This window comes from Pristiophorus japonicus, chromosome 18 (genome assembly GCF_044704955.1).
Source record: "Pristiophorus japonicus isolate sPriJap1 chromosome 18, sPriJap1.hap1, whole genome shotgun sequence".
NCBI lineage: Eukaryota > Metazoa > Chordata > Chondrichthyes > Pristiophoridae > Pristiophorus > Pristiophorus japonicus.
In genome coordinates, this window is record NC_091994.1 from 92288031 (window position 1) to 92360119 (window position 72089).

A 72089-nucleotide genomic window follows, 5' to 3' on the forward strand; every position below is an offset into this window, starting at 1 on the left:
TAACCTACAGGGCTACAGACCTAGTACTGGAAGGTGGGATTAGGCTGGGTTGCTCCTTTTCGACCGACAGGGACACGGACATGATGGGCCGAATGGCCTCCTTCTGTGTTGTAATTTTCTATAATTTTAGGTGTGGTATCAGGAAAAACTGTGGGAAATATACAATAGATCCATCAGCATCTGAAGAGAAAAGTCTTCAGAACCTTTTGGGCAGAGACTCTTCAACACAACGTGTATTTCCGCCATTCTCTGTTTTTATTACGGATTCTGGAGAGTATTTGGTGCCCATGAAACCACACCCCAGGAAAAGTAAATACCTTCAGGAGAGATGGGGAGAAAAATAGCAGAGAAAAGAAAGTTGCTGTTCCAAAGAAATGCAGAAAGAACTGTCCCACTCCCCAATCCATCAGATTGTACCCGGTCTCTTTCACAGTCAGTTTCGCTCCATCCCCTGTATGCCCAGGCTGAAGTTAGCAAAATTCCTAGTTTGCTACGACCGTGCTTGCAACAAACACACGCCTAAGCACAGATTTACCTGGAGGGTTGCTGTCAAGAATCGCATCACAGACACTGATCTTCAGGATCGATGCTCGAAGGAGCTGCTCAACACGGGAAAGCAGCGAGTCAGAGCTGCAAAACAGCCAGCCAGAAGATTAATAGATGTCACAGGAAAATTCAACCAATAAAAAAGTTTTGGCTGCACAAGTGCCCCTCAAACACAGTGTCCTTAATTACTCTTTCCTCCCTTTTCTCCTAAAGGCACGGACTCTTTCTGGGCATTGCTCAACTGGCATTAGTTACTCCCTGGTGACCATTCTTCAAGTGTGGACCTTTGGCAGTGCAGGCTCGAGGGGCCATATGGCCTACTCCTGCTCCTAATTCTTATTTTCTTCTGTTGAGTGTTTGTAGGCTATTTGACCATGGGAGTAACACAGCCATATCTGATCCTGACCTCACCTGTATGATTCTCTGAACCAGAGAAAAAGTGGCTCCACCCACTCCCAGGCCTCTCTGCTCCCATGCAGCTGGCTTTGCTTTTCTTGGCTCCCTGCCATTTCTTGCTCACTCAAAGTACCCTAAGCCGCTCCAACATCAGCTCCTATTTTCTCCCAGCCTCAACAATAGACCGGCCTGTCTTCCAAAACTAAGAATCTGTGCTATAATGCCCAGGGCCCCCTTCTGCCCTGTACTCCTGGGCTGCGCCAAGCTGTCACCATAGACTGTTACTTTATAGAAAAGTTCCTTCTAACATACTGCAGTAAACATCTATTAATCCTTTAGCCTGCTTAATAAACTGCCAGGGTGATGGGAGGGAAATATACAGGAATGAGATCAGGTTAAGTAACATTGTGGATATTGTGTATAATTGTGGGAAAGTCCTCACAGCAAGTTGCCATAACGACTGACAGGATTACAGCAAGGTCACACAGATTGATTTAAAAGAGAATGTCAGTCTATTTTCTTACAGAAAGAGGGAGATGGGAACAATGAGAGAGAGTCAGAGACAAAGACAGTTCCAAGAAAAGAAGAGGACAATTTGAAAATTGTCCTTGATTAATGCCTAGAGAGATCAATTAGTTCTTTAAGTTTGGCAAGCTCCTCAATGAATCGGAGGGGGTCTGTCGATGTCTGGCGGGGAGTAGGGAAAACGGGCTGGCATTTGGGGAGGTGGGGATCATTCGTCACAACGCAGTGCTGTGCCCTCCCTGTTGACCTGTTCTTTCTACTTTCAGAGCTGCTGGGCCTGCTGTACTTTGCCAGAATCTTCTGTTTAAATTTCAAACCTGATCCCTACATCTGTGTTTTCCATCACTCCCATTTTCTTTAGGCCTCCCACTGCCTCAGCTCGTCACATGTCTTATTTCTTTAATGCTACTATAACTTAAGGGAAATGATTGAACAATCGTTCCACTGATGCTTCCTTGCTGTGTCCGCTCGCTCTCTGCCCCTTTTTCTAGTTTCTATTAATGTTAGTTCATCTCTTATTTGAGTTCTGAAGAAGGGTACAAGCTGAGAACGTTGACTCTGTTTTCTCCCCAGATGCTGACTGACCGGCTGTATGGTTCCAGCGTTTTCTGATTTTCCCTCAGTGAATCAGATCCTTTTTATTCAATTATTGTTTAAAATAAAAAATAAAGAAAGCCAGGCAGTGAGCCTTGGTTAAATTGATGGTATGGTGCCACAGCTCACTAATCTACTTTTTTCCCTGTGCCACAGCTCACTGGTGTAGTTTTGGTTTCCTTACCTAAGGAAGGATATACTTGCCTCAGAGGGGGTGCACCAAAGGTTCACTATATTGATTCCTGGGATGAGAGGGTTGTCCGAAGAAGAGAGATCAAGTAGAATGGGCCTATATTCTCTGGAGTTTAGAAGAATGAGAGGTGATCTCATTGAAGCAGACAAGATTCTGAGGGGACTGAACACAGTAGATGTTAGGAGGATGTTTCCCCTGGCAGGGGAGTCTAGAACTCAGGGTCATTCTCTCAAGATAAGGGGTCGACTATTCAGAACTGAGATGAAGAGAAATTTCTTCACTCAGAGGGTTGTGAATCTTTAGAATTCTCTACCCCAGAGGGCTGTGGCAGCTCAGTCATTGAGTATATTCAAGACAGAGATCGACAGATTTTTGGATATTAAGTGAATCAAGAGATATGAGGATAGTGCAGCCAAATGGAGTTGAGAGGTAGATCATCAGCCATGATCTCACTGAATGGCGGAGCAGGCTCGAGGGGCCAAATGGTCTACTTCTGCTCCTAATTCTTATGTTCTTCTAAGTAGGAAGAAACTATTTGCTTGGTCAAGTGGGTCGGTAACCAGAAGTCATAGATTTAAAATATCTGGCAAAAGAACTAGAGGGGAAATGTGGAGAAATTTCTTCTCACAGGGTTGTTGAGATCTGGAATGCACTACCTGAAAGGGTGGTGGAATCAGAATCCATAGTAACTTTCAATTGGACATGTACTTGAAGCTGACTAATTTGCAGGGTTATTGAGGAAAATAGGAGAGTGGGGCTAATTGGACAGCTCTTTCAAAGAGCCGGCACAGGCACAACAGGCCAAATGGCTTCCTTCTGTGCAATAGGATTCCACGATTTTAGCCCCAATTGGCACAGCCCACTGGTGTACTAGCCCCTGATATCCCAGCTCACTGATGTACTAGCCCCTGATGTCACAGCTCACCAGTGTACTAGCCCCCGGTGTCACAGTTCATCATCATCATAGGCAGTCCCTCGAAATCAAGGAAGACTTGCTTCCACTATAAAAGTGAGTTCTCAGGTGACTACAGTCCAATATGGAAATTACAGTCTCTGTAACAGGCAAGGCAGACGGTGGTTGAAGGAAGCGGTGGGTGGAGAGTCTGGTTTGCCGCACGCTCCTTCCGCTGCCTGCGCTTGTTTTCTGCATGCTCTCGGTGACGAGACTCAAGGTGTTCAACGCCCTCCCTGATGCTCTTCCTCCACTTAGGGCGGTCTTGGACCAGGGATTCCCAGGTGCCGGCGGGGATGCTGCACTTTATCAAGGAGGCTCTGAGGGTGTCCTTGAAGCGTTTCCTTTGCCCACCTGGGGCTCGCTTGCCATGTAGGAGTTCCGAGTAGAGCGCTTGCTTTGGGAGTCTCGTGTCGAGCATGCGGACAATGTGGTCCGGTCCATGGAACTGGTCGAGTGTGGTCAGTGCTTCGATACTGGGGATGTTGGCCTGAGCGAGAACACTGACGTTGGTGTGTCTATCTTCCCAATGGATTTGCAGGATCTTGCCGAAGCAGCGTTGGTGGTACTTCTCCAGCACTTTGAGGTGTGTACTGTATATAGTCCACATCTCTGAGCCAAACAGGAGGGCGGGTACCACTACTGCCCTGTAGACGATAAGCTTGGTGCCAGATTTGAGGTCCTGGTCTTCAAACACTCCCTTCCTCAGGCAACCGAAGGCTGCGCTGGCACACTGGAGGCGGGGTTGGACCTCATCATCGATGTCTGCCCTTGCTGATAGTAGGCTCCCGAGGTATGGAAAATAGTCCACGTTGTCCAAGGCCACGCCGTGGATTTTGTCACAGCTCACTGGTGTACTAGCCCTCGGTGTCACAGCTCACTGGTGTACTAGCCCTCGGCGTCACAGCTCGCTGGTGTACTATCCCTCGGCGTCACAGCTCGCTGGTGTACTAGCCCTCGGCGTCACAGCTCGCTGGTGTACTATCCCTCGGCGTCACAGCTCGCTGGTGTACTATCCCTCGGCGTCACAGCTCGCTGGTGTACTATCCCTCGGCGTCACAGCTCACTGGTGTACTAGCCCTCGGCGTCACAGCTCGCTGGTGTACTATCCCTCGGCGTCACAGCTCGCTGGTGTACTATCCCTCGGCGTCACAGCTCGCTGGTGTACTATCCCTCGGCGTCACAGCTCGCTGGTGTACTATCCCTCGGCGTCACAGCTCGCTGGTGTACTATCCCTCGGCGTCACAGCTCGCTGGTGTACTAGCCCTCGGCGTCACAGCTCGCTGGTATACTAGCCTCTGGCGTCACAGCTCACTGGTGTACTAGCCTCTGGCGTCACAGCTCACTGGTGTACTAGCCTCTGGCGTCACAGCTCACTGGTGTACTAGCCTCTGGCGTCACAACTCACTGGTGTACTAGCCTCTGGCGTCACAGCTCACTGGTGTACTAGCCCCTGGCGCCATCAACAAGCAACACACGTGTTCATATCCACCCTTTCCACACAATGCAGCTCTGACCCAGCCAAGCCATTATAGACAGGTACCGAGGGGCCATGCAGATCCTCCAGAAGGAGAGCATTCTTTATTTTAAGTTGGAGTGCAAGTCTTCCCAGGTCTCGTATTTCTCCAAGTAACTGGATCTAGAACAGGACTGATGCAGGAATGGGAACAAGTCACCAACTCATCAGTCGTACCCCATTCTCCATCCGAGAAATAACACACCTTATGAGACAAGGTGCTGTGGGATACATTCATTGTTCCAAATCTCCTGTCAAGATAGTTTCTGGCAGTGTCGGAGATCAGGCTCTGCTTCGATTCATTATGTCTACTGATCTAATAGTTCTGTCTCACTGGATTTCCTACTTAGGTAACAGAGTGGAGAAAGCATGAAAAGGATTACAATATTTAGAAACATGACAAAAAAAAGATCTAACTGAACAGTTTTAAAGATTGTTCAATTCAAAATATAAATAGAATCTGCCCTGCTTGTGTACTGGATCGAAGTTTAATTGCAACAATCTTCAGAGACCTGGATCAATAGTTTGGTGATAGTACAAGAAAACAGAAAACCCACTGAAAATATCTCACCTGACAGACAGCAGAGGAGGCTGGGATATCTCAAAGACAAAGCGCTCCACAGGATGGTGCTCTTTATCCAGGATCACCACCACCACCCGATCCACTTCATTCTAAACGGGAGCAAAGATTGCAGGTTACAATCCACATGTGGCTCATTCCAAGCAGGTGATCATCCACTTATTAACAAAGAGACATCAACAAACGTTGGAGGGGACCTGTAACACCCCTTCAAACAACAGTTTTTGCTGGTACACAGAGGCACCCCAACAGAACTAATGTTTCTCTGGGTTTCAGTGACTTCTTTTTAAGTTGTTCCCGGGAGGTGGGTGACACTGGCAAGGCCACATTTATTGCCCATCCCGAAATGCAGAGGTTGTGGTGGTGAGCCTCCTTCTTGATCTCTTGCACTCTTCCTGCTGAAGTTGCTCCCACAATGACATTAGGTAGGGAATTCCAGGATTTTGATTCAGCAACAATAAAGGGACAATCGATGTTCAAATCTGGATGGTGTAGACTTGGAGGTGATGGCATTCCCACAACATTACTGTTTTTTGTCCTCTTTTGTGGTACAGGTTGCGAGAGGGTGGAGGGGAGGTTATGTGCTATCAAGGTAAACCTTGGTGAGTTGCCAAAGTACATCCTGTGCAGTCACAGTGCACTGGAGATGAAAGGGGGGAGTATGAAAGCCAGTGACAGGGTCACTCATTAAGTGGGCTACTGTGTCCTAGATAGGGTCAAACTTCAAGTGTTGCTGCGACTGTACCCCTCCAAGTGACTCGTGAGTGTTCCATCACACTCCCGACTTGTGCCTTGTAGATAATGAAGAGGCTATGAGGGGTCAGGAAGTGAGCCATTCAGCAGAGTACCCAGCCTCTACTTTTATCATGTTTTCCTTTCCTGAAGAATCTTAAAATATGCATCGATAAATGGACAAAAACAGAGATAAAAAGCTGCTCTCTGCCACACAAATGTTTGGGGGAGGATATGAAAAGTGAATGATATAGACAGGCACTAATTTGCAACCCAAAGAGCTGCTGTGCAGATCCTGGTAGTCTCTTTACACTAGTAGAGACCCAACCCTGGAGGGGGAATGAAACCTGGTGAGGGCGAGGGGAAATAATGTGGAGTAGAAATTAACTCAATAAAGTGTAAATTCATATAAACAGTTGTACACATCGACAGAAACAGCCAATTAAAGCCTTCCTCACCTTCTCAATCAGAGGCTTGATGCAGTGTAGTGTGTCCTGGATGTACTGGTTCAGCTCCGGGTGACACGACATCTACATAAACACAGCATTCAAAGGATAAACAAAGCATCATTCAGCAAAGAGAGAGATACTTAATATTTTATGAAGCATGAAATGCCTAATGGCAGCTCACGTTAACCAGACTTAAACAATGCTGTAACCAAGTGGTGTAGAAGAATGAGCTATCCTGCACTGTAGATCACTGCTTCAGACTATCAATAAGCTGGAAGCTCATCAGTTTTCTCACCTGGACAGGTACATTGTACTTTTTCCTCTTCTGAAAGATTCCGATTGGATAAACCTCCCTGACGTACAGGATCATATGAATGGCCACTTCTAGAAATTCACACAGTACATCTGCGACCACTGGAGAGAAGCAGAGAGATGAGATGAGTTGGGGTGCAAGGGCACATGGGCACAGCCTGTCGTTTATGGCTGGAGGAGGCGGGTGAATATAGGGAAGGGAAACAGGGCTGTGCGAAATTTGGAATGCTGTCTATTGGGCCTACTTAGCACAAAGCATTGTAACAAAGGCAGCAGTTAGAGAACTCATCTTTTTTTCCCAAAAATATACTTTATTCATATAACATTTTCACAATACATTGGAAAATAGTTCAGTACCTTGCGGTCAGCAATTCCATACAATTCGTTTAGATGCTGACAGCAGTCCCATACAATGCACTAGTGTGCATTTCATTTCAAGGTACAGTTTAGTACAATCCGTAAATCACGTTACATGTAGTACTGTGCAAATAAGGGTATTACATGGAGCAGATAAGAACAGGTTTACATTACATTCCAGGATACATTTCAATACCGATCACAAATCATGTTACATGTAGCACTATGCAGATGAAAGCAGTACACAGAACGGATGAGAACACATTTACATCTCCAAGATGGGGTTTGGGAAGGGTATCCGCAATTGGATCCAACTGCTCTACACAGACATCAGCAACACAGTTCTAATCAACAGGTGGGAAACTGAAAGCTTTCCGATCAGGTCTGGAGTCAGGCAAAGCTGTCCTCTCTCCTCTGTCTTGTTTGTGTGCTGTATCGAGCCCTTTGCCGAGTCCATCAGAAAGGATGAGGGCATTAGGGGGGTGACAATCCCAGGCAGCGGAGGCGCTCAGATCAAGACCTCCCGGTACATGGACATCGCCGTCTTTTGTTCGGATCCGCAGTCGGTCTGCGGATTGCTCACAATCTGCGACCAGTTTGAACTAGCCTCAGGGGCGCAGATTAATCGCAGCAAAAGCGAAGCCATGTTCTTTGGAAGCTGGGCCGACCGATCTTTTATTCCCTTCACCGTTAAGTCAGATTACCTGAAGGTGTTGGGAATATGGTTCGGAGCAAGCAGGGCGTGCGCCAAAAACTGAAAGGAGCGTATCGCTAAAGCCAAACATAAACTGGGATGGTGGAAGCTACGCTCCCTCTCCATTGCAGGAAAGAACCTGGTCATCAGGAGTAAGGTGCTCTTGGTGTTGTTGTACGTGGCGCAGGTCTGGTCCATACCCCACTCCTGTGCCGTGCAAGTCACCCGAACCATCTTCCATTTCATCTGCAGATCGAAAATGGACCGTGTCCGCAGAGACACGATGTACAAATCTCTGGACAAGGGAGGAAAGGACGTTTTGAACATGGCCCTCATCCTGATGGCCACTTTTCTGTGCGGCTGCATCAAGCTGTGCACAGACCCTTCGTACGCAAACACCAAGTGTCATTACATGCTGAGATTCTATCTGTCCCCGGTATTGCAAAGGATGGGTCTGGCCAGGCTGCCGCGGAACACTCCAACCAGTTGGACCATGCCTCACCACCTGTCCTTCATGAAAGAGTTTTTCAAGAAAAACACCTTTGACCACAAGGCCATAAAGCAGTGGTCGGCATGCAAGGTCCTGGATGCCCTACGGAAGAAGGAGACGATGGATCCTGTCGGGCGTTTCCCCGAGCAGACTGTCAAACTCATTTGGCAGAATGTCTCATCGCCAGAGCTTTCACACAAGCACCAAGATGTAGCTTGGTTGGCGGTGAGTAGAGCCCTACCCGTCAGATCCTTCATACATAGCCGGGGTTTCAGAGACACGGCACTCTGCCCCAGAGTTGACTGTGATGGTCATCCATCTCCTTCGGGATTGCCCCTTTGCAAGGCAGGTCTGGAAGGAGATGCAGTGGTTGCTGTCGAGGTTCATCTCAAGCAGCTCCGTAACACAGGACTCTGTGCTCTGCAGACTGTTCCCAGGGACGCACACCGAGACAGACATCATCTGCTGTTGGAGAGCCATCAACTTAGTGAAAGACGCACTTTGGTCTTCCCGAAACTTGCTGGTGTTCCAGAGCAAGGAGACGTCCATGGCTGAGTGTTGCAGACTGGCGCAATCCAAGGTCCAGGAGTACGTGCTGAGGGACGCACTAAGGTTGGTGCAGACGCCGCAAAGGCACAATGGAAAAGAGCCACAGTCTAAGGCCCTTCCACCACGGTAAACCCAGGGGATGGAATCAGACCCTTCCTCGGGCTGTATCTTTTAATCTGCTTGTATACATAGAGCACCATGTACTGACAAACACCTGTGTTGTGCCATGTATAATGAAAGTTAGAGGCCTCATCACCCCTGGGCTGGGAAGAGGAGGTGGAAAACAAACAAAGACTCAGTAGTCCCGCTCCTTAATCACCGTCAGTAACTCCGCCTGAAAGTGCACGTGGTCAACATAGGATCAGGCTCAATTATGACACCCCCAATACTCAAGTTTGCCCAACGGCCACTTGGGAAAACTACAGCAGGCAACCAATACCCGTGGAACGGTGCCCCAGCCTGAGTCAGCACCATTGTCAGGAGGGGAAGGCAGATCATTGACAAGAAAACAAAGTAGCTGGATTTGTTACACAGTTTCATACAGAATATCACTGACTGACAATGTGAGAATATCAAAGACTGCACCTTGTCCAAAATTGAGATCCTGTCGTGTGAGGGTGGCCATGTTCACAAACACCTGTTGGAGAAACAAAATCAAAGACCATTGGTCAGGAATGCGGGCTTTAAGAAAACTGTTGCTATTTATTTCTTGTCCCACTTGCAGAAGAACAACTTGCATTTATATAGCAGCTTAAACAAAGTAAAACATCCCATGGTGCTTCACAGATAAAATTTAACACCGAGCCATACAAGGAAATAGTCAGGCAAATGACTAAAAGCTTGGTCAAAAAATAGGTTTTAAGGAGCGTCTTAAAAGGAGAGAGAGAACTGATTCCAGATCTCAATACATTCCCCTTTAGAATATTGGTAATGATTTTCACTGAGCATTCATCAGCTCGAGCACTTTGAATTCCATTATTTCAATGTTGAACCAATGATGTGTGTTAACACATAGTACATTCTCAGGCCAGGGTCCAAGCCTGTGAACAGGGCCAGTATTGATTTGTGGTCTGAGTAACACAGATGAGCTGGTATTCAATGGGAAAGTCAATGGACGTTTGAGCAGCATTTCACTGTCGGTGAAGCGCTTAGAGATATCTGTGAAACAGTCGCTGAAGCGGGGAGATATCACAGCCAAGGCCCGACACGCGGGCTTTCCAGCCGAGATAAGGAGCGGGATCCTTGGCTCCTTTCCCCCTCCCTAATCCGGCGTACACATCTCCGGCCGCTGATTGCGCTCCGGGATTCACTCCAGGAGCAGCCTCATTGCTCCTTGGTGCCCCCGGCCTAAGCCGCGACCCGGGCCTGACCTACCTTGCCCTGGCGCCGCTTCTCAGCAACACAATGCGTCCTGACGTCATCGCCCTGCGTGCGTGGAACGCGCCGCAGCGCGAGCTTCAGTTTAAACCCAACGGCTTTGTGTCAAACACCGCGCGAGCAGCCCCACATACCCGCCTCACACCGACCCACCCCAGTCACCATCACCCCAGCCCACACACACACAACCACCCCAGTCACCATCACCCCAGCCCACACCACTCACCCTCACCTCCCACACACCCACCTCACCCCCACCCCACACACCCACCCCAGTCACCATCACCCCAGTCACACCCACCTCACCCCAGCCCTCCCCCACCCCACACACACTCCACCCCAGTCACCATCACCCCAGCCCACACACACACAACCACCCCAGTCACCATCACCTCACCCCCACCCCACCCCACACACCCACCCCAGTCACCATCACCCCAGCCCACACCACTCACCCTCCTCACTCCAGCCCTCCCCCACCCCACACACCCACCCCAGTCACCATCACTCACCCTCACCTCCCACACACCCACCTCACCCCCACCCCACACACCCACCCCAGTCACCATCACCCCAGTCACCCACCTCACCCCAGCCCTCCCCCACCCCACACACACTCCACCCCAGTCACCATCACCCCAGTCACCATCACTCACCCTCACCTCCCACACATCCACCTCACCCCAGCCCTCCCCCACCCCACACACCCATAACCCCACCCCATTCACCATCACCCCAGCCCACACACACAACCACCCCAGTCACCATCACTCACCCTCACCACACACACACACACCACCCGACACACCCACCCCAGTCACCATCACCCTAGTCACCATCACTCACCCTCACCTCCCACACACCCACCTCACCCCCACTCCACACACCCACCCCAGTCACCATCACCCCCAGCCCACACACGATCACCACAACCCCTCACATCAGCCCCACCCCAGTCACCATCATTCCCATCTCACCCACTCAGCTCCACACACCTCACCTGACCTCCAGCCCACACACCATCATCCTCACACCCACCTTACACACCCTCACCTCTCACTCTCATCCTGCCCAGCTCTCACCCCACACACAATATCCACCCCTCCCACCCGCTCCGCGCTTCACAACCACCCTCCACACCTCATCCCGGTCTCACCCACCCACACACCATCACCACATCCCCTCACACCCACCCCCCTCACCTCACATCTCCTCACCCCACACTCCCCCATCCCCTCATTTCACACCCACCCCACATACCCTCACACCTCACCCTCACCCCCACACCTCACCCCCACACACCCAACGCCCGGCCCCTTACCTCGCCCCCACACACCCTACTCCTGGCCCTTTACCTCTTCCCCACACACCCACTCCAATCCCTCACCTGCTCCTCGAGCCCGAACCCTATGCGAACTGCAGAAAGTAATCCGAAGGAAAGAAGCCGAGAGACAAAACTGATGTCTTTTGGTGAGATTTATTTGTCACTGGTACAGACTTTAAGATAAGTGTCACACCTTCAGAAGCTCCCCGCAGCAACTTTACCGTGTATGGGCAGCACACAGTATCAGCGCTACGCAACCAGCATGGAACCATAGAAGGCCATATGGGCCATCGTATCTGTCAGTTGGTTGCTTGCAAAATGTAAAGGGCTACTAATATCCTGTCTCTCCTCTGGCCCCATCTCTCCCCTTCAACCAATAGGTCTCTATCTTCCTGTAATTCAGAGTTACCCAACTTTTCTTTAAAATAATCCACCCCTTGTAGTAAAGCAGTTCATCTTTGTGTTAAAAATATTCAGCTAACCGCTCTCGTCATTCTCAGTGGCAATTATAGGCAGTCCCTCGAAGCGAGGATGACTTGCTTCCATGCCAAAAAGGGATGCGTTCACAGGTGTTTCAATGAAGGACCGAATATTCCAGATCCCGAACTACATTGTGAAAGGTGGAAGATGCCTGTGCTTGGATTTTTTTTTAACGCGTGGTGGCCGTTGCACACCAGCTACCACAAGGGCTTGACAGAGCGAGGTCTTGGTCCAGTGGCAAGGATTACCCAAGACCAACTGGAGACCAGCTCTGCTGCACAAATCGAGCGCGCACACATATCGCAGTGCCCTTTCCTGCTTTCTCTCCATACCCCTTTGTGATATATTCACAGAGCACAGCACACACAGCTTTTAACATGGCAGGCAGCTCTCTCGGAAGCCTCCAGAAATCTGCCTCGTTCTGTTTATTATTAACCCTGCACTTCCAGTACACAATATGTCCACATCCACAGTGTGGAGCTACAAACATTACAAGCTGACAGACATTACACCCTTGATCCCCTTCGCTGTAAGGGCCATATCTAACTCCCTCTTGAATATATCCAATGAACTGGCATCAACAACTCTCTGCAGCAGGGAATTCCACAGATTAACAACTCTCTGAGTGAAGAAGTTTCTCCTCATCTCAGTCCTAAATGGCCTACCCCTTATCCTAAGACTGTGTCCCCTGCTTCTGGACTTCCCCAACATTGGGAACATTCTACCCGCATCTAACCTGTCCCGTCCCGTCAGAATCTTATATGTTTCTATGAGATCCCCTCTCACCCTTCTAAACTCCAATGTATAAAGGCCCAGTTGATCCAGTCTCTCCTCATATGTCAGTCCAGCCATCCTGGGAACCAGTCCAGTGAACCTTCGCTGCACTCCCTCAATAGCAAGAACGTCCTTCCTCAAATTAGGAGACCAAAACTGAACACAATATTCCAGGTGAGGCCTTACCAAGGCCCTGTACAACTGTAGTAAGACCTCCTTGCTCCTATACTCAAATCCCCTAGCTATGAAGGCCAACATACCATTTGCCTTTTTCACCACCTACTGTACCTGTATGCCAACTTTCAATGACTGATGAACCATGACACCCAGGTCTCGTTGCACCTCCCCTTTTCCTAATCTGCCGCCATTCAGATAATCTGCCTTCACGTTTTTGCCCCCAAAGTGGATAACCTCACATTTATCCACATTATACTGCATCTGCCATGCATTTGCCCACTCACCTAACCTGTCCAAGTCACCCTGCAGCCTCTTAGCGTCCCCTTCACAGCTCACACCGCCACCCAGTTTAGTGTCATCTGCAACCTTGGAGATATTACATTCAATTCCTTCATCCAAATCATTGATGTATATTGTAAAGAGCTGGGGTCCCAGCATTGAGCCCTGCAGCACTCCACTAGTCACTGCCTGCCATTCTGAAAAGGACCCATTTTTCCTGACTCTCTGCTTCCTGTCTGCCAACCAGTTCTCTATCCACGTCAGTATATTATCCCCAATACCATGTGCTTTGATTTTGCACACCAAGCTCTTGTGTGGGACCTTGTCAAAAGCCTTTTGAAATTCCAAATACACCACATCCACTGGTTCTCCCTTGTCCAGTCTACTAGTTATATCCTCAAAACACTCCAGAAGATTTGTCAAGCATGATTTCCATTTCATAAATCCATGCTGACTTGGACCGATCCTGTCACTGCTTTCCAAATGCGCTGCTATTTCATCCTTAATAATTGATTACAATATTTTCCCCACTACTGATGTCAGGCTAACCGGTCTATAATTACCCGCTTTCTCTCTCCCTCCCTTTTTAAAAAGTGGTGTTACATTAGCTACCCTCCAGTCCATAGGAACTGACCCAGAGTTGATAGACTGTTGGAAAATTATCACCAATGCATCCACTATTTGTACGGCCACTTCCTTAAGTACTCTGGGATGCATACCGTGCCGATTTCCCTCAATATAAAAATGATGAATCCCTGGACATTGACTCCCCAACCAGAAGAAATAGTTTTCTCCCAATTAACTATCAAAACCCTTCATATCCCAATACTTCACAGAAAGTTCAGTTTCAATTCATTGCAGTGCAAACTGGCCTTTACTGTGAGCTTTGAGTGTTGGATGGAACATTGTACACCAATAGCAGTATGTGGTACCTCAGTCCATAATAGCCCCAATCCCGACACCTGTCGGCACAAATAAGCTCCACCATTCAGGAATGTCCAAGATTCCGTCCTTAGGTGGTGCTGAGTCAGTGGGGTTCAACTATTCAGTTGAATTAGAATTATCTCTTGTTCTTCCCTCCTTATGTTCAAAGTGTACAGAAATTAGAAATTGTTGCTTACCAGTTTTTACAGCTAGAATAAATCCACTGGACCTGATGGCCTAGTGGATGCATTGGTTTTGATCTTTAAGAATTCCCTAGATTCGAGAACCGTCCTGCAGATTTTAAGGTAGAAAATGTAAACCCCGCTATTCAAGAAAGAAGGGAGAGAGAAAACAAGGAACTACAGACCAGTTAGCCTGATATCAGTAGGAGGGAAAATGCTAGAATATATTATTAGGGACGTGGTAACAGGGCACTTAGAAAATCATAATATGATTGGGCAGAGTCAATACGAATTTATGAAAGGGAAATTGTGTTTGACAAATCTGTTGAGTTTTTTTGAGGTTGTAAGTAGCAGGGTAGATCATCATCATCATAGGCAGTCCCTCGAAATCGAGGAAGACTTGCTTCCACTCCAAAAGTGGGTTCTCAGGTGACTGTACAGTCCAATATGGGAATTACAGCCTCTGTCGCAGGTAGGAAAGACGGTCATCGGAGGAAAGGGTGGATGGGGAGTCTGGTTTGCCGCACGCTCCTTCCACTGTCTGCGCTTGTTTTCTGCCTGCTCTCGGCATCGAGACTTGAGGTGCTCCGCGCCCTCCCGGATGCTCTCCCTCTACTTAGGGCGGTCTTTGGCCAGGGACTCCCAGGTGTCGATGGGGATGTTGCACTTTATCAAGGAGACTTTGAGGGTGTCCTTGAAACATTTCCTCTGCCTACCTGGGGCTCGCTTGTCTCATGTATCTCACACTACTGTATATAACTGTATCTTACCATGCTATACATGACTGTAACTAGATATGACTTGTAACCACAAGCATACTTTACCTCCAGGGTTGCACTTGCAGGAGACACTGCATACCTGTTCCACACAGGTATATAAAGGCAGGTCTCAGGCAAGTGTGGCACTCAAGAGCTGTGAAATAAAGGTGCAGGTCCAGAGTGACCTTTGACTTCAGCATGTACCTCGTGTAAGCCTGTACTGCAGGGTCAGGACTTTACAGTGGCGACGAGGCTGGGATCACAGAATCCACAGAATGGCTACCAATAGCTCAGATGAGAACTACAATGCTGGAGACAATTGGGAGGACTTTATAGAAAGGCTCCAGCAAAGCTTTGTAAGCAAAGACTGGTTGGGCGACGATAAGGCAGACAAGAGAAGAGCCCATCACTTGACCAGCTGTGGCTCGAAAACATACGCCTTAATGAAGGACCCGCTGGCACCCGAGAAACCAGCAAGCAAGTCGTTTGAGGAGTTGAGCACACTGGTGAGAGACCACCTGAAACCAGCGAGCAGCCTACACATGGCCAGACACAGGTTCTACAACTACAGACGCTGTGTGGGCCAGAGCATACCCAACTTTGTGGCGGAACTTCGGAGGCTGGCTAGTTTATGTGAGTTCTCCGATGAACTAAGGAGAGAAGTACTGAGAGACTTTTTTATTGAAGGAATAGGCCCAGAACATAAGGCATAGAACATAAGAACATAAGAATTAGGAAAGGAGTAGGCCATCTAGCCCCTCGAGCCTGCTCCGCCATTCAAAAAGATCATGGCTGATCTGGCCGTGGACTCAGCTCCACTTACCCGCCCGCTCCCCATAACCCTTAATTCCCTTATTGGTTAAAAATCTATCTATCTGTGACTTGAATACATTCAATGAGCTAGCCTCAACTGCTTCCCTGGGCAGAGAATTCCACAGATTCACACCCTCTGGGAGAAGAAATTCCTTCTCAACTTGGTTTTAAATTGGCTCCCCAGTATTTTGAGGCTGTGCCCCCTAGTTCTAGTCTCCCCGACCAGTGGAAACAACCTCTCTGCCTCTATCTTGTCTATCACTTTCATTATTTTAAATGTTTCTATAAGATCACCCTTCATCCTTCTGAACTCCAACGAGTAAAGACCCAGTCTACTCAATCTAACATCATAAGGTAACCCCTTCATCTCCGGAATCAGCCTATTGAATCGTCTCTGTACCCCTTTCAAAGCTAGTATATCCTTCCTTAAGTAAGGTGACCAAAACTGCACGCAGTACTCCAGATGCGGCCTCACCAATACACTGTACAGTTGCAGCAGGACCTCCCTGCTTTTGTACTCCATCCCTCTCGCAATGAAGGCCAACATTCCATTCGCCTTCCTGATTACCTGCTGCACCTGCAAACTAACTTTTTGGGATTCATGCACAAGGACCCCCAGGTCCCTCTGCACTGCAGCAAGTTGTAATTTCTCCCCATTCAAATAATATTCCCGTTTACTGTTTTTTTTTCCAAGGTGGATGACCTCACATTTTCCGACATTGTATTCCATCAGCCAAACCTTAGCCCATTCGCTTAACCTATCTAAATCTCTTTGCCGCCTCTCTGTGTCCTCTACACAACCCGCTTTCCCACTAATCTTTGTGTCATCTGCAAATTTTGTTACACTACACTCAGTCTCCTCTTCCAGGTCATCTATGTATATTGTAAACATTTGTGGTCCCAGCACCGATCCCTGCGGCACACCACTAACCACCGATTTCCAACCTGAAAAGGACCCATTTATCCCGACTCTCTGCTTTCTGTTAGCCAGCCAATTCTCGATCCATGCTAATACATTTCCTCTGACTCCGCGTACCTTTATCTTCTGCAGTAACCTTTTGTGTGGCACCTTATCGAATGCCTTTTGGAAATCTAAATACACCACATCCATCGGTACACCTCTATCCACCATGCTCATTATATCCTCAAAGAATTCCAGTAAATGAGTTAACCATGATTTCCCCTTCATGAATCCATGTTGCGTCTGCTTGATTGCACTATTCCTATCTAGATGTCCCGCTATTTCTTCCTTAATGTTAGCTTCAAGCATTTTTCCCACTACAGATGTTAAACTAACCGGCCTATAGTTACCTGCCTTTTATAGTCTGCCCCCTTTTTTAAACAGAGGCGTTACATTAGCTGCTTTCTAATCCACTGGTACCTCCCCAGAGTCCAGTGAATTTTGGTAGATTATAACAAATGCATCTGCTATAACTTCCGCCATCTCTTTTAATACCCTGGGATGCATTTCATCAGGACCAGGGGACTTGTCTACCTTGAGTCCCATTAGCCTGTCCAGCACTACCTCCCTAGTGATAGTGATTGTCTCAAGGTTCTCCCTTCCCACATTCCCGTGACCAGCAATTTTTGGCATGGTTTTTGTGTCTTCCACTGTGAAGACCGAAGCAAAATAATTGTTTAAGGTCTCAGCCATTTCCACATTTCCCATTACTAAAACCCCCTTCTCATCTTCTAAAGGACCAACATTTACTTTAGTCACTCTTTTCTGTTTTATATATCGGTAAAAGCTATTACGATCTGTTTTTATGTTTTGCGCAAGTTTGCTTTCGTAATCTATCTTTCCTTTCTTTATTGCTTTCTTAGTCATTCTTTGCTGTCATTTAAAATTTTCCCAATCTTCTAGTTTCCCACTAACCTTGGCCACCTTATACGCATTGGTTTTTAATTTGATAATCTCCTTTATTTCCTTGGTTATCCACGGCTGGTTATCCATTCTCTTACCGCCCTTCTTTTTCACTGGAATATATTTTTGTTGAGCACTATGAAAGTGCTCCTTAAAAGTCCTCCACTGTTCCTCAATTGTGCCACCGTTTAGTCTGTGTTCCCAGCCTACTTTAGCTAACTCTGCCCTCATCCCACTGTAGTCTCCTTTGTTTAAGCATAGTATGCTCATTTGAGACACTACTTCCTCACCCTCAATCTGTATTACAAATTCAATCATACTGTGATCACTCATTCCGAGAGGATCTTTTACTAGGAGATCGATTATTATTCCTGTCTCATTACACAGGACCAGATCTAAGATCGCTTGCTCCCTTGTAGGTTCTGTAACATACTGTTCTAAGAAACAATCCCGTATGTATTCTATGAATTCCTCCTCCAGACTACCCCGTGCGATTTGATTTGACCAATCGATATGTAGGTTAAAATCCCCCATGATTACTGCCATTCCTTTTTCACATGCCTCCATTATTCCCTTGATTATTGCCCGCCCCACCGTGAAGTTATTATTTGGGGGCCTATAAACTACACCCACCAGTGACTTTTTCCCCTTACTATCTCTAATCCCCACCCACAATAATTCATTAGAGCCAATATCACCTCTCACAACTGCCCTGATATCATCCTTTATTAACAGAGCTACCCCACCTCCTTTCCCTTCTTGTCTATCCTTCCGAATTGTCAGATACCCCTGTATGTTTAATTCCCAGTCTTGGCCACCCTGCAACCACGTTTCTGTAATGGCCAACAAACCATACCCATTTGTAATGATTTGTGCCGTCAACTCATTTACTTTATTTCGAATGCTGCGTGTGTTTCGGTAAAGTGTTTTAATACTAGCTTTTAAACCATGATTTTTAGTTTTGACCCCTCCTGCAGCCCCTTTATATTCATACATATTGTCCCTTCCTATCACCTTGAGGTTTACACTTACCCCAGTGCTACTCTGCTCTGTTGCCTCCTGCCTTTTGCATTCTTTCTTGGGGTCCTGTTCATCTGCGATCTCACCCACTCTAACTAGCTCAGAGCCCTCTCCTGCGTTCCGAATACTCTTCGCATTGAGGCACCGAGCTTTCAGGCTTGCCTTTTTATTGCATTTTGACCCTTTAGAATTTTGCTGTACATTGGCCCTTTTTGTTTTTTGCCTTGGGTTTCTCTGCCCTCCACTTTTACACATCTCTTTTCTGTCTTTTGTTTCTATCTCCATTTTGTTTCCCTCTGTCTCCCTGCATTGGTTCCCATCCCCCTGCCATATTAGTTTAACTCCTCCCCAACAGCACTAGCAAACACTGCCCCTAGGACATTGGTTCCGGTCCTGCCCAGGTGCAGACCGTCCAGTTTGTACTGGTCCCACCTCCCCCAGAACCGGTTCCAATGCCCCAGGAATTTGAATTCCTCCCTGCTGCACCACTGGTCAAGCCACGTATTCATCTGCGCTATCCAGTGATTCCTACTCTGACTAGCATGTGGCACTGGTAGCAATCCCGAGATTACTACTTTTGAGGTCCTACTTTTTAATTTAGCTCCTAGCTCCTTAAATTCATCTCGTAGGACCTCATCCCTTTTTTTACCTATGTCGTTGGTACCAATGTGCACCACGACAACTGGCTGTTCTCCCTCCCTTTTCAGAATGTCCTGCACCCGCTCAGAGACATCCTTAACCCTTGCACCAGGGAGGCAACATAACATCCTGGAGTCTCGGTTGCGGCCGCAGAAATGCCTATCTATTCCCTTTACAATTGAATCCCCTATCACTATCGCTCTCCCATCTTTTTCCTGCCCTCCTGTGCAACAGAGCCAGCCACGGTGCCATGAACTTGGCTGCTGCTGCCCTCCCGTGATGAGTCATCCCCCTCAACAGTACTCAAAGCAGTGTATCTGTTTTGCAGGGGGATGACCGCAGGGTACCCCTGCACTACCTTCCTTGCACTGCTCTTCCTGCTGGTCTTCCATTCCCTAGCTGGCTGTGGACCCTTCACCTGCGGTAAGACCAACTCGCTACACGTGCTACTCACGTCATTCTCAGCATCGTGGATGCTCCAGAGTAAATCCACCCTCAGCTCCAATTCCGCAACGCGGACCATCAGGAGCTGGCGGCAGATACACTTCCCGCACACGTAGTCGTCAGGGACACCGGAAGTGTCCCTGAGTTCCCACATGGTACAGGAGGAGCATATCACGTGACCGAGCTCTCCTGCCATGACTTAACCCTTCGATACACTTAATTTGGCGACAACAATGTTAACAAGTTACTTACTGATATAAAAAAGAAGAAGAAAAGCTACTCACCAATCACCAGCCAATCACATACCCCTTTGGCTGTGACGTCACCTTTTGATTCCTTTCTACTTCTTTTTTGCTTTTTCTCCCAGCTGGAGCTGCACAAGCTGGGCCTTTATAGACCTCTCCACGCACCTCGAGCTCCCACCTCCGATCTGCCGCCGCCTCTCGCAGCCACTGGGCCTTTATAGGCCTCTGCACGAACCTCGCGCTCCCGCCTCCGAAAGCTTATAGAGACCAAGAACTTGACCCTAGAGGCAGTACCACTGGTCGCACAGACATTCTTGGCAGGAGAAGAAGAAACGAGGTTGATCTATACTGCGGGTACAACAACAAATGAAACATTGGAACAAGAGGTTCACAGCGTGAAACGAGCCGCTACCCCCACACACAGACAAAGGCAGGAGAGCAGGCCTTTAACAGTAGGCAGTGGCGCCAGAAGCCATCAAGGGCCACATGAACAGCCGTTCACACCTCATCAACCCACAATGCGAACAATCAACTACAGACTGAGAGAAGCTCAAGAGAGATCAGCCAGATGCAGCTCATCCTTCGGAAACAATAGAAGCGGTCTGTGCTGGAGATGTGGGGGAAGGCACTCAACAAGGGGGTGTCGATTTCAGCATGCTGTTTGCAGAAACTGCAACTATACAGGGCATCTGGCTCGCATGTGCAGAAAAACAGCAGCTCGGCTGGTATATGAATCGGAAGGGTCGGAAAGCGGACCAGAAGACGGTGGAGACAGTGCCCGGGACGCCAGGGTACAGCGGGTCAACACGATCAATGTCCACTGTTCTTACAACAAGACGCCTCCAATAATGATGAGGGTCCTACTCAACGGGATACCCATCAACATGGAACTGGATACGGGAGCTAGTCAATCTCTCATGAGCGTCCAACAATTTGAACAGCTGTGGCCGCACAAAAGCAACAGACCAAAACTCACATGGATCGACACCAAACTAAGGACCTATACCAAAGAAATCGTCCCAGTCCTTGGCAGCACCATGCTCTCAGTCACACACAAAGGGACGGTGAACCGACTTCCCCTGTGGATTGTCCCCGGAGATCTCCCAGCACTGTTGGGGAGAAGCTGGCTGGCAAAACTAAATTGGAAATGGGATGATGTTCACGCCATGTCGTCAGAGGAACGGACCTCCTGCTCAACAGTTCTAAGTCATTTTGAACATCTCTTTCAGCCAGGTGTGGGCACCTTCAAAGGGGCTAAAGTTAAAATCTACATCACACAGGATGCCAGACCGGTCCATCACAAGGCTAGAGCTGTGCCTTATGTGATGAGGGAAAAGATTGAGCATGAACTGGACCGGCTTCTGTGGGAAGGCATTATCTCACCCGTGGAATTTAGCGACTGGGCAAGTCCCATCGTCCCCGTCATGAAGCCTGATGGATTTGTACGAATCTGTGGGGATTACAAGTCTACCATAAACAGAGTCTCCCTACAGGACCAATACCCGCTGCCCAGAGTGGAGGACCTATTTGCCACATTGGCTGGAGGAAAACTTTTCTCGAAACTAGATCTCACATCTGCGTATATGACGCAAGAACTGACCGAAGAGTCTAAGCTACTCACCACCATCAACACACATCGAGGCCTTTTTATGTACAATCGATGCCCGTTCAGCATCAGGTCGGCAGCTGCTATATTCCAGCGCAAGATGGAGAGTCTGCACAAGTCCATCCCGGGGACGGTTGTGTTTCAATATGACATACTCATCACGGGCAGGGATACCGACTCCCATCTCCGCAATTTGGAAGAAGTACTAAGTCGATTGGATCAGGTAGGCCTAAGTGTTAAGAAATCCAAGTGCCTGTTCCTCGTGCCTGAGGTTGAATTTTTGGGCAGAAGGATTGCCGCTGATGGAATCCACCCAACAGAATCCAAAACCGAAGCAATTCGTCTGGCACCCAGGCCCCGGAATGTTTCGGAACTGCGCGCCTTTCTCAGGCTACTCAATTACTTTGGGAACTTTATGCAGAACTTGAGCACGCTGCTGGAGTTTCTCCACGTGCTACTCAGAAAGGGGTGCGATTGGATTTGGGGGGACAACCAAGAACGCGCCTTCAATAAGGCACGCAACCTTTTATGTTCCAACAGAGTTTTAGCCTTTTTTGACCCAGGTAAAAAGCTAGTTCTTACATGTGATGCGTCAGCGTACGGGGTCGGTTACGTTTTACAGCATGTCAATGATGCGGGTAAATGACAACCCATTGCTTATGCCTCCAGGTCACTTTCGCGGGCGGAGCGCGGGTACGGTATGGTTGACAAGGAGGCGCTTGCATGCGTGTACGGTGTCAAAAAGATGCCCCAATACCTTTTCGGGACCAAGTTCGCGTTAGAAACCGACCACAAACCCCTCATGTCCCTGCTATCCGAGTGCAAGGCAATAAACGCCAACGCCTCGGCGCACATTCATCGGTGGGCACTCATGCTGGCGTCGTACGACTACACAATAAGGCACAGACCAGGCACAGACAACTGTGCCGATGCGCTTAGCAGGCTACCCCTGGCGACCACGGAAGGGTCCGTCGAACAGGACTGTGAGATGGTCATGGCAATCAATGCCTTTGAATCCACAGGTTCGCCCATGACGGCTCGCCAAATCAGAGCCTGGACGACCAGCGACCCCACGTTATCCTTAGTAAAAAGATGTGTTTTAACTGGTGACTGGGCAGAGGCTCGCGATGCCTGCCCCGAGGAGATAAAACCTTTCCATAGGCGCATGCATGAACTATCACTACAGGCTTATGAAGGCCATAGCCAGATCCCACGTCTGGTGGCCTGGCATTGACGTGGACTTGGAGCTCTGCGTCCGGCGGTGCACCATTTGTGCCCAACTCAGTAATGCCCCCAGGGAGACCCCCCTAAGCCCCTGGCCCTGGCCCACCAAACTGTGGTCACGGGTGCATGTAGACTATGTGGGCCCATTCATGGGCAAAATGTTCCTCGTGGTCGTCGATGCATTTTCAAAGTGGATCGAGTGCATAATTTTAAACTCGAGCACCACCTCCACCACTGTGGAGAGCCTTAGAACCATGTTTGCAACGCACGGAATTCCTGACATATTGGTCAGTGATAATGGTCCATGCTTCACCAGCGCAGAATTTCAAGATTTTATAGTTGACCACGGCATAAATCAGGTTAAGACGGCACCGTTCAAGCTGGCCTCCGATGGCCAGGCGGAGCGAGCAGTGCAAATCGTTAAACAAGGCATGCTAAAAATCCAAGGTCCCACGCTGCAGAGCTGCCTGTCGCGACTGCTGCTGGCATACAGATCTCATCCACACTCGTTGACTGGGGTTCTCCCCGCACAACTATTGATGAAATGGACCTTAAAGACTAGGCTCTTGTTAATCCTCCCAGACATGCATGAAATTGTTGAGGCAAAGCGCCGGAAGCTAACTGAGTACCATGACCGAAATTCGAGGGGGAGGTGGAATGAGATAGGGGACAAAGTGTTTGTTCTAAACTATGGCAGAGGTCCCAAATGGCTTGCAGGGACAGTAACAGGCAAGGAAGGAAACAGGCTACTGGTTGTACAAATGGACAATGGCCAAACCTGCCAGAGGCATATAGACCAAGTAAAAAGTAGATTCACCAACAACACTGCAGAACCAGAGGCAGGCTACAATGTGGAACTCACACCACACCTGGTGGACAGACAGAGGGAACAACCTGTGGAAAGGGCAGTCTCAACAGACAGCCCAGGCGAGATACCAGCAATCACACCGAAAGAAAAACAGGCACCAAGGCAAACAACTGAACCACAACTAAGACGCTCCATGCGAGAGCGTAGACCACCTGAGACTGAATCTATAAAGACAATAAGACCTTGGAGGAGGGTGATGTCATGTATCTCACACTACTGTATATAACTGTATCTTATCATGCTATACATGACTGTGACTAGATATGACCTGTAACCACAAGCATACTTTACCACCAGGGGTGCACTTGCAGGAGACACCGCATACCTGCTTCACACAGGTATATAAAGGTAGGTCTCAGGCAAGTGTGGCACTCGAGAGGTGTGAAATAAAGGTGCAGGTCCAGAGTGACCTTGACTTCAGCATGTACCTCGTGTAAGTCTGTACTGCAGGGTCAGGACTTTACAGCTTGCATGTAGGAAATCCGAGTAGAGCGCTTGCTTTGTGAGTCTCGTGTCGGGCATGCAAACAACGGAGCTGTTTGAGTGTGGTCAGTGCTTCAATGCTGGGGATGTTGGCCTGATCGCGAACACGGACGTTGGTGCATCTGTCCTCCCAGGGGATTTGTAGGATCTTGCGGAGGCATTGCTGGTGGTATTTCTCGAGCGATTTGAGGTGTCTACTCTATATGGTCCACGTCTCTGAGCCATACAGGAAGGCGGGTATCACTACAGCCCTGTAGACCATAATACCCATTGAGGCACTAAAGTATGGCAGAGAGGCACTATTGGCACAAATGCATGACTTCAGCTCTCTCACCTGGAAGGAAGAGAGCATGCCGGGAGATCTGAGAGATGCAGTAATCATGACCATCTTTAAAAAAGGGGATAAGTCCAACTGCGGCAACTACAGAGGAATCTCCCCTGTTGTCAGCCACTGGGAAAGTCATCACTAGAATCCTCCTCAACCGTCTTCTCCCTGTGGCTGAGGAGCTCCTTCTGGAGTCACAGTGCAGATTCCGTCCACTACGAGGTACAACGGACATGATCTTTACGGCGCCACAATTGCAACAGAAATGCAGGGAACAGCACCAAACCTTGTACATGGCCGCCTTTGACCTTACAATGGCCTTTAACACTGTTAACTGTGAGGGACTATGGAGCATCCTCCTTCGTTTCAGCTGCCCCCAAAAGTTTGTCGCCATCCTCCGCCTGCTCCACGATAACATGCAAGCCGTGATACTGACAAACGGATCCACTACAGACCCAATCAATGTCCGGACCGGGGTCAAGCAGGGCTGTGTCATCGTGCCAACCATCTTCTCGATCTTCCTCGCTGCAATGCTCCACCTCACACTCAACAAGCTCCCCGCTGGAGTGGAACTAAACGATAGAACCAGTGGGAACTTGTTCAACCTTCGTTGCCTCCAGGCCAGATCCATCCTCTGTCGTCGAATTACAGTACACGGACGACACTTGCGTCTGTGCACGTTCAGAGGCTGAACTCCAAGTCATCGTCAACATCTTCACCGAGGCATACAAAAGCATGGGCCTTACACTAAACATCCAGAAGACAAAGGTCCTCCACTAAACCGACCCCGCCACACAACACTGCCCCCCAGTCATCAAGATCCACGGCGCGGCCCTGGACAACGTGGACCATTTTCCATACCTGGGGAGCCTACTATCAGCAAGGGCAGACATCAAAATGGATTCTATAATGTGCCACACTAGAGGTTATTGCACAAAATTAGAGTTTATGGGATTGGGGGTAATCTATTAGCATGGATTGAGGATTGGTTAATGGACAGAAAACAGAAAAGGAATAAACAGCTCATTTTCGGGTTGACAGGCTGTAAGTAGTGGGGTACCACAAGGATCAGTGCTTGGGCCACAGCTATTTACAATCTATATCAATTACTTAGATGAGGGGACTGAGTGTAATGTATCCAAGTTTGCTGATGATACAAAGCAAGGTAGAAAAGTTGTGAGGAGGATACAAAGACGCTGCACAGGGATATGGACAGTTTAAGTGGGTGGGAAAGAATGTGACAGATGGAATATACTGTAGAGAAATGTGAAGTTATCCACTTCGACGAAAAATAAAAAAGCAGAATATCTTTCAAATGGTTAGAGATTGAAAAATGTTGGCATTCAGAGGGACTGAGTGTCCTTGTACACAAATCACAAAAGTTAACATGCAGATATTAGGTAGATTAGGTGCCACATAATAGGCTTGCCAGCAAAATTGAGGCCCAGGGAATAAAAGGGAAAGTGGCAGCCTGGATACAAAATTGACTAAGTGACAGGAAACAGAGAGTAGTGGTGAACGGTTGTTTTTAGGACAGGAGGAAAGTGATGTTCCCGGGGGTTGGTTCTCGGACCACTGCTTTTCTTGATATATATTAATGGCCCTGAAATCCCGGTCCTCTGCTTCCCGCAGGCGCTCGCCAGAAAATGGCTAAAAAGCTCCGCACCTACCTTTTCCTGCTGAGCCCACCAGAGATCCCGGTCCTGAGGCTTCCTCTTCTTGCACAACAGATCGCATTCACATTGGGACATCTCTAGAAGTCAGATGGGCCTGGACACCCAATCACGGTAAAGTATTTTATCATTCATAGTAATAGATTATCGTAAGTCCAAAACTCCTATTACTATGAATGAGAAACACACCCAAACACTGCATAAATTTTTTTTAAGACACCTCATATAAATACATTATAGAAATTAAAGTTTTTGAAAAAAAAATTTGCCGGTTTTAAAAAAAAGTTTTAATTATGGTTTAAAATAATTATGGTTTAAAATGGGCAGGGTTTTAAACATTAAAATGTGTTTTTTTAATTTTATTTTTATATGTTTTTGTATGTTTTGAAACTCTTACACTGGTAAAAGTAGGCTATGCGCCTGCTTTTACCAGGCGCAAAAATTTGAAGGACATTTGCAGGGCAAGAGATGGGCAAATACAAATAGCCCAATCTCTGCCGTGGGAATGTTCGCCTCCTGAGATGCGTGCGATCTGTCAAGCCAGAAACTTGACAGATCAGAAAATCTGGTTTTTGGCACATACGCTTTGCACGCCGAAAACCGGCTTTTGCAATGCCTTCCCAGGTCCGTACACACTTTGTACGGACCCGGGGAGGCCGAGATTTCAAGGCCAATGACTTGGACGTGGGTTAACAGGGCACAAGTTTTAAATTTGCAGATGACACAAAACTTGGAAGTATAGTGAACAGTCAAGAGGAGAGTGATAGACTTCAGGAAGACAAGGACAAGCTGGTGAAATGGGTAATGAAGTTTATTGCAGAAAAGTGTGAAATTATGCATTTTGGTAGAAAGAATGAGGAGAGGACATATAAACTAAATGGTACAATCCTAAAGGGGTGCACGGACAGAGAGCCCTCTGTTGGGAGTATGTGTGCATAAATCGTTGAAGGTGGCAGGGCAGGTTGAGAAAGCTGTTAAAAAGGCTTATGGGATCCTGGGCTTCATAAATAGAGGTACAGAGGATGAAAGTGTGGAAATTATGATGGACGTGTATAAAACACTGGCTCGGTCCCAACTGGAGTATTGTGTCCAATTCTGGGCACCACACTTTAGGAAGGATGTGAAGGCTTAGAGAAGGTGCAGAAAAGATTTACGAGAATGATTCCAGGAATGAGGGACTTCAGTTACGTTGATAGACTGGAGAAGCTAAGGTTGTTCTCCTTGAAGCAGTGAAGATTGAGAGGAGATTTGATAGACATGTTCAAAATCATGAGGGGTCTAAACAAGGTAGACGGAGAGAAACTGTTCACATTGGCAGAAGGGTCAAGAACCAGAGGGCACAGATTTAAGGTGATTGGCAAAAGAACCAAAGGTGACATAAGAAAAAAAAAATGTCAGCAGCGAGTGGTTAAGATCTGGAATGCACTGTCGGAAAGGATGGTGGAGGCAGACTCAATTTTATCTTTCAAAAGGGAATTGGATAAGTATCTGAAGGAAAAAAATTTGCAGGGCTACGGGGAAAGGGAAGGGGAGTGGGAGCTGAGAGTCGACATGGGTTCAATGGACCGAATGGCCTTCTTCCGTGCTGTAACCATTCTATGATTCTAGATACAACAAACAATTAGAAAAGCAAATGGTATGTTAGACTTTACGAAAAAGGTTTGGATTAAAAGAGTGATGAAGTCTTACTGCAATTATGTAGGGCCTTGGTGAGAGTTCTGTCTGCAGTCTTGGTCTCCTTACCTGATGAAGGATATACTTGCCTTAGAGGGAGTGGAACGAAGATTCACCAGACTGATTCTTGGGATGGTAGGACTGTCCTATGAGGATAGATTGAAGAGACTAGGCCTACATTCCCTAGAATTTAGAAGAATCAGAGGTGATCTCATTGAAACATAAAATTATTATAGGGCTTGACAGGTTAGATGCTAAGAGGTTGTTTCCCCTAGCTGGGAAATCTAGAACTAGGGGTCATAGTCTCAGAATAAGGGGATGGCCATTTAGGATGGAGATGAAGAGAAATTTCTTCACTCAAAGGGTTGTGAATCTTTTGGAATTCTCTATCCCAGAGGGGAGTGGATGCTCAGTCGTTGAGTATATTCAAGACAAAGATCGATAGATTTTTGGATGTTAGAGGAATCAAGGGATTTGGTGATAGTGCGGGAAGGTGGAGTTGAGGTAGAAAATCAGCCATGATCTTATTGAGTGGCAGAGCAGGCTTGAAGGGCTAAATGGCCTGCTCCTCTCCTAGTTCTTATGTTCTTAACATACTGCAATAAGGGGCTATGCATTGTGAGGTGTGAGATTTTGCATGGTTTTCTGGGTTCCTGATTGGAGATATTTCATATGCAGCTCATTCCCGCAATGATTGTGATACATTAGGCCGTGTCCACATAGTACCTGTAATAACAATCATCACAGCTAACTACAGCACCTTTATGTTCATCTTCATTCTTTGAGATGTCACTTCTTTGCTGTGACTACCTCGCAATTGAGCAATGAATACTTCCACAATTGGTGAAAATATTCCAGCTATTTTGTTTTCTACATTGTTCAAATGATAAAACATTAGTTACTTATATTGAACCAAAATAAAAACCCAAATCTTTCTTTTACTGAAAATCTTCGCTTTGAAAAAACTGATTTCTGTCAATATATGTGTGAAACCTTTTAAACTGCCCGCATTCTCCACTCTTTTTTTCACTCAGAGAATTGTGAACCTGTGGAATTCTCTATCACAGAAAGTTGTTGAGGCCAGTTTATTAGATATATTCAAAAGAGAGTTAGATGTGGCCCTTATGGCTAAAAGGATCAAGGGGTATGGAGAGAAAGCAGGAATGGGGCACTGAAGTTGCATGATCAGCCATGATCATATTGAATGGTGGTGCAGGCTCGAAGGGTCGAATGGCCTACTCCTGCACCTATTTTCTATGTTTCTATGTTTTCTTGTGGTTTTAAAATATTTATTTATACACAAGGAACAGAAACATTGCATTGTTGGGGACTCCCAGACTCTCAGTCACAACCAATCCAATTGCCAATTCTGTTTTAAACTCTTAACTAAATACTCAGCAAGGTCATTATTTGCAGATTCACAGATTTAAGGTGATTGCCAAAAAAAACAGAGGTGACATGAAGTAATATTTTTTACATAGTGAGTTGCTGTGATCTGGAATACATTGCCTGAAAGGGCATGGAAGCAGATTCAATAGCAACCTTCAAAAGGGAATTGGATAAGTACTTGAGGGGAAAGAAATGACAGGACTATGGGGAAAGAGCAGGGGAGTGGGTTTAATTGGATAGCACTTTCAGCACCTTGGCAGCACCATATCATATGATGGGTCCTTGGACAAGGAGATTGAAGCAAGGATCTGTAAAGCCAGCCAGGCACTTGGTCGCTGTGCACTAAGGTGTTGAGTCACCACCACATCTGACTGTCAACTAAACTGTTGGTGTATAGAGCAGTCGTTCTCTCATCTCTCCTTTATGGATATGAGACCTGGACACCCTACAGACGTCACATCAAAAAGTTGGAAGCTTTCCATATGCGCAATCACAGATCTATACTCCACATACGCTGGCAAGACCGGGTGTCAAACTTTGAGGTTTTAGAGAAGAGCACAATCAACTAGCATCGAGGTGATGATCTTGCGAGCCCAGTTCTGGTGGGCTGGACGTGTCATCCGCATGGATGAGTCAAGGATCCCTCGTCAGCTTTTTCACGGCGAGCTTTGTGAAGGTCGAAGGCACCAGGGGCGCCCCCGCAAGCGCTACAAAGATTGCATCAAGGCTAACCTCCAGTACTGTGGCATCCAACCAAAGGACCTTGAGAATACAGCAGCTAATAAAATCTAGTGGCGAATCCTTATGAGGACTGCCTGCCAGACCTTTGAAGAAAGCCGATGTCAACGCCTGCGGGACACTAGAGATAGACGACATCAGGTGGCAGTACCGCCAGCATCAGGCACATCGAACTTCCCTTGTCCAACGTGCAAGAGACTATGTGCATCTAGAATTGGCCTATACAACTACTTGAAGACACATGCCATTGGTGATTAGCACATCAACGTCTTTGTTGGATACGATAGACTACCAAGACAAGACTTTCAACAAGTCTCGATGGGCTGAATGGTCTCCTTTTGTGCTGCATCATTCTATGATTTTCATAATGGATCGCAAGCTGGCTACAAAATAGAAAATAGAGTTTTCCTAAATTCCTAGAGATATTTAAAATTATGAAAAGGGTTGATAGGGTAGATGCAGAGAAGATGTGTCTACTTGTGGGGGAAACCAAAACTAGGGGGCATAAATATAAGATAGTCATTCATAAATCCAATAGGGAATTCAGGAGAAATTTATTTACCCAGAGAATAGTTAGAATGTGGAACTCCCTACCACAAGTTGAAGTGAATAAGACAGATGCATATAAGGGAAAGCTAGAAAAACACATGAGGGAGGAAGGAATAGAAGGATATGCTGATGAAGATGAAGATGGTCGGGAGGAGGGTCGTATGGAGCATAAACACCGGCATAGACCAATTATGCTAATGGCTTGTTTCTGTGCTGTACATTCGATGTAAATATTTGTATTAAGGGAAATACAATCAGAATAGCACTATTATCTGTTATTGTTTCCTGACCGTAAACTCCCAGACTCATCTGGTGCCACTCACATGCATCGACCCTCCCCTAGGTTTAAGGACAGGTATTGTCTCTCCACTTCTTTATTCTATTTTCTCTCCCGCGTCGTATTTCTTCATTCTCTCTCTTTCTCTGTCATAGGAATATCAGAACAGGAGCCCGCTCTACCAGTTTGATCTTATTTTAATCCCATTTCCCTGCCTTTTCTCCTGGTCCCTTCAGACCTTTACTTCCCAGATACCCATCTTCTGCTTAAACACCGAGGTTGGTTTGGTATCTATGACCCCCGGCCGGTATTCCCCACAGTCTTGTAACTGTTGGAAGACTTTTTCCTGGGATCGCTTTTAACTGCTTAACTTGAAATTTACGTTCGTGGCTCCCTGTTCTGGGTCTCCCTTACTGGAAACAAGAATCATACCCCATCTATGTAGTCAAGTCCTTTCATTATTTTAAACACTTGACTCAAATGTTCCTCCAAACTCCTCACCCCCAGAGGCTACAATCCAAATGTGCTCAGTCTCTCACCATAACTCCGTCCCAACAAGCCAGGGACCATCCTGTTGAATTGTTTCTGGGCTTTATCTAAACCAGTATATTATTCCCAAATTCGGGTGCCAAGAATGAACACCATATTCCACATGAGATCTGACCAAAACTCTTTACAGTCGCTGTGATCCTTCCTTGTTTATATAGTCTAACATCTCATTAACCTTTTTGATCATTTTTTGCATTTTAGTTAGCTTTTATTGACGAATACCTGGATCTCTTCGTTCATATATCGACCCGAATGCTTCCCTATAGAGACTGCACTCCTATTGCCTATCTTGGTACATGTACTACCTCACATCTTACGTTAAACTGCATCCGCCACCGTTTGCTCACTCCTAATCTATCGCCCCCCTTTTACAATATTCTACCCTCCACAATTCTCTCGCTTCCCAGGTTAGTATCTTAGATATCCTCCTCTCTATTCCTAAAACATGCCAGCTTACAGTTCTCGCACCGTTGCCTTGTGGTCGCCAATCTGAGAAAGTTCCCTTTATCCCAACTCAATATTCCCAACCAGTTTTCTATCCATATCACGAGGCTACCTCGGTTAGCTAGCTGGACCAAACCTTCTCGCATGTATACCAAATTCCATTCATTTCCCTCCATCACCTCCTCCGCAACCCTGTTCGGACCAAGAACCCATTAGTTGGAATGACCTCCTATCCCGTTTCATATCTTTTTGTTTGTATTTGCTCTTCTGTTTCTCTTGTTGCATTTCTTTATTCTTCCAGTCTGTGCCCGCCCCCGTCTGTCGCTGACATCATTGTCGGGAGCGCGCCCTGGGAGCGCGGATGCTCAGCTCTGTCCCAGTCTCTGGGATATTGAATCTTCGGTTCCATCAGATTGTGGGAAGCGGCCGTTCTCTGTGCCCCGTCCCCGGGAGACAGACAGGTAGGCAGTGTCCGGAGCGGCGGCGATGCTCAGTCCCAAACAACGCCCTGTTTTCATGTTATTCAGGGCGAGGTCTGTCCGTTCACCTTATCGCACCTGCAGCCGACTATAAATGGCTCTTTGAGCATTTTCAGAATGTTTTGTGTTTATTGGAGCAGAGACAATAGCAGGTTGTTGTCAGAATGAAAGTGTGTGTGAGTGTGTCGCTCTGTGCTTGTCTGTCTGTGTGTGTGTGTGTGTGTCTGTCAGTGTCTGCACCTCGCTGTCTCTCTCAAGTCGGTGGACAGGAACCCAATCTGTGTCTAATTTGTTTTCTCCCAAACTGAGAAGCGGACCAAGGTGTGTTGTGTGCCGGCCGAGGTGGGGAGCGATGAACATGTATTGTGTGGTTGGGTGTGTAGAAAAGACCTTGCTGTTAAATCGCTGAATTTAGTTGCCAATAGCTTGTGTTCAGATTGGAAAAGGTGTGTTCCTGGCTTGTGTTTTCAGTGAGGTGCTCGGGATTTGTGGAGGAGCAGAAGTTCGTGCACTGTTTTAACCCTGGTGCTAGATGTGTGCGGGTATTGGTGACTGAGGGTATTGGACGGTCTGCACGGCGATTGGACTCCGCCAGTGCTTTGAACATTTGACCAGACCCCGGGGACGAGAGCGGAGATGATGCACATGTTTAATGAGATTTATAAACAATGCCTTCTGGATCTGACACCAAGGACGTTCCTGATAGTTAATGTGCGTTTGGTTTGAAGCCGATTGTGGAGGTGATGCCGGAGAGCTGGAATTCTGCGGGTGTGTGTTGGGGGGTTGGGGGGTTGGGGGGCGGGGGGGGGGGTAACTTACTGAAGATGCTGCAAATTAATCTTGTGATGTTTGGTGTTAGAGCAGATGGGAGGTGAGAGAGTGTCTCCACGGGGAGCTACAGATAATTAACATTATCCCCGGGGGCTGGGGAGATGTCCGTTCAAGAATAGAGATGTTAAATCTGAATAATTCCTAAAGAATATAATTATCATTTCAAATCTATTACTTTCTCAACCTTTTGAACAATCACACATTTATTTCGATATAAAGCTATATTGTTGTATTGTGATTGTGTGAGGCGTGTTTTTGCAAAGCCTAATTCTCAATCACAGTGTTTCCTTTTATTTTCCTCTATCTAACAACCCCCCGCCCCCTTCTCCTGAAGGTGCCTTCCTTGCTAGGGTACAGTTGCATGAATGCATTAACCAACCAAGTTGTTGTTCGCCCAGACACTGAGTGCAGACACCATATTCAGCATAGTAGGATCACCATTGACTCAAATCCTGTCCTCATCCTTTGCACGCACACACACACATGCAATTTCCAGCGGGAGGCACTGGACGGTATTCAGGACCAGATTTCACGCCTGATTTTCCTCTCCCTAACCCCGGGGCACTAAATATCAGCCATGTGCTTATCAACAATACTGAATAATTTCCTGCAGCAATGACTCCTACAAGCTCACTCACTGCCACAATGAAACATGGAAGGAAAGAACTAGCAGGAACTACAGGGCTTGACAGGGTAGATGCAGGGAGGATGTTTCCTCTGGCTGGGCAGTCTTGAACCAGGGGTCACAGTCTCAGAATAAGGAGTCGGCTATTTAGGACTGAGATGAGGAGAAACTTCTTCGCTCAGAGGGTGGTGAATCTTTGGAATTCTCTACTGCAGAGTGCTGTGGAGGCTCAGTCTTTGAGTATATTCAAGGCAGCGATTGATAGATTTTTGGATATTAAGGGAATCAAGGGATATGGGGATAGGGAAGGAAAGTGGAGTTGAGGTAGAAGATCAGCCATGATCTAATTGAATGTCGGAGCAGGCTCGAAGGGCAAAACAGCCTACTCCTGCTTCTAGTTCATATGTTTTTCTGTTATGTTCTTATTTTATATAACACCTTTCACAACCTCAGGATGTGCCAAAGTGCTTCACAGTCAGTGAAATACTTTCAACTGTAGTCCCTATTGTAATGCAGGAAACAGATGACCATACAGGGTGATGTGTTTCAGGAGGGGACATGATGGGTTCAAAGTTACTACATTATGCACCATGTCGGTTTGTGATACCAAAAGGAGTTAGTGAGCAAAAAGCTTTGCGTTCCGCTAGAAACATGAAGCCACACATATCTCCTGCCAGCTGACATTGTGCCATTGCACAGGTGTGAAACCTGACCACTGCCGCTCCTCTTGGCTGGGGACTGGATGAAGTATGGGGAAGGGGGAAGAAGTGACCGTAAGCACAAGCGATAAAAAGTCATGTCAAAAATTAAACAAATCATTTATAGAGAGGCTGCAATGCGGAGGCTTTTGCTTCACTGTTGGGATGTAGAAGCAGGCACAAGACCAACCCTGCATTACGGGTATGTTAACAATGAGAGAGAAAAATTACATTTTACCACTCGTGTCTCATGACGTGGAAACATTATTTAATTATTGAGATTATCAGCAACAGCAAACCCACCCTCACTCTTTGAAAGAGCTAGCGCAGACTCAATGGGCTGGATGGCCTCCTTCTGTGCTGTACTATTCTATGATTGTCACTCAGTTCCTATCCCACATTCTGCCCCATCCTATCCCAGCCCTGTACAGTCTTAGACTTAGCAAAAAAAAAGCACCCCTGGCCATGCTGTTACATCAGCTTTGAATTTTTGATCTCTGGGATGGAGAAAATTCTGAATGAAATGGGAAAGAAGTGTGAGTGCAGCCCACCATCACCCTTCACTGAGTCACAATTGACCAAGTAGATTGGGGTGGCCTGTAAATATCACAGAGCATGACGCAAGCATGATAACAGCAGATGTTTAAGTTTTGTTGATCATTTTGCCAATTTCTTCCCTTAGTCCTATTACTTTTCTGAAGGCGCCACCTATTGTTGGGATATGGGATCCAGCAGGGGTCATTGCACAATAACCCAGTTGAATTTCCCCCTCATTGTAGCCCAGGGATGCTGAGGCAAATTGGAATGCTCCTACAATCATTTTGATTGACATGAGCTGAATCTGAATCTGAATCAAAGGAAGTTATGATGAATATTTACATAACACTGGTTCGGCCTCAACTGGAGTATTGTGTCCAATTCTGGGCACCACACTTTAGGAAGGGTGTGAAGACCTTAGCGAGAGTGCAGAAAAGATTTACGAGAATGATTCCAGGAATGAGGGACTTCAGTTACGTGGATAGACTGGAAAAGCTGGGTTTGTTCGTTCTTCTTGGAGCAGAGAAGGTTGAGAGTAGATTTGATAAAGGTGTTCAAAATCATGATGGGTCTAGACAGAGTAGATAGAGAGAAACTGTTCCTATTGGCAGAAGGGTCAAGAACCAGAGGATACAGATTTAAGGTGATTGGCAAAAGAACCAAAGATGACATAAGGAAAAACTTTTTTAATGCAGTGAGTGGTTAGGATCTGGAATGCACTGCCTGAAAGGGTAATGGAGGCAGATTCAATCGTGACTTTCAAAGGGAATTGGATAAGTACCTGAAGAAAAGTAAATTGCAGGGGTACGTGGAAAGGGCGGGGGAGTGGGACTAGCTGAAGTACTCTTGCAGAGAGCTGACACAGGCTCAACACGCCAAATGGCCTCCTTCTATGCTATAAACATTCTATGATTCTATGAAATAGTCGAGCATTGAATTGCAAACCCTTTCCTGCAACTGGATAGTTATGCATAGCATTTACCATCTGAACTCTTGGGGGAACTTTGATTGGTCTTTGCACACACTAAAGCTGAATATCGAAAGTGGCACTGGTGGTTAATCTGTTCCTCAATGTTGTACAGATCATGATGTAATCAGCAGTTGAAACCAAACTCTCTGGCTCACCTCACATGTTTCTTCTTCAGATTAATCGTGTGAAGAAAATGGCTCACTGGCACCTCATGCCTCCTTTCCTCTTCTTCTTGGCTATTGATGGTCTGAGCCAGGTCTGTGCTCTGGAAGCTGGCACCAGAGGAAAGAAAAGCACACTGCAGCCACCAGACAGCAGCAATAATCTGAAGAGACACGAGACCTGGTCCGACCCATCCAGACCAGGCCACAAACATGGCGTACAGAGGAAGGATAAGGCCAACACCATGATAACCAGAGTGCTGGAGGCAGACAGACCAGATGAGGACAGTGTGGGACTGGAGAGTCTGACTCCAGTGCGAGTGGAGATAGACAGTCTGGAGAGAACATCAGCAATGCAGCAGGAGAGAGTTGTAGGCCAGAGAGGTCAGTTTTATCCCCGAGAACCAGAAAATTACTCGACAGGAGAGTCTGCAAATAAGGGGAAAAAACACCACAGAGATCACAAGAAGCCAAATCGGAGAGAGCGAGCCCGACACAGTAAGGGTAAGAGGGACCTTAGAGACGACAGTGAAAAATAGGGTTATCATTTTCAATATTTTTCACGAGTAGAAAAGATTCTCTAGCATTGGAACTAACCAGACAAACTTATTTTATAAAATATACTATTTTTAAACTACAATAATTAAATACGATTATAGAAAATCCAATTAGTCCATTGATAGCTCAAGGGTCTATAATTTTTCTTTAGATTTATTAAATAGTAAATTCAAAACTTCTATCAAGAACAATAAACTCAGAAGTGGGTCTGTGATTAATGTCCAGAGTTTGATTATTTCACAATTTTTCTATCTTGTCATGTTCCAATTGCTCAGTCTGTGCATCTTCCACCCTCCATAAACTTCAGCTCATCTAAAACTCTGCTGCCCATTCCCGCAGCATGTCCCATTCACCCATTACCCCTGTCCTCTCAGATCTACATTGTCTTCCTTGACATTTCAATTTAAAATTCGCACAGTTGTATTTAAATTCCTTCCCCTCGCCCCTCCCTACCTCTAAAACCTCCTCCAGCTCAACAACTCCTCTGACTCCAGCCTTTTGTACATTCCCCTTCTTGTCCCACCATTTGTGGCTGTGCTTTCAGCCGTTAAGATCCTATTTGCTGGAATTTCCTCTCTTAAACCCTTCTGCCTCTCCACCTCTCTCTCCTTCTTTAAGATCGGCCCTGAAACTCACCGCTTTAATCAAGGTTTTAGTCACCCCTCCTAATCTCTTCTTCTTTAGCTTACTGTCCTTTTTGTTCTTGCGTCTTTGGATGCTTTTCTACATTAAAGACACAATATACATGCAAGTTGTGTGTCTCTCTGCCTCTGCCTTTTTCTCTCTCCCTGTAACACTCTCTTCTGGCACCTCTTCCTGTCTTCCTCTCACTTCTCCTCTCTCTCCCTGTAACTCTCTCACTCTGCATAGTTTTCCTACTCTGGCTTCCTCTTACTCCCTCTGTCTGCCATTCTGTCTCCTCTTCTCCCCCTTCCATCTGTGCTCTCCCCATTATTCTTTGCCTCCCCTTTACCTATGTCTCTCTATCACTTCTTCCACTTTGTCTCTTTATCGCTCTTTCCCTCTCCCTCTGCCTATGTCCCTCTCCTTTGCTTTCTCCCCCCCTCTCTGCTCCTGTTGGTCTGTATCTCACTCACTCACTTATTGGATCTGACTCATTCCTTTAGGGCATGTGTTAAATATTCTCTTTCGATTGTCAATTGGGATTATCATTGTGTAAAACAAATTGTAGTTTTGGTCATAATTTTTTCCAGATTGAGCTGCCTGCACTCTATCTGCACTCGGCCTGTACCTCTCCCATCCCTGTCCAGGGATTGTTAATGGATATTCTGCACTTGAAATGTGAATAAATATGCATTTTAAAGTAAAAGTAATGTTCATCTGATGGTGTGGGACATTGACGGACCGAAGCACTGTGGTTATGTGCAGGGTGTGAGGTGTCAGCCACAGACCTAATAGTTTGGTGTAAGGACAATGGAGAACCTGTCCTCACCAGCAGAAAGGAGATCTGGAAAATGGAAGAAAACAGATTGGAGAAAAAACATAAATTAAAATGAAGGAGAATGTTCTCCCTGTGGTTTGATATAAACCTCACTTCTTTGTTCATTGTGTGAAATAATAATCTGGTTTTATGAGGAAGGTCACCTCTCCGACACCGCTTTTGAAATTCAGTTGCATTTGGGTGATTGGAGGGGCCGATCCCTATGGAGTGACTGTAAAGCCCACAGCACAGACTCCCACCTATTGACCCTAATTTGGCACAACTGACAGTGAGAGGCTTGAAGAAATGTCAACTGAGACAGTGTAGAAAGATTTCATTGCCTGTGACCTGCGTCTACCTGACCCTGTTATTTGGAGCAATGTGGTATTTCCAGCACAGTCTTCCCTGCCCTTCAGAGCCGGACGTCCCTGATCACAGGACACCCTCGGGGGAAATCCAGCTCTTTGACAAGCTTTGTTCAGTCAGTGTGTAAAGATCTGTTTGTAACTGGCATTCTGGTCACACTGATCATTCTTGGCAAAACAATTTGCCTCCAAATTTCTCAGTTGTCTTGAAGGCTAGCATGTGATTAAAGCAAGAAGTTGCTCTGTAATGGCTTTTGGAAATGTATCGAGAGCACCAATAGATTGTCCAGATCTACAACTTTTATATTAGCTCAAAGCCCTCTCATAATGCCATTGAGTAACAATGAGAGAGAGGCAACCTTCTCTTCTGATAATTTGTGCCTAGGGCTGTGTGTTTTTCATGCCCTGTGTGGGTTACATGGATTGGTCGGATAGATCCTTCAAAATTAATCTAAACCGGCCAATGAATTCTCTGCTAAAATCACTGACTTCAACAGCAGGACTTTATTAAAGAGACACTGAATGGCAAGGGGTGTAAAACTGGGTATTCCCATTTCATTTTTATCGGCTCTCTGTGCCAGTACAATGTGCGCAGGGAGCCGAGAGAGTAGGCTGATCATTGGCCTAGGGGAAGGTAAACCTGGCCAGGCAGCAGCTATTCAAGGGCTACTGCTAGTCCTTAAAGGGAGTGTTTGTTTTTTGTTTCTTCACAAATCATTTAAGTTGTTAGTGCAACAGAGGTCCAAGTGTAGGAAGTGTTGCCAAGGTGGGTGAACATGGGGGTCAGGCTGTTTGGGCGGAGGTGGGGATCACACTGTTTGGACGGAGGTGGGGGGGGGGTCACACTGTTTGGACGAAGGTGGGGGGTCACACTGTTTGGACGGAGGTGGGGAGTCACACTGTTTGGGCGGAGGTGAGGATCACACTGTTTGGATGGAGGTGGGGGGTCACACTGTTTGGACGGAGGTGGGGGGTCACACTGTTTGGATGGAGGTGGGGGGTCACACTGTTTGGATGGAGGTGGGGGGTCACACTGTTTGGATGGAGGTGGGGGGTCACACTGTTTGGGTGAAGGTCACTGTTTGGGGGGAGCTGAGGGTCACTGTTTGGGTGGAGGTGGGGTCACTGTTTGGGTGGAGGTGGGGTCACTGTTTGGGTGGAGTTGGGGGGTCACGTTGTTTGGGTGGAGTTGGGGGGGTCACGTTGTTTGGGTGGAGTTGGGGGTCACGTTGTTTGGGTGGAGTTGGGGGTCACGTTGTTTGGGTGGAGTTGGGGGTCACGTTGTTTGGGTGGAGTTGGGGGTCACGTTGTTTGGGTGGAGTTGGGGGTCACGTTGTTTGGGTGGAGTTGGGGGTCACGCTGTTTGGGTGGAGGTGGGGTCACGCTGTTTGGGTGGAGGTGGGGTCACGCTGTTTGGGTGGAGGTGGGGTCACGCTGTTTGGGTGGAGGTGGGGTCATGCTGTTTGGATGGAGGTGGGGTCACGCTGTTTGGGAAGAGGTGGGGGTCACGCTGTTTGGGAAGAGGTGGGGGTCACGCTGTTTGGGAGGAGGTGGGTTCACTGAGCGGAGGTGGGGTCACGCTGTTTGGGAGGAGGTGGGGGTCACTGAGCGGAGGTGGGGTCACGCTGTTTGGATGGAGGTGGGGGTCACGCTGTTTGGGGGGAGGTGGGGTCATGCTGTTTGGGGTGAGGTGGGGTCATGCTGTTTGGGGTGAGGTGGGGTCACACTGTTTGGGGGGAGGTGGGGTCACGCTGTTTGGGGGGAGGTGGGGTCACTGTTTGTTTGGGGGGAGGTGGGGTCATGCTGTTTGGGGGGAGGTGGGGGTCGCTGTTTGGGCGGAGGTGGGGTCACTGGGCGGAGGTGGGGTCACTGGGCGGAGGTGGGGGTCACTGTTTGGGCGGAGGTGGAGTCACTGGGCGGAGATGGGGGTCACTGTTTGGGCGGAGGTGGGGGTCACGCTGTTTGGGGGAGGTGGGGGTCACGCTGTTTGGGCGGAGGTGGGGTCACTGTTTGGGAGGAGGAGGGGTCACTGTTTGGGGGGAGGTGGGGTCACTGTTTTGGCAGAGGTGGGGTCACTGTTTGGGGGAGGTGGGGGTCACGCTGTTTGGGCAGAGGTGGGGTCACTGTTTGGGGGAGGTGGGGTCACTGGGCAGAGGTGGGGTCACTGTTTGGGGGGAGGTAGGGTTCACGCTGTTTGGGGAGAGGTGGGGGTCACGCTGTTTGGGGGAGGTGTGGGTCATGCTGCTTGGGGGGAGGTGCGGGTCACTGTTTGGGGGGAGGTGGGGGTCACTGTTTGGGCGGAGGTGAGGTCACTGTTTGGGGGGAGGTGGGGTCACTATTGGGGTGGAGGTGGCCCAGAGTGACCAATCTCCCATATGCTACAGAAGAAGTTTCTGGGATTCAGGAGGTGTGTCAATGTAAGTATACGTTTTTACAACATTATTACTATTGGAGCCTAGCACATCTGGCACTAACCAAAACTGAAAGCTGCAGCACCCTAAGGGACTCAGCATGCAAAGTATGAAGACAAATGTTTCATCTTTTCTACAGACTTTATTGCAGAGAATTTCTAGGTTGCAATTTTGGAGTATGACACACAAACTTTGAAGCAGCATTGCCATTAGAAGCGATATTGGAATGTTGTCTCACAAGGAAGGATATGAAGCAACCATGGGTGGCTGCTGGGACTCCACCAATCTCTAACATCTGAATATCATGAACCTGCTTCCAGGAAACTGTGAGAGACACACTGTCAGTGGACCTCCCGATGAGGAGCATCTGCCCTCTCAGCTGGAAGTAGAAGATGCCACTGCATTATTTTGAAGAAGAGCAGGAGTGTTCTCCCCAGTGTCCTAGTCAATATTGATCCCTCAGTCAATATCACTAAAAACAGATTATCTGGCCATTATCTCATTGCTGTTTGTGGGAGCTTGCTGTGCACAAATTGGCTGTCACATTTCCTATATTACAACAGTGACTACACTTCAAAAGTTCTTCATTGACAGTAAAGCGCTTTGGGATGTCCTAAGGTCGTGAAAGGTGCTATATAAATGCAAGCCTTCTTTTATAATTCAGGTGTCATCGCCCCTGAAATTGGTGTCCCTCATAAATTCATCCCCCTCATCTAAATCATGCGGCGCTGTTAGAATTCCCAAAGGGATTCCCGTCCTCAGCACTTAGTCATGCAAAGGGAACATCTTCCATAGCAACAAAACATATTGGAGGGAGCAGATGCTACAGTAGCTTCAGGCCAGGCCAGGGCAGTGCAGGTGTCATGGAGCCATTTTATGCACAGGTGAGTTCAGAGCCAGGGCGGAGCTCACTGGAGCAACACAGCATTCAGCTAAGGACCTTATTAGCATACTATTTAAAAGGTGACAACCACTTCCCAGCAAAGCAGCCTCAGGATGGCCACTTTTTTTATTTCAATGTGAATCAGATGGTGAAGCTGCACAACCTATTTCATGACTTGTTCTCCTGGGCAGTGAGGCTCTATGCAACCAATAGAGCCTCATAAAACTGACCTTCCATCTGATTCACAATTCCTGTCTAATTTTAGACATAAATGGAGTTAGCCTGTTGCATGAAATTTGACCAAAAATCCCTTGAAATGCATGCAGCCATATTGATGATGGGTCAGTTGTGCCTCGTGCTGCCATCAAGTGCCAGTTAATGTGGTGCCTGTTCAAACTGAACAAATGATTGGGAATGTCACTGGGAGGTCTTTGGCCAGGAACGGTGTGTGGCATTGGGAGAGAGCAACAAACTGAAATTGGACATTTCCTAAATGTTTGAGTCTTGTGAAGAACATTTACGAGTGATGGTGAATTTTCTTGTTAAATAATCCAGAGAGGAAGGACTTTGTCAGGGATCCACTTGTGTAGTGGATTGGCAGTGGTGCATTAGTCTGCGCTGTGCCTGGCTGGTGAGCAAACTCTGGAGATAGATAGATTCTTGAACGATAAGACAGTCAAGGGTTATGGGGGGCGGGCAGGGAAGTGGAGTTGAGGCCACGGTCAGATTAGCCATGATCTTATTGAATGACGGAGCTGGCTCGAGGGGTGAAATGGCCTACTCCTTCTCCTATTTCTTATGTTCTTATGTTCTGTCTTGTGCCAATTGCTGCTGTCAGTACAAACAGCAAGAGGCTGTAAAGCTGTGTATCTCCGCTCTTTCCTGGGGCGGGGGGATGTGAGCCTGATCCACATTTAGTCTCTCTCCTTCAGCCTGAGCAGTGTTTTTAAACTTAATCTAGTTGTCGCATTTGAAATGCCAAATGAAGGCAGTGAGCATTGCAAATTAATTAATTTAGTTAATTATTAGTTAGCTTTCACAGCAGCGAGCAATCACAGCTCAAAGTGACAGTGAGAATAACATCCAATCAAGTGGTACAAGCTTGAAGGTACAAAATGCGTAGCAGATCGTGCAGCTCCGTCACACCCAGCAGGTCCCTGTCACCCAGCAGATGGCTGTCACCCTGTCATACAGTCACCCAGCAGATCCCTGTCACCCAGCAGGACCCTGACACCTAGCACATCCCTATCACCTTGTCACCCTGACACCCAGCAGGTCCCTGTCACCCAGCAGGTACCTGTCACCCTGTCATACAGTCACCCAGCAGATCCCTGTCACCCAGCAGGTCCCTGACACCCAGCAGATCCATCACCCTGTCACCCAGCAGGTCCCTGTCACCCAGCAGGTCCCTGTCACCCTGTCACCCAGCAGGTCCCTGTCACCCAGCAGGTCCCTGTCATCCAGCAGATCCCTGTCACCCAGCAGGTCCCTGACACCCAGCAGATCCGTCACCCTGACACCCAACAGATCTCTGTCACCTTGTCACCCTGTCACCCAGCAGGTCCCTGACACCCAGCAGGTCCCTGTCACCTAGTCGGCCATGTGTTGTTTAATTGCAGCTGATTAATCTGTCACTATATGTATCCTCTCCCTGCAGGGAAAGTGCCGGAAGCTGAGTTAATGCCGTTCTTAAAGGATCTGACACGAAGCAAAGTGATGGACGAGCATGCCACAATGCCCCTGCCAATGTCCAGCACCATTGTGACCAGCATGTTGCTGACCACCATCACAACCGAGGAAGCACCGGCAGCAAAGCCAAGAGGCACACGGCAACAGGTAAACCAGATTGTACCAGGTCACAAGCCGCACCCTCCAGACACCAGGAGCAGCGACTAGCAAATATTCCTCCCTTCAGCAAAGTGTAATGGAGCAGATGTTCTTTTCAGGCTAGGGTACAGGACTACAGCAAGCAGTTCCTCGTCAACCAATTAAACCATGCTGGGATTAGCAGTTCATGTTGCCACTTCAGGATATAATAAGTCTGTCCTCCCACGAGAGTCTGTGCAACTCCTGGTTCATCTTGTCAAATCACTGATGTGACACAGAGCAGCTGTGGGTAAACCATAGTCTCTCAGAGTCTTTATTATCACCAGAAAAGCCACATCAGACCTCTCAGAAAACAAACCAGAGCAAGAAGGGAATCGAATATTTACAGTTCACATTCAGGGCAACAATTGGCATCTCTTTGCTGATTATTTCATTGTCTTTCACACATTGACACCACAATTCTATTAAACACAATTATGTTGCATCTTAGAAAAATATCCCAAGGCACATCAGAAAGGAGAAAACATGGGCACAGACCATGCGTGGGGAATTAGGGGAGGTGGCCAAAGGTATAATTGAATGGTCTTGAGAAGGTGTTTTAAGGGTGGGGGGAGATGGAGGTGTTTACAGAGTGCTAGTGGGTCGTGCTGGGATAACTGAAACCTTTTGCCACCGATGGTGGGAAGGTGCACAAAGGACCAGAGTTACAGGAAATTATGGCTCAGGTCAGGCTTAAGGATGGAGAAGATTGGTTGGGGAGAGGCTGTGTGGGGATTGGTTGGGCAGATGCTGTGTAAGGATTGGTTGGGGAGAGGCTGTGTGTGAGTTTGTTGGGGAGATGCTGTGTGTGGCTTAGTTGGAGAGTTGCTGTGTGGGGATTGGTTAGGGAGAGGCTGTGTGGGGATTGGTTGGGGAGAGCTTGTGTGAGGATTGGTTGGAGAGAGGCTGTGTGTGGATTGGTTGGACAGAGGCTGTGTATGGATTGGTTGGGGAGAGGCTATGTGGGGATTGGTTGGGGAGAGGCTGTGTACAGATTTATAGACGAGGATGGGGATTTTGAAATAAATACGTTGTGGGATAGGGAGACAGTGTAGGTGAGCAGAGGTTAGAATGATGGGCAAGTAGACAGGGCAAGGTTGGATGTAGGTAGTTGAATTTTGCACAGGGTAGAACTTATAGAGGCCAAGAAGAGGGAAATTGAGTCTGGAGGTGACAAATATGCAGATAAAGGTTTTTGTCGCAGTGCTGGGGAGGTAGAGGTGGAGGCTGCTGATGTTGTGGAGATGAAAGTTAGGAGGTCTTGATGGTAACTGAGATGTGTGGTTTGGAGCTTAACTCTTGGTCAGATAGGATATCATGGCTGTGGTCCATCTGGTGCAGGCTGTCTGAGTGTTTAGGAGGAAGGTAGAGTCAATGACAAGGACTGAAGATAGCTGAGAAAATTGTGGCTCATTCACAACTTGATATCAGGAAATCAGACAATGTAGAAATAGTTGGTGTTGTTTTTTCATTCTCAGGACGAGGGCATCGGTAGCAAAGCTGACATTTATTTCCAGACTTTTAGAAACTGAAGTCAAATTCTCAAACTGCTAAAGTGAGATTTGCAGTCACTTTGTGTCAGTGAGGTAAACTGACATATCTCCTGAGGGTCCCTGAGAGACACCAGGTCCCCTGTCCAAAGTCCCGAGTTGTTGGATTGTTGTTGCCTGGTGGATTATCTCCTGATGGACGTTGCTTGTTGCTACTCTCCTGTCTGGTCTCTGTACTGTTATTTCTCCCAATCTAATTGCTGTCATTTTCTTTGCTCACTCATTTCATTTTCACTCAATTGCCTTGTTCTCTCTCTCTTATTTCTTCCTTATTTTGTCTCTCAAACAATCCATTTCCTTTTATGACTCCCTATTCCATCCCCGTCTTCCTGTCCTGTTACCTCTCTGTCTCCCCTGCTCCCATCTCTGACCCTCTCATGGCTGCCCTGAGCTCGTACAGGTGGGAGCAAGAACAGTCGCTGAGGTAAACCCCACCCTCGACATGACGCTCTTTGATTGGACTGATTATGAAGATATGAAGCCAGATATGTGGCCTTCAACAAAAAAGAAAGGTACTGGGTGAGATGGGGTAGGGTGGTGTGGGGGCGAGCCTGTGGGTTTGGGTGAGCGTGCGGTGGGCGCGAGCATGTGAGTGCACGGGGAAGGGATACAAGCAAGCGAGTGCATGGGGAGCATAGGGGGAGTGAGCGCGCGGTGGGGTGGGACCATGCTGGGAGAGTGAGCCTGTGGCTAGGGCGCGGGCGCATGGGGAGCATGGGGGAGTGAGCGAGTGGTGGGGTGGGACCATGCTGGGGGAGTGAGTCTGTGGGTGGGCGAGAACGTGCGTGAAGGAAGCGCAAGTGCCTGGGGAAATGCAAGCGCACAGGGTAACGAGCACATAGAGGGGCACAAGTTTGTGGGGGGTGGGGGGGGGGGAGGGGGATCGAGGAGTGAGCCTCAGCAGCCTTTTTGGGGAAAGAGTTTCAGATTTCAACTTTCCTTTGTGTGAAGAAGTGCTTCCTGACTTCATTCCTGAACGGCCTAGCTCTAATCTTATGGTTATTCCCTTTTGTTCTGAACTATCCACACCAGAGGAAATAGTTTCTCTCTATCTACCCTATCAAATCCTTTAATTATCTTAAACACCTCAATTAGATCACCACTTAATCTTCTATTTCAGTGTCAGCTATGGCTCAGTGGGTAGCACGCTTGCCTCTGAGTCAGAATGTTGTGGATTCAAGTCCCACTCCAGGGACTTGAGCACCAAAATCTAGGCTGACACTCCAGTGCAGTGCTGAGGGAGCGCTGCATTGTTGGAGGTGCTGTCTTTCAGATGAGATGTTAAACTGAGGCCCCGTTTTAACATAAGAACATAAGAATTAGGAACAGGAGTAGGCCATCTAGTCCCTCGAGCCTGCTCCGCCATTCAACAAGATCATGGCTGATCTGGCCGTGGACTCAGCTCCACTTACCCGCCCGCTCCCCATAACCCTTAATTCCCTTATTAGTTAAAAATCTATCTATCTGTGACTTGAATACATTCAATGAGCTAGCCTCAACTGCTTCCTTGGGCAGAGAATTCCACAGATTCACAACCCTCTGGAAGAAGAAATTCCTTCTCAACTCGGTTTTAAATTGGCTCCCCCGTATTTTGAGGCTGTGCCCCCTAGTTCAAGTCTTCCCGACCAGTGGAAGCAACCTCTCTGCCTCTATCTTGTCTATCCCTTTCATTATTTTAAATGTTTCTATAAGATCACCCCTCATCCTTCTGAACTCCAATGAGTAAAGACCCAGTCTACTCAATCTATCATCATAAGGTAACCCCCTCATCTCCAGAATCAGCCTAGTGAATCGTCTCTGTACCCCCTCCAAAGCCAGTATATCCTTCCTTAAGTAAGGCGACCAAAACTGCACGCAGTACTCCAGGTGCGGCCTCACCAATACCCTATACAGTTGCAGAAGGACCTCCCTGCTTTTGTACTCCATCCCTCTCGCAATGAAGGCCAACATTCTATTCGCCTTCCTGATTACCTGCTGCACCTGCAAACTAACTTTTTGGGATTCATGCACAAGGACCCCCAGGTCCCTCTGCACCGCAGCATGTTGTAATTTCTCCCCATTCAAATAGTATTCCCTTTTTTTGTTTTTTTTTCCAAGGTGGATGACCTCACACTTTCCGACATTGTATTCCATTTGCCAAACCTTAGCCCATTCGCTTAACCTATCTAAATCTCTTTGCAGCCTCTCTGTGTCCTCTACACAACCCGCTTTCCCACTAATCTTTGTGTCATCTGCAAATTTTGTTACACTACACTCTGTCCCCTCTTCCAGGTCATCTATGTATATTGTAAACAGTTGTGGTCCCAGCACCGATCCCTGTGGCACACCACTAACCACCGATTTCCAACCCGAAAAGGACCCATTTATCCCGACTCTCTGCTTTCTGTTAGCCAGCCAATTCTCTATCCATGCTAATACATTTCCACTGACCCTGCGTACCTTTATCTTCTGCAGTAACCTTTTGTGTGGCACCTTATCAAATGTCTTTTGAAAATCTAAATACACCACATCCATCGGTACACCTCTATCCACCATGCTCGTTATATCCTCAAAGAATTCCAGTAAATTAGTTAAACATGATTTCCCTTTCATGAATCCATGCTGCGTCTGCTTGATTGCACTATTCCTATCTAGATGTCCCGCTATTTCTTCCTTAAGGATAGTTTCAAGCATTTTCCCCACTACAGATGTTAAACTAACCGGCCTATAGTTACCTGCCTTTTATAGTCTGCCCCCTTTTTTAAACAGAGGCGTTACATTAGCTGCTTTCCAATCCGCTGGTACCTCCCAAGAGTCCAGACAATTTTGGTAGATTATAACGAATGCATCTGCTATAACATCCGGCATCTCTTTTAATATCCTGGGATGCATTTCATCAGGACCAGGGGACTTGTCTACCTTGAGTCCCATTAGCCTGTCCAGCACTACCCCCCTAGTAATAGTGATTGTCTCCAGGTCCTCCCTTCCCACATTCCTGTGACCAGCAATTTCTGGCATGGTTTCTGTGTCTTCCACTGTGAAGACCAAAGCAAAATAATTGTTTAAGGTCTCAGCCATTTCCACATTTCCCATTATTAAATCCCCCTTCTCATCTTCTAAGGGACCAACATTTACTTTAGTCACTCTTTTGCGTTTTATATTTCTGTAAAAGCTTTTACTATCCGTTTTTATGTTTTGCGCAAGTTTACCTTCGTAATCTATCTTTCCTTTCTTTATTGCTTTCTTAGTCATTCTTTGCTGTCGTTTAAAATTTTCCCAATCTTCTATTTTCCCACTAACCTTGGCCACCTTATACGCATTCGTTTTTAATTTGATACTCTCCTTAATTTCCTTGGTTATCCACGGCTGGTTATCCCTTCTTTTACCGCCCTCCTTTTTCATTGGAATATATTTTTGTTGAGCACTATGAAAGAGCTCCTTCAAAGTCCTCCACTGTTCCTCAATTGTGCCACCGTTTAGTCTGTGTTTCCAGTCTACTTTAGCCAACTCTGCCCTCATCCCACTGTAGTCCCCTTTGTTTAAGCATAGTATGCTCATATGAGACACTACTTCCTCACTCTCAATCTGTATTACAAATTCAACCATACTGTGATCACTCATTCTGAGAGGATCTTTTACTAGGAGATCGTTTATTATTCCTGTCTCATTACACAGGACCAGATCTAAGATAGCTTGCTCCCTTGTAAGTTCTGTAACATACTGTTCTAAGAAACAATCCCGTATGCTTTCTATGAATTCCTCCTCCAGGCTACCCCGTGCGATTTGAGTTGACCAATCGATGTGTAGGTTAAAATCTCCCATGATTACTGCCGTTCCTTTTTCACATGCCTCCATTATTTCCTTGATTATTGCCCGCCCCACCGTGAAGTTATTATTTGGGGGCTTATAAACTACACCCACCAATGACTTTTTCCCCTTACTATCTCTAATCTCCATCCACAATGATTCAACATTTTGTCCATTAGAGCCAATATCGTCTCTCACAACTGCCCTGATATCATCCTTTATTAACAGAGCTACCCCACCTCCTTTCCCTTCTTGTCTATCTTTCCGAATCGTCAGATACCCCTGTATGTTTAATTCCCAGTCTTGGCCCCCCTGCAACCACGTTTCTGTAATGGCTACCAAATCATACCCATTTGTAATGATTTGTGCCGTCAACTCATTTACTTTATTTCGAATGCTGCGTGAGTTTAGGTAGTCTTCTCTCTCAAGTGGATGTAAAAGATCCCATGGCACTATTTCGAAGAAAAGCAGGGGAGTTATCCCCGGTGTCCTGGCCACTATTCATTCCTCAGTGAACATAACAAAAACAGATTATCTGGTCATTATCACATTGCTGTTTGTGGGAGCTTGCTTGTGCGCAAATTGGTTGCTGCGTTTCCCAAATTACAACAGTGACTGCACTCCAAAAGTACTTCATTGGCTGTAGAGTGCTTTGAGACATCCATCCGGTGGTCATGAAAAGCGCTATATAAATCCAAGACTTTCTTTCTTTCTTTCTTTCTATACTCAAGGGAATACAATCCTATTTTATGCAAAAATATGTGATTTCTGTACTTGGACCTCTAAATTTCTCTGCTCCTCCACAGTTCCTATCTTCTTGCCACTTAGAAAATACTCTGATACATCTTTCTTAGGTCCAAAGTGGATGACCTCACACTTCCCCACACTGAACTCTATCTGCCACACTTTTGCCCACTCACTTCATCAACTTAGTTTGTGAGGGTAGGACAGGAATGAGTAAATGCAACTTTTGCACACTAATGAAACTGTTTCCTTCCAAAGGGTTGATATTTTTATTCTGTTTCTTTCTTTTAGACAAGCGTCGTAGCAAGAACCTGAGCAACGGGAACCTCACCTCACTGGCTGAAGTGGAGCCATGTGATCATCACCTGGACTGCCTGCCTGGTACCTGTACAGTTCCTACTGGAGGGTGTTGCATGGAGCAGTCCCGTGCAATAAGCTTTTAAGTTGGTTCACGGACTCCCAGGCCGCCTGCAATTTCTGCGATCTGGAGGAGTCTGTGTTCCATGTATATGTTGAATGTGTGAGGTTGCAGCCCATATTCCATTATTTGAGGGGGCTGCTCCTCAAATTCTGGTTCCACTTCAGTCCCACGCTCCTGATCTTTGGGCACCCTGTGCGGAGGGGAGCGGGCAGGTTGGAAGGCCTCCTCGTAGGCTTGCTCCTGGGCCAAGGTGGCCATTTACTGGTCCAGACAGCGGGTGGTCAAGGGGGTCATTCAGCCCGACTGCCTGCCTCTCTTCCGTGGATACATCCGAGCCAGGGTGTCCCTGGAGATGAAGCATGCGGTGTCCACCGGTACGCTCACGACCTTCCGCAAGAGGTGGGCACCGGAGGGACTGGAGTGCATCATCACCCCCGGCAACCAAATTTTTATTTGACTTAAGTTGATGGTCAAATGTTAATTTGTTTATTTGTCAGTTTTAGTGCCCCTTTAATAAGGGGGCATTTGATTTACAGATCAACTAAAATATTTGTACAGTTCTTGACCAGCCTGAGGCTCTAACCCATCACTCAAAGTTCTTTAATAATGAATGCGGTTTCTCAGCCAAGCTACCAGGGCAGTCGCTCTTACAACCAGAAGTCTGACCATTGGTCTGGAGTGGTCATTTGTGGCTCTGTCTATCTTTTAGCTGTGACTCACTGACCATTAGTGGTAAAGGAGAAAAATTAGAAAATAACAAAAAAATGAGAGCAGTGGCTATCATAAATGGATGAAGCAGTTGTGGCTACGGATTGTGACCATGTTCTGACACAGTAACATGGTTACACTGCAGTCCCCTCTTCGGTCTCCTGTCCATTATTATTGTTCAGTTGAGAGAGCAATGGAGTGTGTTGTGGATATGACCTGATACTGTCACCAATGCTGCTCTTGGCTGAGGTGATAGAGAGAGGAAAGTAAAAGAGACACAAGCAATAAGCTCTGAGCAGCAGCGACTTGGCTCAGTGGTAGCACTCTCACCTCTAGTTCAAGCACCACTCCAGAAATTTGAGTACAGAAACCAAGCTGAGGGAGTGCTGTACTGTCAGAAGTGCCATCTTTCAAATGAGATGTTAAACCATCCCCCTCAGGTGAATGTAAAAGATCCTGTGTCACTATTCAAAGAGCTGGCGAGTTCTCCCCAATAGTGGTCAATATTGATCCCTCGGAAACACCGAAACAAGTTATCTGGTCATTATCTCATTGCGGTGCACAAATTGGCTGCCGTGTTTCCTATATTACAATGGTGACTGCACTTCAAAAATATGTCATTGGCTGTAAAGAGCTTTGGACATCCTGAGGTTGTGAAAGGCACTATATCAATGTAAGTTGCTTCTTTCTAATTGTAATTGAGCAATGATTAAGCCTTTCAGTAGCCTGGCACAGTTATCAGAAAAAACCCTGAAAGAGTTAATCTGATTGCTTGTTATTGCTGTGATTACTTCATCCCAGGACTATTCACTGCAGGTTTCATTCTGAACACCTCCCCCCAACCTTTCAGACTCAGTGCAGTTAATTTAACAGAGACTAAGAAATCCAGTGGGAAACTCATTTACATTAATTGTTGAACACAATAATCTAATAGTTCAGGGAGCAGAGGGGGATTAACTGTCAGTGCTGCAGGCAGCAAAACATTGGTACCTCAGAGCTACCAACTCGGGTGGAAAATAAAAGGACACGGGATAGTGTCCCGCCGTGCTGTGTGCCTGATGCATATTCTCTGTTCTGCTGCCATCTTTCCACAGCTGCTGTGTAATTGCTGGAGGCACTGACTGAAACAGTTATAAAACATACACCGCATGCCTGTCTTGTGATTATCTATGCGATTCCCGACGTCAAATGACTTAGAGATGGTTTGTTGGGAAGCAGAGGCTGGGAAAGCTTAACAACCTTTCCTTGTTCTGTACTTTATGAATCAAAGGGTAACCGAGAGAAGGATTTAAACAGCGGGATTCACCCAGTTCAACATCTCATCAGGGGAGCAAAGAACTGCGGCGATTGGACATGTGGAACTGCCCATACAGGAGGGGAATTGAAACCTACATTAAAATCAAATTTAACAATCTATTCAGAACAAACATTGTCTCTGGTGAGAGTACAAGTTTTCCCTGCCATCTGGTAGGTGCAGGACTCAACTCTCTGACCAGACAGAATATACTGGCACCTAAATCAGGACCAGCTTTCCAAATTCAGCATATTCTAGGATAGACTGTCGCGGATCTCCCCCTTTCTCACTTCAGGCACGGAGGCAGAACAGAGTTACACAACAACCATTTGCATTTATATAGCACTTTTAATGTAGTAAAACATCCCAAGGCATTTCACAGGAGTGTAATCAGGCAAAAATTGACACCAAGCTACAGAGGGAGATATTAGAGCAAGTGACGAAAAGCTTGGTCAAAGAGGTAGACTTCAAGAAACATCTTAAAGGAGGAGAGAGAGGTGGAGAGGTTGAGGGAGGGAATTCCAAACCTTGGGGCCAAGAGAGCTGAAGGCTCAGCCATCAATGGTGGGACGAAGGGAACAGGGGATACACAAGAGACCAGAATTGGAAGAGCGCAGATATCTCGGGTGGGCGGGAGGGTTAGTTATAGGGCTGGAGGCAATTACAGAGATAGAGAGGAGTGAGTTCATGGAGGGATTTGTGAACAAGGATGAGAATTTTAAAATCAAGGCGTTGCCGGAGCGGGAATCAATATAGTTCAGCGAGCACTGGGGTGGTGCTTGAACGGTCTTGATGCAAGTTAGGATGCAGGCAGCAGAGTTTTGGATGAGCTGAGGTTTAAGGAGGGTGGAAGGTGGGAGGCTGGGCCAAGAGAGTGTTGGAATAGTCTAGTCTAGAGGTAACATGGGAACGGATGAAGGTTTGAGGAGATGATGGGCTGAGGCAGGGACGGAAGTGGGCGATGTTCCAGAGGTAGAAGTTGGCAGTCTTGGGGATGCAAAGGATATGGCATCAGGTGCTCATCTCAGAGTCCAGTAGGATGCTCAAGGGTGCAAACAGCCTGCTTCAGCCTCAGACAATGGCCAAGGAGGGAAATGGAGTTGGTGGGTAGGGAATGGAATTTGTGGCGGGGACTGAAGACAATGGCTTTGGTGTTCCCAATATTTAGTTGATGGATATTTCTGCTCATCCAGGACTGAATGTCTGTGTGGTGACTGTCAGTCTGTGCAATATTTGCCTGAGCTGTATAGTGTCTGTCTGTGCCATGTCTATCTTTGTGGTGTCTGTGTCTGCCTGCCACATGTACAGCAGTTGTGATCATTTGTGCCAAAATCCCGCGATTTCATGAACTGAGCGGTTTGTGTGTCTCTTTCCCACAGGTTGGTGCTGTGATCTCCGGCAGCACATTTGCAAAGCCCACAACCGTGGCCTCAACAACAAGTGCTACGATGACTGTATGTGTGCGGAAGGTGGGTGCTGCCTCGGGCTGCAACTCATTCATAGCCACCTAGCCTTGAGCAGTGGGCATTGGACCCGTGGGTTTAATCACCTCGCTCACTTACTCCTCATCGGGCTCCCGGTATTGCGGATCCAAGTCAGTTGCGATGCTGAAACAGGGAGCTCGCTGCTTGGAGACAACATTGGTTCCATCCTGAGGTCGAGTTCAGTGGTGCTATTGAGAGGCAGATGTTGGTCCACGGACAGGCCGCTATTGGGGTTGGGTTGGGTTGGGGTTTGACTCTGCAGCACAAACTGTAAAGTGTGGATTGTAGATGTCAGGACAGTAAGTGGGGAAAGGGGCTCAGTCTTGTTCGAAGTGAAGTTAAAGTTGGTGACCAAGTCGGGTCTCACTGGATGAACCCCAAGGACTGAACCCCTCTAAAGCTCGTCTGTCTTTACCAGGTTTCCGCTGTTATGCCAAGTTCCATCGGAATCGGAGAGTGACCCGAAGGCGAGGACGCTGCGTGGAACCCGATTCCGTCAATGCAGATCACGGATCGTTTATTACGGTCTGAACGGACTTCCAAAGGAATCAAGCTGTTTTGATCCAAGCAACTGATCAAAGAAAATCCTTAACTCCATTAACAGCGGCAAAAATCTTGATGGTTCCCAAAAAAATGCCTGAGACTGTCCTGATAGATGATGCCATGTCAGCTGCTTGGAATACAGTCCTTGGCAATCATTCCTATACTTTCCACTTCTACCCAACACCCCATCACTACAATCCAACAACCCCTACCCGTATCCAACAACCCCCCACTCGTACCCAACACCCCCCCACTCGTACCCAACACCCCCCCACTCGTAGCCAACACCCCCCCACTCGTACCCAACACCCCCCCACTCGTACCCAACACCCTCCCACTCGTACCCAACAGCCCCCCACTCGTACCCAACAACCCCCCACTCGTACCCAACACTCCCCACCAGTACCCCTACTCATACCCAATAGCCCCCTCACCCGCACCCAACATCCCATCACTACAATCCCATTTCCCTGTGCATACCCAGTACCCAATACCCCATCACTACAATCTAATAGTTCACATTGCTCCATACATCATTATTGTTACTTTAATACCCTGCCTCTCATGCCCAACACTAAAATTAAATTTGAATGCCATGTTTTATAAATATAGTTTGAATGTTATTTAGCAAAAAGATAGCTAATGTAAACTGTAGAAATAATACCTTGTATCGAATGGTTGCTTGTTATCTTTTCATGTCAACATTTACTTTCAAGGAGCCTCCCTACTGCCACCTGAAAACAGCTTTCCCTGTGACCACCTCCCAGCAACTGTTGCCCTTCTTCAAAAAGCTGCCTCTGTTGCTAACAGTCATTCTCCTCAAAACAGATGTCACATTCACCCTCTGCGTTAACTTTGTCCTCATTATGATATTGATACTGATTTAATATATTGAGATACACTGACTATCATGCAGTATTTCACCACTTTTTTTTGTATAAATACAATTAGCTCTCAAGAGATTTTTGATTTTGGTGGCAAAAGAATCAGGCTTTTAAAGCATAATCTAGGCTCTGGCCCAGTCCAAGGCTGTGATCAACTTTAATCATTGCATTGTGCACAATTAATCCAGCTGAAACTATCAGTCTAATTTTTCATCCTACCCATTTTGACTGTGTCTCCATAGATGATGGTACCTGCTGGCACCTTGCCCAAGTGACTGTTTCTCATGTATGAGCCTAGACATTGATTATGAGTAGACTATTTGACTGTGGAGGGCAACAGAGTTAAGCTCAGCTCTGACCTCACCTGACAACTGGATGTAATTTTCCAGCAGGGTCACTGGATAATGAACAGGATCAGGAATACTGGCTGATATTCATTTCCCTAACCCAGGCACACTGAGGCCAATCGTAATAGTGTAACAGTTATGGTACTGGACTAGCAACCCAAAGGTTGAATTCAACAAATCTGGTAATCCATGGGCTGACATCACAAACATGATTGTGCAATCTGCTGGATTTTCATAAAAACCCAACTGGTTTACTAATGTCCTTCTGGGAAGGGAACCTGTTACCCTCCCCAGTCTAGCCTGCATGTGACTCCAGTTTCACACTACATGGTTTGTGCTCTCTTTATCAATTAATAAACAGATTATCTGATCATTATCCCTTTGCTGTCTGTGGGAGTTTGCTGTGCGCAAATTGGCTGCCACGTCTCCCACATTACAACAGTGACTACACTCCACAATGTACTTCATTGGCTGTAAAATGCTTTGCGATGTCTGGTGGTCATGAAAGGCATGATATAAATGCAAGTCTTTTTTTTTCTCTGAAGTGGTCCAGCCAACTACTCAGTTGTAGAACAGTCACAACCAGAAAACCCACCACCACCACCTCAGCACAGATTCAGAATCAATCTTGAGACAAAGGGAATTAAACAGCAGAGTATAATGGCCAGTTCCTGGGATAGCTTTCTCTTTGATTGCTTTTGATGATATTGATTAAAACTTGACAGGTTGCACCATCCAATAATGCCTATTGATCGACCTTGCTTGCACAGACTTTGTAAAAGCTCCACCATAACAACCAATGTACAGGTGACCCTTTGGGAACACCTAGTCTTCCCTGCTTTCAGAGCACTACGATAATTTCTACTGCTGAATATATTTTAAAATTAAGCAAGTTCAGCTCAAGCTTGGTTCAAGATATTTTTCCCAGCAATGTTCTCCAAATAATTTAAGACCTTGTCATGGCTGGTGTTATTATCAGGAAAGGGTTAAAGTTTGGAACAAAATAGAAAATAGTGAAAACATTCAGCGGGTTGGTCAACATCTGTGGAAAGAACAGAGAGTCACTGCTTCAGCTGTAGGCACTTCAGGTATGAAAAAGAGTCTGCAATTTTTTGCTCTTTGTTTAAGGGTTAAAATTAGGCCTCTGATCTTGTGTCCTGTACCTCAGATATAGAAACCATCAATTTACATGGGGATTCTCCTGACTGTCTCATGTAACATTTGATGAAAGGTCCGTGATTATCTGGAGAAATGGTTGCAACCCCAGAGTATCTGGTTAGGAGTGTGCCAGTGGTATAAAACCCCTGCTGACGGCAATTCATTTCAGGCAGTCTCTTGTGTTTTCGTATTCTGGCAAATCAATACCAATGTCACAGGAAGGGTGGGTGGGGGATTCGGGGGATGGCGTGATGTGGGAATCTCTACCTGTGAATAACTCTGAAGCTGAGGGAAGAATATCACACATTGTTATAGTTACATTGTTTTGCACATTATTATAGTTACATTGTTTGTCACATTGTGATTGTTACATTGTTTGTCACAACCATCCTGACTTGGAAATATATCACTATTTCTTCGTCGGTCGCTGGGTCAAAATCCTGGAACTCCCTCCCTAACAGCACTGTGGGAGTATCTTCACCACACAGACTGCAGCAATTCAAGAAGGGGGCTCACTACCACCTTCTCAAGGGCAATTAGAGATGGGCAACAAATACTGGTTTTGCCTGCGACACCCACATCCCAAGAATTAATTAAAAAGCATTGCTATGGTTACATTGTTTCTCACACTTATAGTTACATTGTTTCTCACCATTCTCACATCGTTATAGTTACAATGTTTGTCACGCACTGTTCTCACATTGTTATAGTTGCATTGTTTGCCACACTGTTAGTTACATTATTTGTTACATTGGTACTGTCACATTTGTCATACTGTTAGTTACATTGTTTGCTACATTGTTAAAGTTATATTGTTATAGTTAACTTATTTGTTACATTGTTAGTTACATTGTTACATTGTTTCTCACACTGTTATAGTTACATTGTCACATTGTTATCGTTACATTATTGTGTCATGCTGCATGTGAATTTATAGTGAAGGTGTGCATGATGAAAGGATGAAAATTTATCAGATTTTGCACTCCTTTTGTTTTCTATTTAATTTTAATGTTAAGCCTACATGAAACAAGCAAAATCTAACAACCAATAAAAACAGTGAAATGGAAAGCCCTGACTCAGTTCATCTCCCATCTCAATTTACAACTGATTATTTCAGTCACACTACAGTTGCAGCGACAATGAATCCCATGCTGAGACACCAAGAATTGCTTCTGTCAATCATTTTTTTGTTACTCGCTCAACTGTTGGGTTGAGGTGTGTCCTTCATTTTTGCTGGATCAAAATCCTAGAATTCCCTATTCTATAGCACTGTGGGAGCACCTTCACCATGTGGACAGCAGTGATTCAAGAAGAAGGCCCACCACCACCTTCTCCGGGGAAGTAGAGCTGGGCAATAATTGCTGCCTTGCCAGTGACACCCATATTCCAACATTAATATATATTTTTTAATGTTCCACAGTGCCTTTTCCCTCCTCCCCTCCCGCTCATAGGGCTTTGGGACATTGAAATCAGCCTTGGTTCAGTTGGTAGCACTCTCACCTCTGAGTCAGAAGGTTCTGTGTTCACCTCCCACTCCAGGGATTTGAGCACATAATCGAGGCTGACACTCCTGTGCAGTATTGAGGTTCCTTTTTTTGGATGAGATGTTAAACGTAAACTTTTCTTGGATGAGATGTATGCCCTCGGGTGGACGTAAAAGATCACATGGCACTATTTTGAGGAAGAGCAAGGGAGATGTCTCCGGTGTCCTGGCCAATATTTCTCCCTCAACCAACATCATTTGAACAAAAAGGATTATCTGGTCATTATGACATTGTTGTTTGTGGGCCTTGCTGTGTGAAAATTAGCTGCCCCATTTCCTACATTACAATAGTGACCAAACTTCAAAATTACTCAATTGGCTATAAAGTGCTTTGGGACATTCTGAGGGCATAAAAGGCACCATATAAATGAAAATTTGTATTTGTTTCTTTTTTTGACACACAATGAATGTACAAAATCACTTATTTTTACATACTCAATTATAGCGGGCATACTGAATCTGGGTCCTACCAACTTTGGCATTATGATACTGGAGAGATGTGTCATTGTACAAGGGATTGGCAGAAGTGTCATTGTACAAGAGATTCACGAGATATTTTTGGCTTGCAAGTGAGTAATTTTTAAAAATCAAGGCAGGGCCATAACACCTTCAAGTTTTATCATTGCATAAGATGCACACAAACAGAAGAACTTGCATTCTGATAGCACTTTTCATGACCTCATGACATTGCAAAACACTTTACAGCCAATTAAGTACTTTTTAAAAGTGTAGTTAATATTATGTAGAAAAATGCAACAGCCAATTTACACAGATAAATGACCAGACAATCTGTTAGTGATGATTCTTGAGGGAGGAATATTAGCCAGGATACCGGGGGACTCCCCTGCTCTTCAAATATTGCTATGGGATTCTTTTACATCCACCTGAGAGCTGAGACGGGACCTCGGCTTAACGTCTTATCTGAAAGATGGCACCTCCGACAGTGCAGCACTCCCTCAGCACTACACCGGTGTCAACATGGATTATGTGTTCAAGTCTCCGGAGCAAGACTTGAACCCGTGACCTTCTACTCGAGGTGAGAGCTACCATTGAGCCATGGTTGACCCACTACAGTGCAGACAGCTGTGGCTATGTTCTTCACAGTTAGTATTTCTCCCCCCTTCCTCCCCTGAAGGTGCTGACTCTCACTGGGGTTCAGGTCCCCTCCTCTCCTGAAGGTGCTGACTCTCACTGGGGTTCAGTTCCTTGGGTGCTGATTTCCCTGTGATGTTTTGTGGTCCTTCTTCATGCGTGACTCCAGACAGGGAGTGTAGGTAGAATATCAAATCTGTTAGGACATCAGAGCGGTGGCTGAGCTGTCCTTCATCAATTTCCACATGGTACACTTTTCAGCAACAGTCACTGGAGAAAGTTCAGGAGCAGGATTTTCCCCTTTCCTCATAGGGTAGCTCACAGCCCGCTACCTTGTTTATTTTAAAAGGTGCAGTGTATCGGAAATAAAATCTATCACGGTAACATATTTGACATACAAGAAGGTGTCATTTTATAATCATTACCGATGGCGGCAGTGGTACTTGAGTGCATATTTTGTGATATGCAATCCAGCCACAAATATTTCAATATTAATAGTCATACATTTCCAGAGTGCTTGCGCTGGGTGGTTCTTGGTTCAGTGAGGTGGTCCTGCACAGCTGGTAAATCCAGACCACCCGATTTGGATCATCCCGGTGTGGACAAGTGGCAGAAACCGCGGCAAACTGTTGAATATCACAACCACTGTGTACTCCAACTAGTGACGGCATATTGCCAACATATTTGTTTTACAACCTCACTCCATAAACATCAGTATTAAACCCAGTTAAAAAAAACCTCAAATAGAACAGCTTTATTGGGCAGCATCGATGTAACTCGATTTAAAGTTGTTTAAGCTAAGGAAAAATCAACAGTTCTATTTTTTCTAATTAAGCATCTGATTAGTGCTGGGGGCAAAGGCAACCCAGGAAGCCTTTCACAGAGAAATACAAGGCTAGCTGGTTACTGACTGTGTGTGATGAATATTAAGCTCATCTCATTCGCTGAGCAGCTGATCTTCACCCGCCTCACACATCGCACTCAGGGCTGGGTCAATGGTCAGCTTTGCGGCGATCGGATTTGCCATCTGCTTCATGTGTGAAATAACATGTCACAAACATTGAGGACCAAAGGGCAGAATCTTTCTGTTGCAGCAACATCTAAACCTTGGGTTCTTTCCATCTCAGTGTTATCGAGGTTTAACCCGGACAAGCCTGCTGTGCCGTTTCTGCATTCTGTCCCACAGCATTTCTCTTTTCTCCCGCACTGCCACCGGGTCTGCGGAGGTCGCAGGGACCCTGCGGGGAGACTCGGGGAGCCGGGGGTACTGCGAACCTGGGGGAGGGACTCTGGGATCCAGCGGGGGTGGGGGGGGGGGTGGGGCGGCGCAGGGATCCTGGGGGAGAGGAGGGACCTTGGGCGAGAGGAGGGGCGCAGGGACCCTGGGGGAGCCGCTCCTTCTCCAGACCGCGCGGGCCGGGTTCACGTGGCTCCGGGTCACATGGTGCAGGGTCACGTGGGTGTGTTTAAAGTTTTTGTGCGAGTGAAGAGGCGGCGATGGAGTTGCCAGCGGTTAATCTGAAGGTAGCAGCCCGGGATTGGCGATTGGGGATCAAGCGCAGGCCGCCGGGGGAGCTCTTAAAAGGCAGGGCCGTCGATCCGGTTCTTAAAGGGCCAGCCCGGAAAGTCCGACGTCGGAAAAACATCCAGAACAAGCAGGACTTTAAATAACACGGGGCGGGCGTGTCTGAGACATCGCCACCCCCTCCCCCCCCCTCCTTCACTGCCCCTCCCCTCCTTTTCCTCCCCATCTACCCCTTCCCTCACTTCCCCTTTCCCTCCCCATCTGCCCCACTGTCCTCTGTCCCCTATCCCACTGCCCCACCCCCCCCCCCTTTGAGTTACAGGTTGGATTCTAATTGAGGGGATCGGGGCGGGAGTTTATATATACCCGGGAGAGAGTTACAGGCTATAATCTCGGATGCTCCATGATTCCCTGGGCATGATATTGTGGGAGATATACTTGGTATCGGGCCTGCTCATGTCTCTGGAATTGTAGAGTTTGTCTAGTTATTACAGAATGACCTTGGTTCTGTCCCCACAGATGATCATCTTCGTGCACTGGCTCCTGACAACCTGGTGAGTGATGGATTTGTTAATCCATTCATTAAATTTCTGGTGTCCAACCAATGGAAAAATATGGCAGCACCAACAACCCAGTTGCATTTCTATAGCCCCTTTAATGTAGATAAATGTCCCACAGTGTTTCACAGAGGTGTAATCGGAAATAAATTGGTGTGACAAAGCAGATATATTGGGAGGGGTGACTAAAAACTTGGTCCAAGAGTTGGGTTTTAAAGAAGGTCTGGGGGGGGTGGGTGGTAAAAGAGAGGTCTTGCAGGAGAGGGGGGGGGGGGGGGTAAAAGAGAGGTCTTGCAGGAGAGGGGGCGGGTGGTAAAAGAGAGTTCTTGCAGGAGAGAGGGGGAGGGGGGGGATGGTAAAAGAGAGGTCTTGCAGGAGAGGCAGAGAATTACAGATTGTGAGGGCTGACGTCACATCAGTGATGGGGTGAAGCGAGATGCACAAAAGGCTAGAGCTAGTGGAATTAAAAGTTTGGGAGGGTGGAAATTGTAGGGGTAGAGGAGATTTGCAGAGATGGGGAGCGGTGAGGCCACTAGGGACTTAATGAGAATGAGAATTTTTTTATTGGGGGACTGAAATCCAATGTAGGTTAGTGAGGACAGGAGTGATATGTGAGCAGGACTTGGTGCAGAGTAGAATAAGGGCAACAGAGCCTTGGATGAGTCGAAGTTTATGGAGGGTGGAGGACGGAGGCCGGCCAGGGGAGCATTGGAATAGTCGAGCCTGGAGGTGACAAAGTCGCGGGTGAGGGTTTCAGCAAAGGTGGGCAATGTTATGGAGGTGGAAGTTTGATGGAGAGGAAGCTCAGCTATGGGTTGACTACTATTATTCACGTGAATTTAAATGTCAATTTGTTCCTGAGATGTAGTATTTTAGGTAATTAAATCCCTTTGTGCCCAGAACACACTGCAGGAAAGACAGAGCTGAAACCGGTCACCTGTTGGAATCCCATCTATAAGATATAAATTTTCCATTTTAGCGTTTCTGTTTCGTCAACTCTCCATAGCCAGGCTACCTAACAATATTAATGGCACCCCATATACTAAACCTGGATATGATCCTTTAAAAATGGGCCCTAATTGTGCTGTGGTTAATCTGCCACCCCAGCACTCTGAGCCATTGATTGGCAGACACTGGTCGAGACACTGAATGTTGGCTGTATCTGCAGTCTAACCTCCGTCCTCAACCCTCCAGTAATGCACGGTTTTACTAGAAACAAAATGAGAGTTTATAAAGGTGTTTTTAAAATGATGAATTTTGGGAAGAATACTGTTAAAAGATGAGCTTCAGAGGATTCTAGAATGTTTCAGCATGAGTAGAGCCATTTATTGCTGGATGAGAATAATTAGTTCAGTTAAAGAAATGTCTTGTATTACTGTCATAACAGAGGAGGCTTGTGTACCGTAAGCCGATGACTAAGAAGGAGAGAGCGCAAGTTAAATCTTCATCTGTGTAGTTGCCTCAGCCTAGTTTATTATTTTGTAATGCTATTGAAATTTCACGAGTTCCTGTGATCTTGGGTCAGACTGCATGGAGCAGAGAACATTTCGTGTGAGTTTCCGCAGGGGGAAGAGGGAACAGAAACTCATACAATATTATAGCTCGGAAATAGCCATTTAGCATATTAAATAGTGTCAGTTCCACTCTCCTCGCTCATGAACACTTTTTTAATATTCCTAATTTTCAAGCAACTTTCTAATCCCCTTTGAGTCAGAAATTTGTGGGTTCAAGTCCCACTCCAGGGACTTGAGCAAAAAAAATCTAAGTTGACACTCCAGTGCAGTGCTGAGGGAATGCTGCACTGTCAGAGATAGTGGTTTTCGGATGTGACGTTAAACCAAGGCCCCATCTGCTCTCTGAAGTGGATGTACAAGATCCCATGGCACTATTTCCAAGAAGAGTTGGGGAGTTTTCCCCGGTGTCCAGGCTAATTATCCCTCAATCAACATAACAAAAAACAGATTATCTGCTCATTATCACATTTCTGTTTGTGGTAGCTTGCTTGTGTGCAAATTGGCTGCCGCGTTTCCCACATTACAACAGTGACGACACTCCAAAAGTACTTCATTGGCTGTAAAGTGCTTTGAGACGTCTGGTGGTTGTGAAAGGCGCTATATAAATCCAAGTCTTTTTAAAAGTATTTGTGGCTTCTGCTTCAAAATTGGTTAGTGGCTGAGAATCCCATCTTCTAACCATGCTCTGTGCAAAGACATGTTTCTACTCTCCCCTTTTGGTGATTATATTAAATTTATGCCCTCTCATTATTGTCCCAGTGGAAACAGTCTCACTATCTGCCATGTCAACCCCAGTGAATCTGCTCTGCACCTTACCTATAGTTTTTATATTCTTCCTATAATGCGGTGCCCAAAACTGTGCACAATACTCCTAACTGCAGCTTCACTAAGGTCCTGGTGAGTTCAACATTACCTCCTTGCTTTTGTATCTTATGTCTGTAGATATGAAACCAGGGGTTCTGCTTGCCTTCTGATGCCCTTATCTACTTGCGCTGCCACCTTTTTTAATGACCTGTGGGTATGAACACCAAGTTCCCTCTGCTCCTTTACTCCATTGAAGACTTTGCCCTTTAAGGTGTATTTCCTTTCCATATTCTAATTTCACATTTATTTACACTGGACTGTATCTGCTGCCTATCTGTCCATCTATGTACTGCTCTAGTCTGCAATCTCTTCCTCCACCCCCCCACCCTCTATTTAAGAACATAAGAAATAGGAACAGGATTAGACCATATGGCCCCTCGAGCCTGCTCCGCCATTCAATAAGATCATGGCTGATCAGATCATGGACTCAGCTCCACTTCCTGCCCGCTCCCCATAACCCCTTATCCTTTAAGAAACTGTCTATTTCTGTCTTAAATTTATTCAATGTCCCAGCTTCCACAGCTCTCTGAGGCAGTGAATTCCACAGATTTACAACCCTCTGAGAGAAGAAATTTCTCCTCATCTACGTATTAAATGGGCGGCCCCTTATTCTAAGATCATGCCCACTAGTTCTAGTCTCCCCCATCAGTGGAAACTCTGCATCCACCTTGTCAAGCCCCCTCATAATCTTATACGTTTCGATAATTCTTCTGAATTCCAATGAGTAGAGGCCCAACCTACTCAACCTTTCCTCAAGTCAAACCCCTCATCTCCAGAATCAATCTAGTGAACCTTCTCTGAATTGCCTCCAAAGCAAATATATCCTTTCGTAAATATGGAAACCAAAACTGCACGCAGTATTCCAGGTGTGGCCTCACCAATACCCTGTATAGCTGTAGCAAGACTTCCCTGCTTTTATACTTCATTCTACTTGCAATAAAGGCCAAGATTCCATTGGTCTTCCTGATCACTTGCTGTACCTGCATACTGTCCTTTTGTGTTTCATGCACAAGTACCCCCAGGTCCCACTGTACTGCAGCACTTTGTAATCTTTCTCCATTTACATAATAACTTGTTCTTTGATTTTTTTCCTGCCAAAGTGCATGACCTCACACTTTCCAAATTATACTCCATCTGCCACATTTTTGCCCACTCACTTAGCCTATCTATGTCCTTTTGCAGATTTTTTGTGTCCTCCTCACACATTGCCTTTCCTTCCATCTTTGTATCATCAGCAAACTTGGCTACGTTACACTCAGTTCCATCTTCCAAGTCGTTAATATAGATTGTAAATAGTTGGGGTCCCAACACTGATCCCTGCGGCACCGAATTAGTTATTGGTTGCCAGCCAGGGAATGAACCATTTGTCCCGACTCTGTTTTCTGTTAGTTAGCCAATCCTCTATCCATGCTAATATATTACCCCTGTGAACTTTTATCTTGTGCAGTAATCTTTTATGTGGCACCTTGTCAAATGTCATCAACAAACTTCAGACACTGTCTCCTCAATTCCCAAGTCCAGATATTTAGGTATGCAGTAAATAAGGGCATCCTAAACCCAGACCCCTGGGAAACACTATTCCATTTCATCCCAATCTGAGAAACTTCTTTTTATCCCTGTCCTTTGTTTTTCTTCTACTTTCCCCTTAATTTAATTTCCTATTATCTTTGCCTTATCTCTCTACGGTAGTATCTTATTAAATGCTTCTTGAAGATTAATATCCACTGAATTTCCTTTATTTATCCTCTCCTTTCTTCAAAGAATTCTCTTGAGGTTGGCCAAGCATGAGGCGTCTTTTCGGACTGTGTGCTGACTGACCCCGATTAATTCTTGTTTCTCCAAGTTGCAGTCATTTCATTCCATGCTACAGATTCTAGTATTCATCAACAACTGAAGTGCGGCTAACTCCCTGTAATGATTGGCTTGTCCCAGTCTCCTTGCTTGAAGAGGGGAGTTTGCTCAGGTGAACAGCCAGGCTTGTAGCCAAGAAGGGTTTCAAATTGACTTTTTATTTCAAAAATAAAATAAAATTATGTAATATAATGCAGAAGTTCTAATTGTTTAGACATCATAGCCTCAATTTCTATCCCTCTTTCCGCCCCCCCCCCCCCCCCGCCCCCCGCCATGGATGAGAAAGATTTGGTGGGGGTGGGAGTGGGGGGAGTTAAAATATCAGGATCGTGCACCTCCTGTGCCTATTCGCGAGCGCTGTAATATTCCTGGTGGTGATTTAGGTCCTGGACACGGCTACTGCTTGAAGTAGACTGAGCGTAATGAATGTGCAAAAGTCAAGGCCCGTTGATGTCATGGCACCACAACTTATTTTTAACCCTTATCCCAGGGAGAGTTCCACCGTCTGCCCCACTGCTGGGTTCTCACTCTGGCCATTGTCGGGTGGGCATCTACAGTCATTTTATAGAATCATAGAAATTTGCGGCACAAAAGGAGGCCATTTGGCCCATTGTGTCTGCGCCGGTCGAAAAAGAGCTATCTAGCCTAATCCAGCTTTGTAGCTCTTGGTCTGTAGCCTTGCCGGTTACGGCACTTCAAGTGCACATTCAAGTACTTTTTCAAATGTGATGAGGGTTTCTGCCTCTACCACCCTTTCAGACAGTGAGTTCCAGGCCCCCACCACCCTCTGGGTGAAAAAAATTCTCCTCAACTCCCCTCTAATGACTTTAAATCTATGCCCCTGGTTATTAACATCTCTGCTAGGGGATATAGGTCTTTCCTATGCACTCTATCTAGGCCCTTCATAATTTTATACACCTCAATTAAGTCTCCCCTCTGTTCCAAAGAAAACAACCCCAGCCTAATGAATCTTTCATCATAGCTAAAATTCTCCAGTCCTGGCAACATCCTTGTAAATCGCCTCTGTACCTTTGCTAGTGCAGTCACATCTTTCCTGTAACATGGTGACCGGATCTGTACGCAGTAAATAAGGTCTTCACGTCCATGGCCTTGCCAGGTTCTTGCCCATTTTGGGGATCCCCATTAATATCGGGGCTCCGGTCTCTGACTTGGTTAATAATCTGGTTCCCTGATGGTCGAGTTCAGGCTGTGCAAAGCCAGAAGGTCACCAGTCACTCCTGAGTTTGTGCTGAATGAATTGGAAACGGAAGGAGGTAGATTTAAAATTGCTTGAGTGATGTGGAAACAATTTCTGGTCAACAAATACAGATTGATGTAACTCTGAGGATATTAATAAGGATTTAATTGATTTATCCCAGGGACTGGTGGTAATTAATCTGTACATGTGTGGTTTGCCTCTATTGTGGGCCAGGTTATGAGAATCAAGTGTGGAGGCAAAAAGGCTTTTTTTTAGCTCATTGAGCAAGGTAGGCACGATAGTGAACTGTCGCTAACTTAATCAGCATCATAAAGACAGTACAAGCTGGTTGTGAGGCAAGTGCGTCTTCGAACAGCTGGCTAGGACAAGGTGGTGGGGGATGTGGAGGGGCCACTGTCTTGGGCACTCCTAACCTTCAGGGAGGTTTTTTTGGGGTTGTGTGAGGGTGGGGGTGGTGCAAGTCAGCTGAGATATCGTGATATTGCCTCACTGCTACTTAGAGGCCTGTTGCCTGCTTAGGAGGAAACGATTGAGTCATTCTAAGCCAATCTTGCACATCTCTCTCTCCATTTCCATTACAAAGCAGCAGTGAGCTAGGTAGGGTTGTGTCTCCAGCACTCAGCCACAGAATGGTGCTGTGTGATTTAGGGGGCGGGGATTGTTGTTTACAGTAGGGTCGGAACTTCTTGTGGGATTCTGAACACATCCACTGGAACAAGCAGAGCATTAAAATTCCTGGGAACAACATTTTACGCAGAGCTGGAGACCGATGGGGAGGTGGAGAATCTATTGTGTTGCTTGAGCAAGATCAAGAATCTAAATATAATATTTTAAAAGCTTTCTAATTGTGCCGACACTGGGATTGTTCTACGTGCCTCAAAGAAGCTGTGACCACGAGAGAGCAGCTGATGATGGTTTTCTGTTTAACAGGGGCTTTATGTTTCCGTGGCTCTCGCAATCCTACATCTGGAATAATTACGCTGTTCTGGCCATTGGAGTTTGGGCCATCGCTCAGCGAGACTCTGTTGATGCTCTTGGCATGGTGAGTACCTCCAGCCCAACAATTCTTTCCCAGGTGTGGATGCATCTTCCAGTTCAATGTGCTTCAGTTACATCCCCCTCCCTCCATCTTTGCTGGAATATAGTTCACAGATGCTAACCACCCCTTGATATCTCACCCGAGTGACCATTCTTCACGCGAGTCGAGACAGCAAGTGTTAGCAAACTATTCAGAATAGGGGGAAGCCCACATGATCAGACTTGCACTTCCAGCAGCAGTCTCCGTATAGTCATCAGGAGTGGGGACGATGACTGATTTTTCCAATTTAACTCCCCCGCCCCCCCCCCCACCCAGCACCGTTGTACCTGCCCAGAAATCAGCTACCGGGGACTGGCCGCTCAGTTGCGACAAAGACCGCTCAGCAGTTTTAGGCGGCGGCTGCCCATCAGCATCTTCTCGGGGCAACTAGGAAGGGGCAATAAATGCTGGTCTTACCAGCGCTGCCCACATCCTGAGCATCAATGAAAAAAGGAACCTGGAATCTTCCCAGTCTGTGGGTCACCTCACACTTGAGCCATTGAACCTGTGTGACCTTTCACCCTATCCCATAACCAATTGCCAATTTGCAAGATTCTGGCTGCAGTTCAGTGAATTTGTAAGGATTAAAAAAAGATAATTATTTCAGTAAAGCGAGGTGTGTGGGTGTTTTCTTTAGAAAGAGTAAGGGTGAGTCAGAGTATCTTTCTCTTTCTCCCCCGTTGCCCCCCTCCTCTCTCCCCCGTTGCCCCCCTCCTCTCTCCCCCATTGCCCTCCTCCTCTCTCTCCCCCGTTCTCCCCCCCTCCTCCTCTCTCTCCCCCCCCGTTCCCCCCCTCCTCCTCCTCTCCCCCCGTTCCCCCCCCTCCTCCTCTCTCTCCCCCCCGTTCCCCTCCCTCCTCCTCTCTTTCCCCCCCTCCTCCTCTCTCTCCTCTCTTTCCCCCCCCTCCTCCTCTCTCTCCCCCCCGTTCCCCCCCTCCTCTCTCTCCCCCCCGTTCCCCCCCTCCTCTCTCTCCCCCCCCCGTTCCCCCCCCTCCTCTCTCTCCCCCCGTCCCCCCCCCTCCTCTCTCTCCCCCCCCGTTCCCCCCCTCCTCTCTCTCCCCCCCCGTTCCCCCCCTCCTCTCTCTCCCCCCCATTCCCCCCTCCTCTCTCTCCCCCCCCCCCCCGTTCCCCCTCCTCCTCTCTCCCCCCTCCCGTTCCCCCACTCTTCTCTCTCCCCCCCGTTCCCCCCCTCCTCTCTCTCCCCCCCTCCCTCTCTCTCCCCCCCGTTCCCCCCTTCCTCTCTCTCCCCCCCGTTCCCCCCTTCCTCTCTCTCCCCCCCTTTCCCCCCTCCTCTCTCTCCCCCCCTTTCCCCCCCTCCTCTCTCTCCCCCCCTTTCCCCCCTCCTCTCTCTCCCCCCCGTTCCCCCCCTCCTCTCTCTCCCCCCCCGTTCCCCCCCTCCTCTCTCTCTCCCCCCGTTCCCCCCCTCCTCTCTCTCCCCCCGTTCCCCCCCTCCTCTCTCTCCCCCCCGTTCCCCCCCTCCTCTCTCTCCCCCCCGTTCCCCCCCTCCTCTCTCTCCCCCCCGTTCCCCCCCTCCTCTCTCTCCCCCCCGTTCCCCCCTCCTCTCTCTCCCCCCGTTCCCCCCCTCCTCTCTCTTCCCCCCTCCTCTCTCTCCCCCCGTTCCCCCCCTCCTCTCTCTCCCCCCCGTTCCCCCCCTCCTCTCTCTCTCCCCCCGTTCCCCCCCTCCTCTCTCTCTCCCCCCGTTCCCCCCTCCTCTCTCTCTCCCCCCGTTCCCCCCTCCTCTCTCTCTCCCCCCCGTTCCCCCCCTCCTCTCTCTCTCCCCCCGTTCCCCCCTCTCTCTCTCTCCCCCCGTCCCCCCTCCTCCCCCCCTCCTCTCTCTCTCCCCCCCGTTCCCCCCCTCCTCTCTCTCTCCCCCCCGTTCCCCCCCTCCTCTCTCTCTCCCCCCCGTTCCCCCCCTCCTCTCTCTCTCCCCCCCGTTCCCCCCCTCCTCTCTCTCTCTCCCCCCGTCCCCCTCCTCTCTCTCTCTCCCCCCCGTTCCCCCCCTCCTCTCTCTCTCTCCCCCCCGTACCCCCCTCCTCTCTCTCTCTCTCTCCCCCCCGTTCCCCCCTCCCTCTCTCTCTCTCCCCCCCGTTCCCCCCCTCCTCTCTCTCTCTCCCCCCCGTACCCCCCTCCTCTCTCTCTCTCTCTCCCCCCCGTTCCCCCCCTCCTCTCTCTCTCTCCCCCCCGTTCCCCCCTCCTCTCTCTCTCCCCCCCGTTCCCCCCTCCTCTCTCTCTCCCCCCCCCCGTTCCCCCCCTCCTCTCTCTCTTCCCCCCCCGTTCCCCCCCTTCTCTCTCTCTTCCCCCCGTTCCCCCCCCTCCTCTCTCTCTCCCCCCCCGTTCCCCCCTCCTCTCTCTCCCCCCCCCGTTCCCCCCCTCCTTTCTCTCCCCCCCGTTCCCCCCCTCCTCTCTCTCTCTCCCCCCCCGTTCCCCCCCTCCTCTCTCTCTCTCCCCCCGTTCCCCCCCTCCTCTCTCTCTCTCCCCCCCGTACCCCCCTCCTCTCTCTCTCTCTCTCCCCCCCCGTTCCCCCCTCCTCTCTCTCTCTCCCCCCCCCGTTCCCCCCTCCTCTCTCTCCCCCCCCCCGTTCCCCCCCTCCTCTCTCTCTCCCCCCCCCCGTTCCCCCCCTCCTCTCTCTCTTCCCCCCCGTTCCCCCCCTTCTCTCTCTCTTCCCCCCCCGTTCCCCCCCCCTCCTCCTCTCTCTCTCCCCCCCCGTTCCCCCCCTCCTCTCTCTCCCCCCCCGTTCCCCCCCTCCTTTCTCTCCACCCCCGTTCCCCCCCTCTCTCTCTCCTCCCCCCGTTCCCCCACCTCCTCACTCTCTCCATCACCCCACATGTGCTTAACCCATTTCCCATTCCTCTGAAAAGAAGTGGGAGAGATAAATTGTGAATTACAATGACTGCAGCTAGGTGGGAAATAAAGAATTGTAGCAATGGAATGAGCACAAGGCTGTGCTTGCCTCGTACTGTGATTATGTGCGTGTGATGATGCGACTGTTGGGCACGAACAGTCCAAGCACCAATCGCTAATTGCTTGAGTCCAGTGTTGTGCCTGAGGTTTAAAACACTCTCGTTCATCCTGACAGTTACAGTGAGGTCATTATCAACTGACCAGCTCAGCAACAGGACATGTCAAAACATGTTCACATGTACACACAGTAGACATTGTGAGCAATATCCCTGAGGCAGATCTGTCGTGCTGGATTCACAGAGTTTCTTTCACCTCCTGGAATGGTCTAGCACCTCTGGGCTGTGACCCATTCTTAAACTTGGTGCACCTGGGTCAAGGATTACTGCAGAACCATGGTTGGTTAGCCTGCGAATGGTGCATCGAGTTACGAGAGTAAACGTGTGTTGGACACAGTGAGGTCTCCCTTTCGCTTTGCTAGTCCCGTGTTTAGTTCACCGTTACCTGCTGTCATACTGGCAACCAATGTCCTGTGACTGCCTGCTAGTGATTGGATGTTGAATCTGATGTCTTACTTTTTCTTTCAGTATTTATTTGGCGTGCTGATAACAATCCTCACAGATATCATCCACATCGCGATTGGCTACAACCGTTTCGCTGCCGTGCAAAGCGACATTGCATTGAGGGACCAGTTCCGCTTCAGTGTTGGCATGGCAATTTTGAGCCTCCTTCTGAAACCGGTTTCATGTCTCTTTGTGTATCAGATGTACAAGGAACGAGGGGGTGATTGCAACTTAAACATTGGTAAGAGCCTAGCCCACCTGTACTTGTCACTATAACCCTGGGCAACAGTAGCGGGGCAAGATGATGCACTAAAGGAAACCTTGGAGCTTGATAAATCTGCACAGCGAGAAGCACCGATTTGGTGTGTTGTCTTTCCCCACCCCAGTGGCACCTGGTAGAGCAAAGGCGTTGTCATTCTGTACAAACCAGGTGACCTCCCCCTCTCCCCCCCCCCCCCCCCCCCCCCCCCCCCAAGCTCCGGAGTGGGGAGCTTCTGCCACACCCCCGCAACCTCGCTCCCCAGCATGACCTCATCTAGGAACACATGCTGCACAGCAGATGGGACAGGCTGTATCTTGGCGACAGGCGCAAGTGTAGAATTTGCAACATGCTGGATTTACCTGTGTGCTGCTGTCGTGTCCGCTGAGCAGGTTGCTCT

The 72089-nt window shown here is 47.5% G+C and overlaps 3 protein-coding genes across 6 annotated transcripts in view; 2 read left to right on the forward strand and 1 right to left on the reverse strand.

Moving 5' to 3' along the window:
* The window catches only part of mad2l2 (mitotic arrest deficient 2 like 2), a 14690-nt gene extending 4387 nt beyond the window's left edge, over positions 1-10303 (reverse strand). The window contains exons 1-6 of one of the 2 annotated variants that reach the window (XM_070860361.1): positions 10260-10303; positions 9471-9522; positions 6779-6897; positions 6493-6564; positions 5294-5394; positions 536-630 (exon numbers count right to left, since the gene is read on the reverse strand). In XM_070860361.1, the coding sequence (XP_070716462.1) occupies positions 536-630; positions 5294-5394; positions 6493-6564; positions 6779-6897; positions 9471-9510 (427 nt within the window). In that variant the 5' untranslated portion in view covers positions 9511-9522; positions 10260-10303. Of the gene's footprint in view, positions 1-535; positions 631-5293; positions 5395-6492; positions 6565-6778; positions 6898-9470; positions 9523-10160; positions 10182-10259 lie in introns of those variants that run through there. The other variant, XM_070860362.1, reaches the window with a different exon arrangement.
* Positions 10304-32236: 21933 nt separating this feature from the next.
* Positions 32237-54327, forward strand: draxinb (dorsal inhibitory axon guidance protein b; the record flags this gene model as incomplete). Its single annotated transcript, XM_070860728.1, is given in 9 exon segments — positions 32237-32393; positions 32396-32445; positions 36300-36789; positions 43601-43779; positions 45760-45871; positions 46497-46499; positions 50181-50270; positions 53692-53781; positions 54215-54327. Coding segments are annotated over 9 exon segments (1284 nt in total), but the record flags the coding sequence as incomplete, so codon positions are not given.
* A 6476-nt stretch (positions 54328-60803) lies between these two features.
* The window catches only part of agtrap (angiotensin II receptor-associated protein), a 15503-nt gene continuing 4217 nt past the window's right edge, over positions 60804-72089 (forward strand). Inside the window, exons 1-4 of one of the 3 annotated variants that reach the window (XM_070860975.1) lie at positions 60804-60887; positions 61408-61442; positions 67824-67935; positions 71455-71671. In XM_070860975.1, coding sequence (XP_070717076.1) covers positions 60861-60887; positions 61408-61442; positions 67824-67935; positions 71455-71671 — 391 coding nt within the window. In that variant the 5' untranslated portion in view covers positions 60804-60860. The other 2 variants (XM_070860976.1, XM_070860977.1) reach the window with 2 other exon arrangements.